The sequence below is a fragment of the Dermacentor andersoni genome, chromosome 6, assembly GCF_023375885.2.
Source record: "Dermacentor andersoni chromosome 6, qqDerAnde1_hic_scaffold, whole genome shotgun sequence".
NCBI lineage: Eukaryota > Metazoa > Arthropoda > Arachnida > Ixodida > Ixodidae > Dermacentor > Dermacentor andersoni.
In genome coordinates, this window is record NC_092819.1 from 89536438 (window position 1) to 89608526 (window position 72089).

General features: G+C 46.9%; 1 long non-coding RNA gene across 1 annotated transcript; it reads right to left on the reverse strand.

The window, feature by feature from the left end:
* Positions 1-6991: 6991 nt before the first annotated feature.
* LOC126522542 (uncharacterized) lies at positions 6992-35628 on the reverse strand. Its single transcript, XR_008610453.2, has 5 exons — positions 35410-35628; positions 24725-24879; positions 14405-14487; positions 9998-10075; positions 6992-7167 (listed from the first exon to the last, which is right to left on the reverse strand). It is a non-coding gene; the product is annotated as an uncharacterized lncRNA (long non-coding RNA).
* Positions 35629-72089: the final 36461 nt, after the last annotated feature.

The following is a 72089-nucleotide window of genomic DNA, read 5'->3' on the forward strand; positions in this document are numbered from 1 at the left end:
ACCATTTTCCCGGTAATTTGCCTCACAGGGTTAGTTCACGGTCTAATCGGTTGAGTATCGGGCTGCTGTGCTGAGGGAACCACGTTTTAAATCAACCGTTGGACGAAATTGGGTCAACAGATATATAAGGCTGGGTACATGCCGCTCTTCAACCGACATGTTTGACACAAATTTACGTCACCGGATATTGCTACATTCATCGTAAAGGCGTCAGGTTATGCCATCATAATTTTGATATCGGCGGCAAGATCATTACACTGAGCTGGTGTGAGCACAAAAATTCGGTCATGTAAGATGCTCCTGTAAAACGGCGATGTCGACCGCGGCGGAGCGAAGCAGGCGTTAAGCACTCCCCCTACGTGGGCCGATGCCGAAGATAGTGCAATGCCGGGCCGACCCGCGGCGGTGGTGAAACAGGCGTTAAGCATTCCCCATACGCAGGCCGATCCCGAAGATAGTGCAATGCCGGGCCGACCTGCGGCGGAGATGCAGTTTTTTTTCAAGATGATGGCTAATTGACTTCATTCATCGTCACAGTGCAACGTCCCAGGGCTTTCTGAGAAAGCTTCCTCCACAAGGGTGGTAAAAGGAGTGCGTGCTTGTACAGCACGCCGACGAAACCAACTGCATTCAGGTGTGCTTGAATGCTTCCAGCTTGCTTCCAACTGTCCACGATCGTGAACTGGCGCGGCGCGTGTGCTTTGTATGAAGAAACTCCATGGAGGCGTAGGTTTGTGGCGTCTAAAGACTACACGAATGGCCCAATATGGCCACAGCTACTTTCGTATCAAGGTGATCTGGGAGATATGACGGTTATTTAAGAAGACATATTGCGTGCTCGCAGTACTCCTGGAATCATATAAACGTGCGCTCTGAGAGCGCTGTAACTGTGTGCTACGATGTAACATGCACTGTGTTCGCTGAACCTGAAAATGAGTATCTCTAAACCTGTAAATACGTTTATAAAATACTTTCTTCTATACAAATGTGAATAAACACGCCATCTGGTTATTCAACCTCTCGTCCTCCAACTCTTCACAAAGAAAGAAACTGCCTTGGTCAAGGTATAGTAGACGACGTGAGCTCGCTTAGCCTACGTGTGACGCCCCTGTATTGTTGGCCAGGTACCCTTTGAGTAAGCAAGCCGAAGGTGTAGGCTAAGAGCAACCCTTTGTGGGACGCTCGACTCGCACAACCATGAACCCCTATCCCAACAATCTGTTCCACTGGGTATGCGCCGCCCTTCAACTGACCTCTTTGGAACCAACTTGGTTCAGTGCTGCTTGGCTTTACAAGCCGCAGTCAGAGCTCGAAAAGGGAGAAGATAACTGTCGAGGTAAATGCACTTAGCAATACACATAACCACATTCGTCTGTTCTGTCCCAAAAATAATGAACGACATTCTGCTTACACGCAATTACACTGATCTGTTCTACCTTAAAATTGTCTACGATATTCGGCTCAGATGCACCATTTGTTGGACAATCTGGCCACTTCTATAAGCCGCAGCGGGAGCTTGACGAAAATGTCCCCGTCTGGCTACATGCACACCTAATACAAGAAGTGATTCAGGGTTGGCGACACTGTAGCCAATTTAGCAGCTTTGCCACTAAATATAGCGGTTTCTTGCGCTGCTGAGCGGGAAAAGTTATTCTGTTGCGGGCGGGGCGGGGGAGGGGAGGGGGTGCGTTTATGTGGTTTTCATGTAACGTTGGCTGTTTTTTAGGTGGCACACATTTTCTCACAATAATTCGCGTTTACGTGCGACAAATGTGTGGCTTATTCATGGCCATTTTAATGTGAGAAGTTTGTGCAGCACCAGAAGGCCTGTAAACGACTATCATCTGCTCTGTTTCTTGACGTTAAAGGGGCTTACAATAATGTCACCTATGAAGCCATCTTAATGCGTTAGAACCTGTAGGACTTGGTGGTAAAACATAAATGTGGGTGTGCAACTACTTACAGAGGAGCTCATTCTACGTGCACACAGAAAATGGCCCGACATCCGAGCATTACGTTAGCCGAGGAGCGCCTCAAGGTGGAGTGCTGAGCCCGACGCTCTTCAATCTAACCCTCATTGGATTAACTGAGAACCTGCCAAGCACCAAACGACTTGCCATCTATGCGGGCGACATCTGCATTTGGGCATCAGGTATAACACGACTTCAGCTTCGCGCTCACTTCAAAAAGCAGCCACAATGATATCTTGCTACCTTCGTGAACAATGTCTTGAAATTTCATGCGTGAAGTGCGCAATGGTGGCATTCACGAGGAAGCCAAGGTCTGCCTAGGGCATGTCAATTAACGCACAACTTATACCACACAACAGAAGTCACAGGTTATTGGGAGTCGTAATTGACAGAGACCTGTCTTGGACTCCGCACGTGGATTAAGTGAAAAAGCGACTAAGTGCTATCTTTCAACTGTTAAGCTTCCTTGGAGGATAAAGTTGGTGAGTATTCCTGCGGTACAGCCAGCCTACAATATCCAACATCTGCAAGACTAACCTGCGTGCGATTCAGAGCATTCAAGCCCAAGCTCTTAAGATATGCCTTGGCTTATCACAAAGTTCGTCAACGGCTGAAACCATTGCCATTGCGCAGAATTACCCAATCACGACGCACATTATCGTTGAGACAATGCGTATGCATCTCAGACCTTATGGTAGGAACCCTTCCCACCACCTGGCGAGCCTCACTGCTGAAAGGCTCTGCTCGATATTTAGCGCTACCGTCAGTTCACATCGTGCGTCGTTTATTTCAGGGTACGCACCTGCGGCCAAGCCAGTGTTTCCTCCGTAGTGTTTGAGCCGTCCACAAGTACATATAATGATTCCAGGACTACAGAAGTCTGACTGTACCCTGCTGTAAAACAACTGAGCTTACTCCTTTTATATGAAAAGTATAGGGACCACGTGCACATCTATACCGATGGTCGACTACGTCGTCCAATTCTGGTAGTGCGGTGGTTACACCAATGCGAGAAATAACACAACGGTTAAAAACATCGCATGTAACGACTTTAACGGCGGCAGAGCTAACGGCTCTGCGTCGTGCACTTGACTTCATTGATTCTGGAAGACCTAGAAAATAGGCTGTGTTCTCTGACTCAAAACCGCCGGCACAGTGCACGTAGTCAGTTATCCGACGCGGATGTTATGAACAGCTGACATACGAAATCGTGAAACTTCATCATGTGCAACGAAAATGTCACACCAGGTTATCTTTCAATGGGTGCCTAGCCATTGTGGAATCAGCGGCAATGATTCCGCCGATAATGCTGCTCGTACGTCACATAAAGATGAGCACAGCGTTCAAATTGCACTTTCGAGTACAGACGCCGCAAGGCAACTTCGACACCTTGCACGCAGTCTCTAACTGACCGAGTGGAACTCGCCAAACTTAATACTCGCATGACTGCATCGACTAAACCGCTCACTGCAACTCCGACCTCCGTTCGGACACCTTCGACGTGAAGCTACGTTTCTCTGTCGCCTTTGCTTAGGAGTGGCCTTCACAAAGTCATACTCTACATTAATTGGAGTTACTGACAGTGCAGCATGCAAGGTCTGCGGCACCTAAGAAAATATCGACCACCTGCTGTGCCACTGTCCACATGATGCCCCAGAAAGACAAGAACTTGCCAGCGCTCTACAAAAAACTGGACCATCGGCCGCTTTCCGTGCAAGTACTGCTGGAACGCCGCCCCCATCGCTCGTCGTCCCATAAAGCGGTGAAGGCACTTTTGTGCTTCTTGAGGACGACGGGCTTGTGTGAACGTCTGTGTCTATTAGTGCAATTACTATTAGACCACACACGTCAGAAAACGCACCGCTAATTTCCTTCTTTCCTTCCCTCCTCTTTCCCCATGTCATCTTTGTTTTCCCCTTTCCCATTCCCCCGGTGTAGGGTTGCCAACCGGACGTTATTCTGGTCAACCTCCCTGCCTTCTGGTTTTCTCTTTCCTCCTCCCCGCCTAAACGTCACGCATGTCTAGTTTCCTCGGGCTCTTCGGGTCCTCGGTCCCGTCTTCAGTAGAGAATGGAAGTTTCCCAAAGATTTGCCGCTGTGCGACCCGCGTCGGTTATGTCTACGTTTGCACCGCCCTCTGTTTGTCGGCGTTCCGAGCGCTTGCATATCGTGGGTGCCTTTCCTTCTGCTCTCCCGTGGTGGCGGTGCCTCGTCAAAACATCGTGCTTGTTTACTTTCCTCTGGCTTCTTGGGGCGGCGGTCCCATGTTCCACGCGAATGCATATGTATAATAAAACCTCTCTGTAATGTGCTACACAACTTCGCTGGTCGTCTACTTTCACAGAGTTGAATGAGTCATGATCTTTGTTTTATATTCCAGTTGGCAACGCTAGTTGGTATACCGTTTTCTGTTACATTGCTTCAATGCTAATTTAACACCGACGTTCATCTAGAGTTGAGAGCTGTCGAATATTTTTTTTATAAATAAATGGGGAGAGTAAACTTAAAGCACCTTTGTTAGTATGCATGGCAATACAATGTTTGTGAACATCGCGCTGCCTCCTGATAAGTTTTCTGTATTTGTTCTCAGTCCAGAAAGACGCCAAGCAAGATTTGTTCTCCAAAGCAAGACGTCTTTCTTTTTCATTTTATTTCAATGTTTTATTTTAGTCTCCGAGCTGCTTCCAACGCATAATATTTTTGAAGTCCAATGTTATAGAAAAGGATTACTTTCACGTAAAACGTACAGTCACCGTCATAAGCTAAATAAACATTTTCAATCAATTTTTCAAAGGGAACCTAGAGTCGCACTTGAGCGCCACTTAAAACGAAGCCAACGTGGTGAAACTGTTGCACTTTTATGAGGGGTGCCCAGGCTTATTCACATGTCCCAACAAAGAAATGTGAGAACGAGGCGCAAGTTATATACTATACTTTTACAGAGTAGCCACCGCGACCAGTCTGCAACGTTGATTTTATTTTATTTCTTCATTTTGTTGTAGCCATCGCAGAAAAAAAAAGGAAGCTGCACTTCGTTGTTGATGGCATTGCCTCGCGTACCTTGCTTCGTTTTGCAGCTACGCGTGTAGCTTTGCTGTGAAGCGAGGAGCTTTGTTCGCCGTGCTGTAAAGAAGATGGCGGGTACTGCTTTGCTGGAAGTCAATTGATAGGGTGAGTTACTGACGGCAGCTGACAGTCAAAAATAACCACATTAACAAGAGAACAATGGTCTCAGTGCCAACAGCTCGCGGTTTGCGCTCGCTCCCTTCATCGATGATGACACCCCACTACTGCTCCATCACTCCAGCGGCGAAGGGGAGCCATCCTGGCCTCTCAAGACGATGAAAGGACGAGAGAGTCTTTATGCGGTTTCAGGCGGCTGACGTAGACCGTGTCGCGACCAAGACGACGCTTGTCCAAAGACGGTTTGACCAGCTCAATGACGTAGGTGACGGCGGACCGGTACTCGACGACGGGGTATGGCCCGTGATGCTTGTAGGCAGGAGAGTGGGACGGTAGTCTGGGCTAGTCAGGGGATCCAACGGCAAAATTCTGCACATGCTTATCGTCGTCGCGGCGATCTTTCTGGAGGGCTTGGCTGTCGGACGTGAATGAGCGGGCCAGCTGACGAGACTCTTCTGGAGGCTGTGCGGAAATTGGTCTGAATTCGGAGCCGTCCGGGTGGTACGGTAAAATTCTGTCAAGTGTGGACGATGCGTTCGCGGCCACATAAAAGAAAAAAAATTAAATATAGGGGTTTTACGTGCCAAAACCACTTTCTGATTATGAGGCACGCCGTAGTGGAGGACTCCGGAAATTTCGACCACCTGGGGTTCTTTAACGTGCACCTAAATCTAAGTACACGGGTGTTTTCGCATTTCGCCCCCATCGAAATGCGGCCGCCGTGGCCGGGATTCGACCCCGCGACCTTGTGCTCAGAAGCCTAACACCATAGCCACTGAGCAACCACGGCGGGTCACATAAGAGAAAGAAATGCCGAAAAGCCTCTCGTAGACCGTGTCGCGGAGTTGCAAGTATGCATAAGTAACGAAGGAGAACGACGTTCTAATTGGAATGGCCAGAATCAATGTACATCGCGAGCATGTCTCCGAGACACCTGAGACATCTGAGACGTGCGTGACCCTTGAGCACCTGATATTTGAGTGCCCCGCTCTCACTGCGTAGCGCATGTCGCTACTTAGAGGCTATTATTTCTTTGGCCTGTGGCGTACGACACTCGACGAATGCTTGTATCCCGGTGGTTATGCATATCGACACGAACTAGCTCAACGCGATCTCTCTGCATTTCAAGAAGTAAATAACGAACGTTCACGTCTGTAGGTTATTCTGCTTTCAGATGACAAGACCTGAGACTTTATCGCGTCTACTTTAACGTTTTTTTGTACGGTGAGATGCAGTGGTCGGCCCTACTATGCGTGACCTGTACTATGTGTGTTTGCGGCCTGCTTTATAATTTGAGATTTTTTATCTTGGTCTTTCTATTCTCATTGCTTCCCATCTCCTAGCTTCCGTGTTTACCGTTCTGTACCCTCCTATTTTCTGAAGAGTAGGTAGATGAGACCCTTCCGGTGGTAGCTGCCAGCCTGCTTCTCGCTTCCACATTCCGGTCAAGTGTATATATGCTTTAAAACAAATAATAATAATAATAATAATAATAATAATAATAATAAGAGTAATTGCTATAGAGCCACCATCTTATGCTTTGAGGAATATGGGAAAAGATCAGGGCTGTAGTAAACGTGAAATCAAAGGCGCGGGAGAGAAACGGGCTTTATTTCATATTTAGTAAAAGTTCTCGAAAGCGATATAAGCTAATAACGTTATAAAATGTGTAGCCTAATTAAAAGCAACTTAGTTTCTTGTTGAAACTACTCTAAAGAAAACGGCTTCGCTGGAAACGGAGCTATGATTCTACAAACTCACAAAAGTCTGCTGTCTTTATTTGTTTTTTGTTTTTTTTACGAGAGAATGCACCACCGAGCGCAAACGCAAGAGAACAATTTCCTGTTTGAGTGAAAGTATACTGGTGTATTCATTCAATGTTACATACAATTGTCGTAATACACTTGGTATATTTTGCCTCCCGGGCATGAACCTTCGTATTCTCTTATGCAGTTTTCTGATGGTCCTGATTTCACGTTGCTTTTCCAAATGTGGAGTTCGCATTTTGGTTGGCCTGTGACGGAAAACAAAAATTTTAGCATCTTTCATATTTTGTGTAATTCCGCTAGAGAACGTAACGCCTTACGGTAAATTTAGTTAATGTAGGTATTCTTGTGCAGTTGCTTGCTAGAAAAACATATTGATTAGAAATATTCCAGTTATCTTCTATATAACAAAACAAACACAGTAATACCGAAAATGCTTCCTGAAGAAGGCGTAGCCATGGGAAGTTTGATTTATGGTAATACAAGTGTGCGCTTAAGGGGTATTGTAGTTGACTGATTTGTAAGTAAAAATAGCAAGAAAGAAATTTTTAGTTGAAATTTTTAAATTTACATTGAAAGTTTTTTTGCACCAACGTCACAGACTTTTAAGGTGTCAGGAATGCCGCTGAATTCAAATGAGCATGTCCACTTAGGTAATTTTCTGGGGCCTTTCTATAAGTGCTATCAAGTTAAACTGAATTGAAGGTTTTACGTACCAAAACCGCGATTTGGTTATAAGACACGCTGTAGTGGGGGACTCCGGATTAATTTTGACTACCAGGTGATGCTTAACGAGACCCCAGTGCAAGGGACACGGGCCTTTCTGCATTTCGCCTCCATCGAAATGCGCCCTCTGCGGGCCAGATTTGATCCTGCGACCTGGTGCTTAGCAGCGAAACACCAGAGCCACTAAGCAACCGCGGCGGATGCCCTCAATTTCAGAAGATTAGCCTCCTCACCTGCGATATTTTGTTGTGACTTGATGGAGTAGAAAAAGCCGGCTTTAAGGCAAAGGATGCGAAGCGTCAAACTATTTCATTGCAATGTTGAGGATGGCAATTTGAAACCCGTAATACCCGAAATTGATTGTTTTATGAATGCGACCTGAACACTGACTGGCTATAACTCTAATTTGCAATATCTTCCTAAATAAGGTTTTAAGACGAGTGGGAAATTCTTCATCTTCCATGCCGTAAACAATGCGTAGGTAAAATATGATTTGTCTGCTTCATATTAGTCTCCTTTGAAAGTAGTCTGTGCTGTACACTCATTAGATAAGCCGATTGCTGAAACCCTACGTGTACTCGTCGCTAGTTATCCCAAACGCGTGAGTATGTGGGGCGTAATTGAGCATATCCTTGGGAGACCCGAAGGCAGCTCAAGGATATATTAGCTTTTAAAATCCCTTCTTGTCAACCACTGGTATATTACGAACGTTAAAAGGAAATTTTTTTTTCGTTTATAGCATCGTTAAATACGGCTGCAAGCACGTACATGGACACAAACAAAATAAAGATGTCTTCTTTTTTGTTCTGGTTGAAACTGTTTTATTTTGATTACCAAAGAGATCAAGACGTAACATCCCAGGGTCGGTTGCTACGTTCACAGTGCATTCCTGACTTTCACGTCTCACTGCATTTTAAACAAAACCTCACCTGTGATTTCCGTTGCCTGTGATGGCACAGTAACTCAGATGAAATTACTGCCATTTTTCTAGAAGCCAAGCTGATGGCACAAATATAACTAAACCATTTCAGTGCACTTCCTGAGGTGCCTCACTTCATATTCGTGTCGAATATATCACGTAATTGTTTCCGCGCTAATTTTGCAAAGGATCAAATGCAATGAGCGCTGTACATTCCGCAAGGTGTATCAAGATAATATATATTGCCAAGACAACAGAAAGAGAAAACCTACAATATACCCTCTCAATCTTATTGCAGTCATGGTATACACATTTGCCTGCAACTTTGTTTAGAGGTGGGAAGGAAATAATCCTCCACATCGAGGGTAGGCTAAATTGCCCCCACGTCGTACTCATTGTCGCTCCATTTTACCTAAATGTGCGTATTGTCGCGAGACACCACTTCTTTGCTAGAGGTACTGCCGTGGTTTAATGGATGTTCGATGCACCCCGTTCTTACAGTAATGGCGAATGAAAAGTTTTCCTTGCCCCCAAATTTGCAGCCAATAAACAAATTTTGCATGCACTTTGAGCCAGTGGTACAATCTTTTTTTTTTTTGGTGATAACAAAGCGCGCCGTCTCTTATCGTGCAATAAGTACGTGCCCAATTACTCTGTAATTAGGAGCACTCATTATACAGTGCACACAGTGTCACCCGACCACCTTGACGACAGTCCTGTGGAGTCTAGAGTGCCACAGAAAAAATATCGTATCGTTGACACATGTCTCGACAGTCAATCATAATTAGTGCCTCAAGGGGATACTTGGAGAACGTTTCTTTCGAGCAGGATCTTTAAAACCAAGTTTTAAATAGCAGTTTTTTTGTCCTATATATTCAAAATACACCACAGAATATTCTGTTCCGTTGAATGGTGCTTGTTTAAGATATCACTTCGAATAAAGAGCCAACATGGGCTCTTTAATAGTTCTACAAGGTAAACTTCGCATTATTGTGGCATTTGCGCGTGCTCAATTTTTTTTGCGGTACTGATGTCTTCTTTTTTGACTATTTACACAGCAGCTGTTTACTTTCTATTTAGGGATGTTGGTAGGTGGGAATACATTGTTTCAAACTAGATAGGTTAAAAGCAATACGGCCCTGGCTATCTTGTTTCACTTAATAAAAATGAGTAAAAATTTTTTACGATGTGTTCATAATGCAAGTCATTATGTAAAACATCCGGGAAATGGCTGGCCGAATCACTGTATTGTGAAGCATAATGATGCGATGAACGCTGAAGTCATAGTATACAATGGCCAGTCCCTGATAAAACAATTTCTAATATTCTATTGCAAGCTGATTCAACATCATGTATTTCTAACTCTTCTCCAAATCCATCAAAATAAAAACAGTTTCGCATGCAGAATACGAATAAAATTTGTTGTTGCTTACAGTTTCCGTCGCTGAAAGTAATAACAGCACAAGCAGCCGCTGAATCAAAATATTCGAATCGATACTTTCTCCTCAGTCCTTTAAAGGAAATGCATGTCATGCGCACTTATTAGGTGAAGTGCTTTGCCAGGCAATTATGAAACAAATTAATATACACCAGATTACTGCATGCACAGCATTGGGCATCTTCCTGCGATGGAGAGAGTAAATGATCAATGGTGCGAAATATGCGTATGCACCCCTATAAAGCCAAATCAAAGGGAAGCACGCATTACCTTAATGAGAGTCCGTCCACGCCGAGCGTTGCAATGGGGGCGCTCATCTACTACAGATCTTTCTGTTATCATTGTGTGAATAATTGCACGTGCTACATTTCAATTGCTTAGGCAAAAGTTTTCGCAGTGTCGCGGCTGTTTCAATTTCATCAAATGACAGAAAAATAGGGGCAAATAATAGCTTTGCTAAAATAAAGTGCCTGGAGCGTTTACAATATATGGGTTTTTGATTGCTATAGCATTTATATGGTCGTTCCAGGTGCATTACCGCCGTCGGCATCGCCCGATGTTCCGTATAAAGTCGAAGTGCGATGACATCAGGACCACGCGCCGTATGCTTTGTAAGGGAGTTAAATCGTGCTAGGCTGAGCCGAGTATGGTGGTTCTATCTCGCGCGGGCAGTGAAGGAAGGTGGGGAGGAAGTACGTCGGTTTCTATTGCGCTAGGCACCGGGCAGACGTTCTACGCCAGTGGCGGCGGCGTATGGCACGTCTGAGCGCAGCCATATCTTCAAAGCTAGCTGTGATGGGCATATAATCTAGGAGTGCTGAGGGCTTATAGCTTTGTGCGCGCTTTATTCTCGCCGCCTGGTTCGCGTTGAAGTGAGAGGCAACACGAAGACCATTTCGCCCACTGTGGCTGCCGCGTTTCCACATGGCAGCGTTTTCTTTATACGGCCGATAAAACTACGATTCTTACTTCGTATAGCTGTCTAATAATTTGCTATCGTAGTCGATGCTTTGCATTTCGGGCGAAACTACGACTGTTTGTAAAGATAGACATTCTTGTTTTACTCAAAGTTAATTAAGATAATCTGTCTTGTTTACTTTCTGTTAATGCGCCGCTGAAAGCCACCACATTTCAAATTATTTCAGAAAAAATTGACATTTTGCTCCTGAGGCAAAAAAAAAATTAGAGGGAAAGCCCTCAATATGTTTTAGAACATGGTAAATGCTAGATGTAACAATGTCTATCTTCACAAAATATTGCCAGTTTCTCCCGAAAGGCAAATCATCGATTGTGATAGCAAATCATTAGGCAGCGCTACACGAAGTAAGAATAGTAGGAATTGCTATAGCGTTCTGTTCCTGATTAGGATGCGTTTACCTGCCGTCTTCTTGTGACCAAAACAACGTGGCAGCTGCTGGTCTGCCCGCAGTTGAAAAAAAAAAAAGAAACAAAGCTGCAAAGCGAATGTAACGGCCCGTATCCTGCATGTTGTCTATCAGAACATTTCATACGTCTTCTGTTCTGAGACGCCCGTTAAACCTTCTTGGGCTTCCCGTTTACGTAACTTCATGCTTTGCACTGAATAGGACTTTACCAATAAATGCGACAAACGGAAGTACGACGAAGCTAGCCGTAGGCATCCAGCGTGGGTAGCTGATGAGCGCTGATAAGCGATAAGCTCCACGGAAACCGCAGACGACATTATGTGACGTTCCGCGCCGCGAGTTCGATCGAGCTCGAAAAAAAAAAAAAAAGAGCAAAAAAAGTTTGGCAGCATGTTGCACTCTTTGGAACACTTCAAGGCAAAGGCCTGCTGCGCACTTTGTAATGCATTAGGTTATACAATCGGGGACCAGACTTCTTGCAAGACACAACGAGCCGCAGTGTGAAACACACATGTGGCGCATTTAGGGCGACCTTTCTTTTTTTTTTTTTTTTTTGAGGAGGTCGACCTCCTCAACGACACATGCGAGCCCTTAATGTACTACCTAAAGGTGAGGCATGCTTGTCGCCAGTATGTGTTACAAATGTCTAACACAAGGCAAACAGAATTACGTTGCATCCTCACAGCTGCGGAAAGCAGCACTCGAGGTCTAACGTTTTGTTCCCGCCACTTCCACGTCGCGCCTCGTTTCTCGCTTTTGTAGTGTACTTCCGAGGCCTACGGCACAAACCGCTAGGCCACGGGCGAGTGTCCTCCATTGCCAGCTCTCTCGCTTCGCAGTCGGCTGTAGCACAACCGCCGCCGCCGCGTGACGCCAGTGGAGCAACACCTGCTTTTCTTTCTGCGCGCTCAGCTCGTTTGCCTCTCCACCCGCCTCTCGCTCGAAGGTGACGTGCGCGCCGCTCGTTCCCTCTTCACACGCCTCACTCTCGGAGAAGGTCACGTGGGTTTCTGCAACATTTTTTTGCGCCTACCGTCTTTCGCTCAGGGTCACCGTGCAACGAGCCACCTAAGGTAACCTAAGGTAACAGTAACAATTAACCACATAATCTTTCGCTTTGCGTTGCAAAACTATGATACGATTATAAAGAACGCTAAAATGGGAGATTCTAGAATATTTGCGAGCACTTGGTTTTTTTTTCAGTGCACCTGAATATAAGTACACGAGCGTTTTACTTTGGTATTAATGCAGTAACGCTCCAGGTAAATTTTTGCCGTCGTCCTAGCCATGATGTACCATATAACGTCCACGTGCGATGAAATGTGGTAGCGTCCCGCGCGCGATATGCCCTAAGTTCAAGGGAAAGAATGCAAGGGTGAGTCAAGAAGGGTGGTGGCTGGATGGGCTGTCTTGCAGCGCCCAGTTTTGAAGGTCATGCGATGAAGCTCGCGTAAAGCGTAGGGAAGAGGTGAGTGCAATCAAGCGCATGCTAGGGGGTGGAGGAGGGCGGGGGCCGAAGAGTGCGTGTCTTCGTTTCTATAGCCAGGCCGTGACTGCCCTGGCTTTCCGCGCGGCTGAATGCATACATGGTCCTTATCTTAGAGGTAATCAGCGGCGGGCGAAAAGATTCGGCGATCGCGATGGTCAGTGTGTGCTGCTTTACCGCTCATCTACAGTTGGAGGTCGCGTAATCTCAAGTTTACGCAGCCGTGTTGTAGTGAGAGGGAAGCATTTGCTCCCCTCTGTCTGGGATCTTCACACCATCATTGTGACAGTGGGTTCTATCGGTCACCGAGGGAGACCTGTTCATAGTTGCTTGGGAGCGCGCGACACCATACTCGTTAATTTATTGGTAACGGAATGCTTACTTCAATTTTACGGCCGACAGGACAACGAACCTTATTTCGTGCTGTTGTCTAATACTTTCCTATTGCCATGAAGGATTCGGCCTTTCAAGTGAAAGTGCGACTCTTTTTTTTTTTTTTTTTTTTGCATTTCGCCCCCGTGTAAATGCGGCTGCTGAGATCAGGATCGAACGTGTGACCTCGAGCTCAGTAGCGCAACGCCATGGTCACTAGATCACAGCTTCTGTGAAAAAACAAAAGGGTGACTCCTCATGCCCGCCGCGCGATTGTGGATGTTCAGCGAAGCCTCAGCAAAAGCATCTCCACAACTGCTGAGGGGTGTGTGAAATGCTTTATTGATGGTTCGGATACTTGTCTTGAGCTTGTTGTTTATTGAAACGTATGTTGTTATGTGCTTTGTAAGGCTGATCTCAATGAATGTATGCACTGTTCGCTTCACAACAATATATGTAGATCTACCACCCATCTTTGAACCTGCGTGAAGCGTAGCTTTCCTGAAGCGGTTAGTAAAATGTTACCATGTTTGGCCATTTCATTCCCCCGTCTTTGACGTAAAGGAAGCTGATGTGCGCTCATGTGTTTTCGCGCACCAGTGCCAAGCAATGTGACAAACACAGTAGTCTGAATGAGCTAGTTGTCGTGGGCACGATGACAGTGTACGTGAGATTGTGGTCTTATTGATATAATGAGGCCGATCGTGGCCTTACTACAATAACGGGCTGCTGTGCTGGGGCACCACGGTTTCATTCCGCTATCGCACAGGTAAGTAAACTTGTTTTTGAGTGAGATACTTCGCAAGATATTCGCAGCACCGTGCTGCCATGGTCAGGCAAGAGCCCGAGGAATCGATAGATACCATAGCGTTAAACAGGAAGCGTGGTAAGGAACCTCATTGTTCCTTCATGTCGGGACAAATTCGTTTGTAATTTCACAACCTGCAAATACCCGAAAATTTTAAACAGCCACGCGTATATTGTGTGAGCCCAGCAATGTTTAGTGGCCCCGGTACCCACCAGGAGTGCACTTGTCAAAAAAAAAAAAAGAACCAAAACTATCCCTCGCTTTGCTTCGCACGGCTAAATTATGGAATCGCTGTTGGTAGCGTTGACTTCTTCACCGTTACGTGATCGTACATAGTTTGTTCGTAATTACCGCCTTGTGTAGCTCGGATCACAGGTGGACTGTCGGCAGAGGGCCTCTTCGATATTTGTGCATTTACATAGGAGGCCCGGGAGCTGCAATAAATTACATGAAACTTCAGCACCACATAAATCAAGCAGCCGAGAAAAGGCGGTATAAATGTGTTTTCTAGAAAACAAGGTGATTAGTTTGCCTTTGGACTGATATGTTTTTTGGACACAGTGGGTTTTTATTGTGATGAATTGGCACAAAGGGAAACAACGTTAACACAGCATGGGAAACGAATACAAAAGAAAGACAAGCAGACTGGTTCCTTCCAAGACTGTTTACTTGCCGTACACAGATGACTTAAGAGGAAGCTTTAGCTCGGGTGCTCCTATCTAAATACATGCAAAAGGAGAATTCGTTTTTCACGGCAACCACTGCACCAAATTTGACGGTGTTTGCTGCATTTAAAAGAAAAGCTTAAAATCTAGTAACTGTTGGTTTCGAATTTTCGATTTAGGTCGTCAAATTTTTATAAAAATTTGGCAAACATCGAAAATTTTCAGAAAACGAAACTATCAAGTTTACAACTCGGTAACTCAGCAAGGAAAAATGATATCGCAATTCTGTGAATTGTACCTGATAGCACATCTAAAGCGGACAAAATTGATATGTTACACATGAACCTCAAAAAATGGAGTATTGTGTAATTACAACTTTTGCAGAACCTTTGTAAACAACGTAACAAATTCACGTAAAATGTAAACTGACATATCAAATTTGTCCGCTTTGAATGGTCTAATGGATGCCGTTTACAGAATCGCGATATCTGTTCTTGATGCAGAGCTATTAGCTTTTAAACTTTGTGCTTCTATTTTTTTTCAAATGTCTGAATTTTTGAAAATCCTTTTAACAAAATTCAAGCCCTAAACCAACATTTCGCTTCCAACAGTCACTAGAATTTAACTTTCTCTCTCAAATGCAACAAATTTCATTAAAATCGGTCCAGGGGTTATCTCAGAAAAACGTTTTTGCGTTTTTACATGTATTTGAATAGGCCGCGTCGGAGTTGGGCCCGAGCTAAAGCTTTCTCTTAAAGGGACCCTGAAACGATTTTGGCGATTTTCTACAAACGTACTGAGTCGTTAGAGTAGGTCCTTCTGATCATTAATTGACACATCTAAGTGCTCTGCGTAAAGCGTGTAATTTATCATAAGGTTTTAAAAATGCACATCGCTGTCGATCGCAGCGCACTGCTCGGCGGAATTTTAAGCCGCCCCTACCCATATGATGCAAATAACCCATATGACGTCACGTGGGCGAGCTATCTGATTGGCTGACCAGGGCGCGTGATCGATAATTTTTCTAACTTTATGGTAAACAAATGATCTTCGTAATAGTTGGAATGTTAGTTAATTTGTTTTTATAAAGAGAAAGTAGCAGAAAGAGAATGCACAAGAACAATTTTTCAGTACACTTAAGCACTTCCGGCACACAGCAAGTGTCGTCTGCTTGTGTTACAACGTACTCCATTTTGACGAGAGCTCCGCGGTCAGAGTTGGTCTCAGTCTTTTCGCGAGCACTATGATTCGACTTTGTTGCCTTGTGGACTGCAAACGTAGTGACTGGCAATATGTCAAGCTGCGACATCGTGTCCCTCTGCAGGGCAGCGTACGAGCGAACTGGCTGCTGCGCATCGGACTGCCGCTATCCGATCGGCGCCAGGATTTGCGCGTTTGTGGCCGTCACTTTACACCCGAAGATTACTAACGCACTAGCGTTTCGCGAGTCCCGTATTAGGGCAAACGTAAGCGCAAGGGGACAGGGTCTGGCCGCTTGACTGTGCCGTAACGGGATGAGCCGAGATGAGCAAATGTGAATGGTCTGCACGGTGCAGCCACCTGGTGGCATAGAGCTCAACCATACACAGTAGCAGCAACGAAGCGTATTCTTTTTTGCTGCTGGTGCGTATTTTTCGCAGGAGTGTAATCATCAACACATTGTTTTTATAAATGTTTAAAATGTTTTACACTTGGTTAGAGCAATATTAGCGCTGTGTTTGGCTGGTTAAGCGCTGCGCCAAAAAGTGTCTAGACCGTGCAGACCCATCAGGCCGCTCACGTACGTCTGCGCCAAAGTTCCTTCATCAGCTTGAGTTTATGCCTCCAGTCATTTGCCGATATGACCAGCTTGCCTGTGGCTAACGGAATACCAGACACGTTCGGCGCTACGACAGAATGCTCGCAACGCACGCTGCTTCGATAGCTCTCGCTTGGGGTCGACAGCCAAGCGGCTAGCGGAGAGGTTTCGCGCGGGCGGGGGCGGGCTTAAAACAACCGGAAGTGGACGATGTGACATCGCATCGTGACGCAGGACCAGTGAAGGCGGAGCTTAGCCCCGCTCGCTCGGCGAACGAGTTGAGGAGGAAAAGCATGGCTGGGGAGGAGGGTAACTTCTAATCGCTTGTAGCTCCATTAATACGTAACGCTTCACTTAAATTGTGGTGCGAATGTTCTACTTAAGCTGTACCCTACCCGTCTACAAAATTTGTCCGAACCGTTTCAGGGGCCCTTTAAGGGCATATATGTACGCACTGCTGCTATAGCCCTTGTGGGGCTCCAGCATGTAAAATAAATAAATATATCTTTGGGCAAAAGGAAAAGACAATCAGTCGACTATAGTATAGTGCTGTAGGGTCAGAAAATTTCACAATCCAATGTTTAAGTGTACTATCAAGGTGTCTGAAAATCAACAAACTCAATAAAATAAGCAATCGCACAACATTTTTCTTACGCCAAATTTATGCTAATAAAAACTCATAAAAGCTCTCTCTTTAAAAAAGCTCTCTCTAGCGCCGTGTCGTCGTTTTATTCCGTCAGTTGTCCTTGTCTTGGGTGCGCTGTTACAAACCTTACCATGAAGCTCTCTCTTCGTTAACCTTTGGCCATCTTACATACGATAAAGACGAGCTATGATTTAATTTTGTCTAAGTTATGTTTTCTTTACGTGTACACAATGCTTCACGACTTCAAGTTTACCAAACAGTTAGAAGAATGCCTCAATTTTACAAAATTATGAGAAAGGAGGCTTTGAATAATTGAGGAATATTTTCACCAAATTTCGTACATCCCAGAGAACAGGCTGGCTTCAGCTAGAAGTATTCTTAAATGTATCACATCGGTGTCATCAGTAAGGTCAGTAAGAAGTTTGGGGAGTACAAACAACATCTCCCTATGGCATCACAGCTTATGAAAAGGTATTTCATCCAGCAGAATACCAGCAGTCGTGGAAGCATTGCGTAATCAAGGAGTACACGAACCACACGCGTTATCCTTTTTTAATATCTCTAAAGCCTCCACAGCAGACTTTATTCTTCCGAAGAGAAGCAGAAAAATACCGATCAAGATAGCAGTCAGGCAAGAAAACGCTGTCTCTTCAATGTTATTTATTGCATGCTTAAAAAAATATTCAAACTATTAGACTAGGAAGGATTGGGAATGATGATCTACGGCGATTACCTCTGCAACCTCGAGTTTGCAGATGACATTTTTCTGTTTAGAAATGCTGGGGATGACTTGCTATAAATCATTTAGGATCTTAGCCGCGAACGTGTAGGAGTAGCGTTTAGACAAAGGTAATACATGCACCGTGGCAATTGCAAAAAAATTCAAGATTGGCAGTCAGCCTCTTCAATCTGTGGAACGGTAAGTTTGTCTAGCCTAATGGTCGAATGAAGACGATGATGAAATGGCCACGATGGCATCACGACCACGAACACATGCCTGGTGACCAGAACTGTTAGACAAGAACGACAGAAAGTTGAGCTAGTTGGTAAGGAGCTACTTGGAAAGGAGACAAATTGCGGCACTGCGCCGGCCGGACGGACGGACGGACGGACGGACGGACGAACGAACGGACGGACGAACGAACGAACGAACGAACGAACGAACGAACGAACGAACGAACGAACGAACGAACGAACGGACGGACGGACGGACGGACGGACGGACGGACGGACGGACGAACGGACGAACGAACGAACGAACGAACGAACGAACGAACGAACGAACGAACGAACGAACGAACGAACGAACGGACGGACGGACGGACGGACGGACGGACGGACGGACGAAGGTGAGTCAGACAGACAGACAGACAGACAGACAGACAGACAGACAGACAGACAGACAGACAGACAGACTACAAACATCTCAAGTAGGCAAACAACGCTAATTGCATCAAAGTCTCCAATCATTGTATTCGACCAGTACTAACCACTGGGGCAGAAACTTGGAGGTCAACCCGGAATTCAGTAGTTAAAGACGGCGCAATAAGTGATGGAAAGGAAAATGGTAGGGGATACGTTAAGAGACCGGAATACATCGGTGTCCATTAGAAGCAAAAGAGGGTAGCTGATATTCTACTTTATACCAAGTGCAAATAAGGAGCTGGACAGACCATGTAATGTCTAGGGTAGACGAACGACAGTATATTAAAGTTAAGGAATGAATGCCAAAGCAAAGAAAGCACAGTCGAGAACGTCAGAGTATTAGGTGGCGTGATGAAACAAAAAAAATGAGTCATAACTTGGAACAGCTAGCACGAGAAAGGAGAATTGTAGGTCACCTCGTCTCGTGTTCGTCCTAGCAGTGAACATGAAATGAGGATGATGATAATGATGATGTGCACAGGAACACGGATTTTGTTGGCAGAATAGAGGGGCATTGTCTGTCGCGGCAGCTGAGGATAAAACCTATCAAGTCATTTTATAAGGTGAATGCACCCCTCAAAAGACAACGATGCTTATTCTAATGAAAGTCTGAAACTGCTTGTATGCAATATTTCCACCAACAGCACCGGCGTATGAAAGTGCTTTATGTTACCGTGTACTGGAAGTTTATAAACAGGGATAAGGTTCCTCAGAAAGGCTGGACGGACGGAAAAAACTTTAATGGAAAAAGGACCTGCGAGGTTGCCAGCCCGGGCTCAGGCCACCCGGGCATTGTGTGCGGTGAGGCATAGCCTTTCCACCGCTGCCCGGGCCCGCTGGATAGCCCATAATTGGTCGTTTAGTTCTGAGCTAGTCAGAGCGCTTAGCCATCGCTCCTCGAGAAGGTCCGGTTCTATGTTGTCCTCTACGTATACTGAACTGATCTGTGTGCACTTCCACAAGATGTGTGCCATGTCTGCGTGTTCGTGTTTGCAGAGCTTGCAGCTAGCGTCTGGATATTGTGTTGAATTTATTCTGTTTAAGTGTACTGGGTTTCGGAACGTTCTGGTTTGCAATCTTCTCCAATCTGTTTCTTGAGACCTGTCGAGTTGTTTGTGGGGTTGTGGGTATGCTTCTCTTTGTTTCGTGTAGTGTGTCAGTATGTCGTGGTACGTGACCAGTCTGTCCCTGTCGTCTTTTATCGCTTCTTCGTCGTCGTCGCCTCCTCCGTCTTCTCCATCGCCTCCGCCGCAGTCCTTCCCCCTTCCCCGGGGGTTGCGGGGTGTTGGGCCGTCACTGGCCGTGCCGCGGTGGGTTAGTTTTCGCGCGACTCGGTGGGCCTTCTCGTTGAGGTTGGGAGGGGCACTCATGGTAACTTCTCCCATATGTGCCGGGATCCAGTTGAGGTATTTGGGTGTAATTGTGCCGTTCCTAAAGTCTTCTGCTCTGTGGTTCAGGATTTTGGCCGCCTCGGTGGAGACCCAGCCCTTTGTGAAATTCCTAATAGCCGTCTTGGAGTCGCTGATTATTGTTCTGTATTGTTGCCGACCGCTGATTATAGCCAATGCGATTGCCGTTTCTTCCGCTGCCTCCGACGATCTAGTCCTTACGGAGCCCGCAGTCACGGTCTTCCCTTTCGTGCATACGACCGCCATTGCGAAGAGGGAGTTACCTTTGTCAGCGCCGACACCACCATTGTCGTCCCTGTTTCGGGGGTACCGCGCGGCGTCTACGAAGAGCACCCCCTCCCGCGCGCCGTGGTTTTTGAGAATCGTTTTCGTGCGGCATTTCCTTCTCTCGACATTGTGCACGGGGTGCATGTTCTTCGGGATATTTTCCGTGTTAATTGCGGCTCGGACGTCTGGGTGAATCTGCATCTTGGGGCCGTTCATTCCGTGGTAGTTTATGCCGATCTTTTCCATGATTTCTCTGCCCGCCTTGGTTCCGGAGAGTCTTTCGAGTTGCGCTATTCTCTGTGCTTCTGCTATCTCCTCCAGCGTGTTATGCACGCCGAGTTGTAGTAACCTTTCGTTTCTTGTGTATTGGGGGAGACCCAGAGCTGTTCTGTACGCTTTTCTAATGAGCGCGTCGATCCTGTCTTTCTCGGCCTTGTTCCAGTGGACGAATGCCGCCACGTACGCGACGTGGCTGATCGCGAAGGCCTGAACGAGCCGTACGACGTTTCTTTCTTTAATGCCCCTCCTGTTGTTGGAGACTCTCTGTATTAGCCGAATGGCCGCCGTGACTTTCTTTTCCAGGCGTGTTATAGTTTCCGTGTTTGTTCCCCTGGCTTCGATCCAGAGACCCAGGACTCTAATCTTTTGGACCATGGGTATCTCCGTGCCTTTCCTCGTGGTTAATCTGATTCCCCTTTTGTGTAGTTCCGCTACGTCTCTGGGCGGTTTGCCGAACCTCCTGGGGCGGTAGAGCAGCAATTCCGATTTTTCCGGCGAGCATTCAAGTCCGGTGCCCTCTAGATGATTTTCGATTGCCTCCACCGCCCCTTGAAGCCTGTTCTCCATATCGCCCTCGCTTGCGTCTTTCGTGGTCCAAATCGTAATGTCGTCTGCATAAACGGTGTGATTAATGCCTTCTATTCGGTCCAGTTTTTCCGATAGTCCGATCATGACGAGGTTGAAGAGCATCGGTGACACGACGGACCCTTGCGGCGTGCCAGCGCTGCCCATGTCCACCTGGATACTCTCCTCCTCGTCCAGTCTGATTCTGGCTGTTCTTCCCGTAAGGAAATTTCGGATAAAATTATACGTTCGTTCGCCCAGGCCGAGTTGCACGATTCTGTCGAGTATGGCCGTGTGCTTGACCCTGTCGAAGGCCTTCTTTAGATCAAGTCCAAGTATTGCCCTCAAGCCCCGCCCCGTGGTATCTATGACTTGCTCCTTTAGTTGTATCATGGCGTCTTGTGTAGAGAGCCCTCTTCTGAAGCCAATCGTGTTGCTCTGGTACAGGTCGTTTGACTCCAGGTAGCCGTTAACTCTACTCAGGCAAGCGTGCTCCATCACTTTACCAACGCAGGAAGTGAGAGAGATCGGCCGCATGTTCTGTATTTCTAAGGGTTTACCCGGCTTCGGGATGAGGATCACGTCGGACCTCTTCCATTCGTCGGGTATCCAGCCGTTCCGCCAGCACTCGTTGATGTAGTCTGTCAAGCGGCTCGTTGCCTGGTCGTCCAGATTCCGGAGCATCTTGTTGGTCACTTTGTCGGGGCCCGGAGCCGACTTGGTCTTGATGGTCTGCAGGACCGCCTTGATTTCTTGCTGGGAGAAATCTCTGTCGAGGTCTTCGTTGGGAGAGCCCGAGTAGTTCCGGTGTTCAACGGCTGGAGGTCTCTCAAGGTAGAGCTTGACGATTTCATCACCCATTTCACGGATGTTTCCTTTGTACTTGTGTCTGAGCTTGGTCATTTCCGCTTTCGCCGCTGTCTTCGTTCCCGACGGGTCGAGCAGGTGCTTGAGGATCTTCCACGTCTTGCCCGTGTTGATGTTGCCGTCCATGGCGTCGCATACCTCGTCCCAATCCTGATTGCATAACTGGGCACAGTGTGCTTCGATGGTCTTGTTTAGTTCCGCGATTTTGCGCCTTAGATTTCTATTGTGTTTTTGCCCTTGCAGCCGTTTCTGGATGGATTTTTTGGCTTGTACGAGGTGCGCGAGCCTGCTGTCCATCCGCGGAGAGTGACCACCACCGCTGTCGTCGTCTTCATGTTCGCGTCGAGCCTCCCAGTCGTCCCACTCCATCTCGGTCGTGGCCTTTTCTACGTCTCGTAGCAGCTCTCCGTTCCATTCCTCTATGTTTCTTATGGGTCCCTGTTCTTTTTCGTCTCTGATTTTGCGGAATTTGTCCCAGTCTACTAGCCGGAACTTATGTTTTATTCCCTTCGTGACGCGGGCCTCTCCTAGGGCTATGCTGAGTATCCTGTGATCGCTCCCCAGGTCCTCGAAGGTGTTCTCCCAGGTGATTCTCCCGGCTCTCCTGCATAGCGTTAGGTCTGGTGTGGTGTCCCTATGGGGGCCCGCACCCACTCTGGTGTGTGAAGCCGGCTCGTTGAGAAGGGTTAGGCCGGCCTTTTCTATGAGGTCGGCCAGATTTTTTCCCTTCTTGGACGAGTGTCCATATCCCCATTGCGTGTGTGGAGCGTTGAAGTCTCCACCGATGACGAGCCTGTTGTCGCCGGCGATGGTCAACGTTTCGTTTATTAAATCTTCGAAATTGTGTGTTAGGCCCTTTTTGGACGGGCTGCTGTAGACGTTCAGGACGAAAGTGCTGCTCTCCTTCTTGCTGCGTGGCACGACTTCTATGAGGATGTGGCTAATGTCCGTAATGTTTCTCATAATTCTCGGGATCGCGACCAGTCCTTTTTTGACTAATGTGGTCACGACTATGTCCCTCCCCGTCCCTTTTGTGCGTTGTTTGTGGGTGGCGTACCCGGCAATTTTGGCGTGGTCGAATGTTTCCTGGAGAATGATTACGTCGGGCTTTTGTCTTTTTGCGGTCAATTTAATGTGTTGTGTCATTGTTGCTTTTTTGTTTGAGAAGCTGCGGCAGTTCCACTGCCAGATGACGAGTCTTCCCTTTTTGGTGCCCGCCATCTTTACGAGAGCTTCTTCTCCAGCTCTGCGAGCCGCCTGTCGTACTTTAGGGCCTGCGCCTTCCTCTCTGCCTCGCTGTCACTAATGCGCGCCGCCAGCATCTCGAACATTTTCTCCATTTTGTCAGAGAGTTTGTTGAGCATGTCCTCAAGCACGTCAGTTTTTTTTGTGCTAGGTCGGGGTCTCTTGACCTCCTGTACCGAAGCGACCTGTTCGGTGGTCTTGGTCTCCGGGATTTTACGCTTGGCGCCCAGTGGGTGTGCTACATCTGCTAAGATATCCACTTCCTCCTCCATGGCTTCAGTGGATGGGGTGGAGACGGAGGCGAAGGCGGCTGACGGGGGCGACGATTGTGTCTGCATTTTGGTAAGTATTTCATTAAGTGTTTTCTGTAGTTCGTCAATTTTTTTGGCTGATTCGCTGTTTTGTTTTTTTGCCTTTTCTAGCTCCTGTCTGAGTAGCTGGTTTTCCGTTCGATATTCCTTCACGCGTTCCTCTATGTGATCGTACCTGCCCCTATCGTTACTGGTATTGCCGGACCTTCCCGATTCGCGATTGGCCACTTCGTCTGACCAGCTCACCTTTGCTGGTGTCGTCTGTTCTTGATTCTTCCCCTTCGTGTCGGGCTTCGTCCCCCTTGAGGTGGATATGGACCCACTCCCGGTCCTGTCCCTGTTCCTGGACCTGGACCTCGAGGTCGGTCGTCCCCGCGCTCCCGGCCTAGACCTGGATCTGGATCTGTCCCTGGACCTCGAGATCGGTCGTCCCCGCGCACCCGGCCTGGACATGGATCTGGATCTGGACCTGGACTTGGATCTGGGTGCGGGAGATGGTTGTCTGTGGTTGCTTTCCCCGCCGTCAGGGTCTTGTGAGCCGGCTACTCGCAAGAGTTCTTCCTCGTTTCGATAGGAGGACCTATCTTCATCAAAGGTGGCCTCGTCATCATCGGCATGTTAGTTTTAAATGGTTAGTGCAGTGACGTCACGTGCGGTTGTTGTAGGTGGCAGCTGTTTGCAAAGGGAGGGACTTCAAGAAGAACGAGCACTGTCGCCTGACCTCTGTGAGCGTGGTTCGTCTTACGAGGGCACGATATCGGGAGAGTGGGAAGGCGGGAAGAAAAGAAAAGAAAGAAAAGAAGAGAAAAAAAGGGGGGGACACGAAAAAAAAAGAAAGAAGAAGAAAAAAAACGAGGTGCATAGGGGGGGGGGGGGAGGCTTTTGGGAACACCGCGCTATAACGCACTATAATGCGCTGTACTTGCCAAAGTTGTGAATAATTACGCTGAAATGGCACATATGTACAATTTATACTCGTTCCCTACACTCCTTCACGACACTAATGCATCCTTATATTACCGGCCGCTTTCCGCAGAGATAGTGCGTATTGCTTAACACATTGTTGTACAGAGAAAGTTTTGCACACTTTACGACACCCAAATAAAGTTTTGTTAGCAGAAAATCAGCATAAATTTGTCAAGCACTTAAGGTTTTATTTCTATTTGATCGGAGCTTGTGGCAGAAGGTTACTCACCTTCCGTCATGCTTTCGATAAGCCTCTACGAAATCAATAGCCGTCGCATTCAAAAGTCTTATGTAGTTGATGTAGATACATCTTGGATCGCCGCCACTTATTTGACGGGAATAACTTCTGTAGTACATATATATTTTATCTTCTGCCTGAAGAAACTGAAATAAAATATACGAGAATAATGCCGGTTTCATTCGAATAAGTTTGCCAGTTTGACGATCGTGAAAGTCTGCAAGTTAGGCAAATCGGAGCGGATTCGTAATAAGCGATGCGCGAAATCACGGCAGTTCGTTGCGCATCTTTAATCCTGGTTTCCTTGTGTTTTCGCAAATCGTTTGTAATGACGATGAAGACCTACAATACATTCTGCTCAGTTACTCCCAGTGTCAAGGAGTTAAAGGATGCGAATTTTTTTTTCACGTTCAGTGTGCGCGTAAACATATTTGGCCGTCACCTTCACAAGGCTCTTAAAGAAAGCTCTTGTTTTCAATGAACGTTAACACCAAGTGCAGCTGCTGTTGCATGACTGACCCATGCAGCCGCAGAAGCAAGGTTCTGGAGGGTTGAGATGGTCAAAACGTGGTGTGCTTGGGCGATGCTTAAGCAGACATATGCAAGGAAATTTCACTTGCGAAAGTCATTATGCACAAATAAACCTATAACAGTGACTGCCATACACACACATACACATAGATAGAAACATATATACACACAAAAGTGTGTATGTATGTATGTATGTATGTATGTATATATATATATATATATATATATATATATATATATATATATATATATATATATTGTACTGTAAACTGAGGAGCAGTGGGGCTGCGGCTATGACAGAGAAAACGGCGACGGGAGAGACAAACCTTGTTTTGGTGCTCGATCTGCTGTCCTACCTCTCGCTGCTCTATCGTTCTAGTCGCGAACGCCTACTGCCCAAAGTGTTTCACGAGATTTGGTGGAAGGTGCTGCAGCTTTTGCAACCCTGGAACTCCGAAGCCGTACGATCCTTGTCTCATGTCCCCTGCCTGAGGAAACTAGTCTTATCGATCCACCCCAGGCACCGCCTCCGGTAGTCTGTCCTGGTGCGCCACGCCAACGGGATCCTCCCATATTCAATGGCACTGACGATCATGACGTAGAGGACTAGCTGCCATCGTACAACCGAGTGAGTGCCCACAACAAATGGACTGAAGCCGACAAGCTTGGTTACGTGCCATTCTACCTTTCCGGGGTCGCCCATCTTTGATTCCGCAGCCATGACGCCTAATTTTCCACCTGGACAGCATTCCGAACGACACTTCAAAAAGTCTTCGGTCGGCCTGCTGTGCGCAAACTTCGGGCTGAACAACAGCTTCGCTGTCGTGCCCAACAAAAGGGCCAAACTATTACAAGCTACATTGAAGATGTAGTTGACATTTGTCGGCGTATCAACCCAGATATGACCGAAGATGACAAGGTCAAGAACATCTTGAAAGGCATAGAAGATGACGCCTTCCAAATGCTTTTGGAAAAGAATACTCAGATGGTCAACAACCTCATAACGCTTTGCCAGAGGTATGAGGAGCTGCGCAAAGGACGGCTTTTTTCGCCGCGCTCTCGCTCCGGACGTCGCGCTTTCAGCTTTGAGTGATGGTGTCAGTGCTGCTCCTGCAGTTCAGCAATGTTCGACCAAATGAAGCAATTTGTCTCGCCTGCCAGTCAGTCCAGCGTCAGAGTCGCCCTTGTCTCCCGAGCTCCGTCAGGCGATACAAGAACAAGTCGTTAACGCAGTACCACTTGCTCATCAACCGCCTCCTACGCCTGTTCCACTTACGTACGCTGCCGTTGTCGCGAATCCAAGGCCTCTGTCTCCAGCTATTCAACCCAGACTTGCCAGCGCCTTTCCCTCGCTTTCGCAAGCAGCTGCAACATGTGCACCTACAAGCAGCTACTGGCCGCCAGAGCAGCCCGTGCGCCCACCTCGCCAATATTTTCATTAGTCTCCGCCCGCTGTTCTCAATCCATGGCGCACCCATCACAACCGGCCTATCTGTTATTCGTGCGGCCTACCTAGGCATGTAGCACGGCTGTGCCGCCGGCGCAGATGGTATCCTTCGGATTCTCCGAGGGCACAAGGCAACGGTTTCCACTCTCCGACCCGTTACACTTTTGCCGCTCAGTCCTTCGAAGCCTCGCCTCCTGCTTCCCGAACCTTCAATACCCGTCGGTTTCCGTCTCCCCGTCGGCGTTCTCTGTCGTCGCTTATCCGTCGCCCTGAAGCTATACGAGAGGAAAACTAAGGACCGCAGTTCCGGAGGCAAGAACTGCGATCTTAACGAACTCCTGAAGACTTCATTTATTTCCTGCGAACGTCATCGAAGTTTATGCAGAAGACATTGCCGTTCATGCGCTTGTAGACACGGGAGCAGCAATATCAGTGATTTCGAACCAGCTTCGTCTTAACCTAAGAAAAGTCGCGATGCCATAGTCTGCCATTTCCTTACGTACATCAAGCGCTGCGCCAATTGAGCCCTTAGGGAAGTGTACCGTGCGTGTTGTTATAAGCGGCACTTTATACCATGTTGAGTTCGTTGTTCTGCATCACTGTTCCTATGCCATGATTTTAGGATGGGACTTTCTGTTCTCTCATCATGCCGTTATAGATTGTGGCCGTGCTGAACTCTCGCTGTCGCCATTCGGCCACACTGTTTTTGAAGATAATGAGGTCGCTTCCGGTCGTGTGTTCGTCACCTCCGACACCGAGATTCCTCCGTACTCTGCCGCACTTATACTCGTTTCCTTCGGTGGGTTTTCCGACTCCACAGTTACTTTCACGCCGTCTAAGCTTGTTGCTCGCCGTCATCCGTTCTTGCTTTCTTTTGACCTTTTTGCGATTCATTATGGTTCCAGCGCACTTTATATATCGAACCTGTTTCCTTGTCCTGCTAGCCTGCTCCGCGATGAATGTCTTGGTTATGCTGACGAAATCGAACCAAGCTTCCTTTACAATGTGCCTGACTACCCGGCTTCTCCTCCGGTTGAAGCTCTGGCCCTTCAAATTTCTCCTCCCACGCCGCTGTGTGACCCAACATTTTCCCGATGTATCGATCCCAACCTCACTCCAAGCCAGCACGTCTAGATCGTCGATCTCCTTGACCGCTTTCGCACGCCATTCGACATACAACAATCTCGCTTAGGCCGTACTTCCACTGTTGTCCATCACATCGACACCGGCAACCATGCGCCTTTACGCCACCGGCCATATCGTGTATCCGCCACGGAACGTAGCGTCATCACTGAGCAAGTTGGAGACTTGCTACAACGCGGCGTCATACAACCTTCGCACAGTCCCTGGGCTTCTCTTGTAGTGCTGGTCAAAAAGAAACATGGCACAATGCGCTTTTGCTGTGGACTACCGGCGACTCAATGAGATCACCCGCATGTACGTTTATCCACTACCCCGTATTGACGACGCGCTAGACTGCCTCCAAGGCGCCGAATTCTTCTCACCTTTAAACTTACGATCCGGGTACTGGCAAGTGCCAGTGGCCCAGTCAGACCATCAAAAACGGCCTTCATCACACCTGACGGTTTATTTGAATTCACCGTGATGCCATTTGGCCTGTGTAACGCGTCTGCCACATTTGAAAGAATGATGGACAACATCTTGCGCTGCCTCAAATGGGAGATATGCCTGTGTTACTTGTACGACATCGTCATTTTTACACCGGACTTCCCTTCCCACTTATATCGACTTGAACCCGTCCCCAAGTGCATCGCCGATGCTGGCCTCCAGCTTAACTTGAAGAAGTGTCGCTTCCCTGCCCGGCCGCTGGTCATCCTCGGACATGTCGTGTCGAAAGAAGGTGTACTCCCTGATCCGGCGAAACTACAAGCTGTTGCCCAGTTTCCGCGACCAACGAGCTTGAAAGAACTGCGCAGCTTCATTAGCTTAGCGTCATACTTCCGCCGTTTCATCCGCAATTTCGCCACCATAATAGCACCTTTAACGCGCTTTTTCGTGGTGGCCACAACCTTTCGACCTGGTCACCGGATTGCGATGCCACATTCACAAAGCTGCGTAGTCTTCTGACATCACTACCAATCCTGCACCATTTCGACTCAAGCGCTCCAACTGAAATACACACGGATGCCAGTGGCGTCGGCCTTGGTACCGTTTTCGCTCAGAGAAAGGCTTGCTTCGATGAGTACGTCGTCGCCTTCGCCAGTCGTGCAATCACTAAACTCCAATCAAACTATTCGGTAACAGAAAAAGAACGCCTGAATATAATTTGGGTCATAACCAAATTCCGTTCGTATCTCTATGGACGCTCATTTGACGTGATAACTGATCACCACCCGCTGTGCTGGCTGTCGTCCTTAAAAGAACCATCCAGTCGTCTTGCTCGATGGGCCCTTCGACTGCAGGAGTACGACATGCGAGGGCTGTACCGTTCTGGCCGAAAACTTTCGCATGCGAATGCCTTGTCTCGTTCGCCACTAACAGACGAGGTTGGCTACCCGAAGGCCTCATTGTCCGAGTCTACCCTTGCTGCCACGGACATGCTTCTGGAACAGAAGAAAGACCCATGGATCGTGTCCATGCTGAGTTTCGTGTCCACTCCATCGACACCCACTACCAATCGCGCATAACGTTGCCAAGCACATCACTTTTCCATTCGCGACGGGCTCTTTTACCGTCGTAACTACCTCCAGGACGGCCGCAAATGGTTGCTTGTCCTCCCTCGGCATCTGCGTACGGACATTTGTGCAGTGTTCCACGACGACCCCAGTGCGAGCATGCAGGCGTACTAAAAACATACGCGCGTCTACGCCTGCGTTACTACTGGCGAGGCATGTGTATCGATTCATCCGTCATTATGTCCGCGCCTGCCTCGTTTGCCAACGCCGCAAAGATCCCCCTCGTCGTTCAACCGCCCCATTGCAGCCGTTGCTTTGCCCAGCACGTGCTTTTGATCGAGTAGGCATGGACATTTATGGACCTCTGCCAACCACATCAGACGGCAATCGCTGAATAATCGTGGCCATCGACCATCTTAGGCGCTATCCGGAAACTTCACCTTTGTCCAGCGCTTCTGCACGTGATGTTGCCTGGTTTCTCCTGCGCCACATCATCCTTCGCCACGGAGCTCCCAGGGAATTAGTGACAGAGGCCGCGTCTTCCTCTCCGACGTCATCGAGGCTCTCCTCAAAGAATGCTGCATATCTACTGCATATCATTCGCAAACAAATGGCATGACTGAGCGCTTTAATCGCACTCTTGGTGACATGCTGGCCCACGGCCGGTCTCGACTCACACTAGCTCCTCCGCGCTCCCTTACGGCCTTTGCAATGATGGATGCTGCCACCTGCCGCCGCAGCTCTGTGGTGGCGCTGTCAGCTCACCGTTGCTAAAGTCACCTTAACCGCTGCGGCCTCCACATAGCGCATTCGCAGATGTGCTCGGGCAGGCAGCATACGAGTAATATCTACGTAACGTCGGCTGCTGGACGCAACTTATCTCCAATGTTTAAGCTTAATCATTACTTTCAGTGCCAATAGTCAACGTCATAGCTTCATATGTGAATGAAACGGCTTACAGCTTCTGCTTGAAGCCGTAAGCCTGTAGCAGACGACGCTGGAAAGATTAAAGGAGAAGGTTAAGCCAACGCCCACAATTAATGAATGCACATGTCGTTACTAAGGGCAAATGATTAATCCAGTACAAGAACTTCAATTATAATAGATGTACAGATACTGCGAGGCTACACCCAAAATAAAAAACTTACATCTACAAAGTATTTATTGATTGATTAATACAGTGCACTCAAATACAGTGCATTTTGGTACCAACAACCTTCACATCATGTACATTAAAGGCTAAAATATTTTCTTGGTGGCTTATGTACATAAGCAACTGGTTTCTCTTTTTTTCGCTATCATCTTTGTGTAATTTACTAAAAGTAGTCGTACAAACTTGTCAGCAATCACACCAGCTGTGCGCCTCGTGTGACTAATGCCAACATCTTCTGGGCACTTCAAAATAGGCAATTGGTCAAGGTATTGCGTAACCAGAAGTTGCAGCACTTCGTGCACTTTCGTTCGCGGAAGGTGCTTCGCAGCCGTTTCGAAGAAAGCCACAATTTTGTCCAAAAGTGCCAAGAACATGCGAGTTGGATAGTGCAGTTCACTTTTTTCCTGTTCGTGCAATAGGGTGAACAAAGGATCCACTTCTTTGTAGGCAACCTGAGCCCGAAGCCTTTTGTTCCTGACAAGGTAGCGACTAGCTCGGTGAGCGTCGTTACTGTTGGTTTGTGTTGAAGCACTTTGTCTCTCCTCGGTTACCTCATCCCGGGCACCTAAATCTTCATGAGCAGGTAACGGCGACTATGCTTTTCGCTTTGATGAATTTCCAGGAGCTCGGGTGTCACGACATGCAGGGTCCTTACGCGGTCTTTTTGTAGCTGGCACCATGTAGAGTTCGAAAATGGTCGGTACAAGTCCTGCAAGGAACTTCTGTATTCAGCATCCGGGAACATAATCGCTTTAATTGAAGTGTTTGCTGCACACTACAGTTGATGCGGACTTGTCGTTGATGACGAGATTTTCACGGGAAATGTTTCTTAACCCCTTAGAACAGAGTTCCGCATCGCTGAGAAATTCGTGAAAGGAAACGCCGGGCGTCTTCCCCTGCTGAGATTTGCAAAGTGGCACGCAGCAGTACACCATGGCTACACAGGGATAGCGTTTGAGGCAGTAGGAAGAAAACGCTTTCACGCTTGCGACGATCCCACGGAGAGAGCTCACAAATTCAGCTGCAAACGCTGGCACATAATAGGGAGCACGTGAGGGATCGGTGGCATAGGCATGCTGCTTCAGACGCCGCCGCCATGCACAGAAGTGGTTAGGTAACTGCTTCAACAAAATCAGATCAGGGTTGCAGGGACGAAGCCAACACTCATATCGTGGGCATCAGCGGACAAGCATGACGAACGTTGTATGCAGAAGAAAGTCGCTAATCGGGACAGGAGCTACTCAAGAAAATGATATGTAGAACCACCACGCGTGCCTTCGCGCTGCGGACACGGTGAGGTGGTAGCGACCTCATGCGGCGAGCCATCGAGCTACTCGTCAAGAAAATGTTCCGTGTACTCCTGTCGCGTTGCGAAGGCCCTAAGGGAGTGCGGAGGAGAGAGTCAAGTCCGGCCGTGGCTGGCCATGTACGTTGCATACGACCAAAGCAAATGGGACCATGTTCTACCATTTCTGAGCTACGCTTATAATACCGCCACGCAGACTACCGCGGGATTTTCGCCCCTCTTTCTTCTGTACGGACGCGAACCTTTTTCTACAATAGATACTATCATTCCGTACCGCCCTGACACCACGGAAACCACTACCTTATCCGAAGCTGTTGCACACGCAGAAGAGTGTCGCAAGCTATCCCGTATATTTACGGCAGAAGGCCAGCAACGCCAGAAGCAACATCGAGAAATTTCCCATACCCCTGTATCCTATTCTCCTGGCTCGCTAGTGTGGCTTTGGGTTCCAGCCCCTACCCCTGGACTGTCACCGAAACTCGCGTCCATGTACCAAGGCCCATACCGCGTGATCAACCAAACGTCTCCAGTCAACTATATCGTGGAACCCCTCGACCTACCTTTGGATCATCGCCGTCGAGGATTTGAAATCGTGCATATCCACGGTCTAAAGCCGTGCTATGACCCGCTTTTGTTGTCCTACCCGTAGGTCACCGGGACGGCTTCCTTTTCCGCGAGGGAGATAACTGTACTGTAAACTAAGGAGCAGTGGGGCTTGTGATATGAGACAGAGAACGACGATGCGAGAGACAAACCTTGTTTCTGTGCTCGATCCGCTGTACTACCTCTCGCTGCTCTCTCTCTCTCTCTCTATTATATATATATATATATATATATATATATATATATGTGTGTGTGTGTGTGTGTGTGTGTGTACTGTAATGAACAGAAAAAGATGCACTCACGCTAGGGTGCTGCGTTTAGAGATGATTAGGATACAAGTAAGCAGGCGTTCTGGTGGGCGGCCGATTGTCTACTTCACTCTCCTTTACAATGATGCAGTCGACGAACACGCAACCTAAAGGACAGTCTTCGTGAGACCGCGTCTTCTTGGATGCTTCCTGCGGCAAGGGAAGGCCGTGCACGCTTCCTTTATCACGGATATCTTCCCCGGCACAGCATGAACTTCTGAGCAAACAAGGGATGCCGTTCCCGGTCCCCCAGCTATGCTTCCGACGGCAGTGAGGACTGCAGTCGGCACTGGCCCTGGCTCAATTGATGGCATTCCAGCTCCTTCGGCCTTGGGTCCCGGTGCCGTGAGGGCTGAAGCCACTGCCGTATTCTCCGTGGATGCAGCTCGTGACCACTCGAGAGGCTCGCCTGACAGCCTCAAGGAATTCGTGCGATCCATCTCACCGCTCTAAGAGCAATTGGACTACGTCGCCTGGGTATCCTCCGAATTCTCGCCTACAGCTTTAGCATCGCCAGTTGTTTCGGTACTACCAGAGTTAGGCGGGTTTCAGGATAACGCTGACCTTTGGGTGGAAACGGCCAACGTACTTTAAACTCGCCATGCCTGGCTGGACCACGTGAAATGGGTGGTTGCGCGAACTGACTTCGCGGTGGCGCTAAGGAATGGCACCAGTGCGGAGGCATCAGGTACTGGTCGGGGCGTGAATGAATTGAAGATTTTGAGCTACTTTCGGCCTGCCCTTGTGTGCCTGCGGTGAGTCTAACCAGCTCTGCTATGTGAACGGGCGAGAGATGTACACCGTTTGGCACGACAGTCATGCCCAGCAGCGCCTCGGTAGAGAGGCCTTCAGGCTGTCCTGCCGCAGGCACCGGCTCACCTGGTGTTGCCGTCGCTTCCACCCCAGAGTGACGAAGTGGACAGCGCGCTGGTACTTTTGCATGGCCGCCTATGCCACCCGAACTTCTGAGATGGCAACACATGGGCTCGCGACCTGCTCTGCTGTAGACCCTGGTTGCCAGCTACCTTTCCGCCACGGATCTCGGACTCTGCTTGAACGTCCTACGCAACACCGTCACTGTCAGAGCCCGAGATCATATCAAGTTCCCTGCGGTCGGTAACGCATTGCGATGCTCGCTTTCGCTTGGGCACATGGGTGCGCCGGCTCATCGGACTATGGTACTAGCCTGATACCAGGCCGTAGACAGCACTTGGCGTACAACCGCGCCATCTGTGGCTTTCTGCAAGGGGGTCTCCGGACACATACTCGAGGCTCAGCTCAAAACGACGGCCGTCGGAAACGAGCTTCGAATTAAAGAACACCGGCCAGCTTTACCGCTGGGTATCGCGGACCCGTCATCATTTTCCGGTGCCGTGGGTAAGGATAAACCACCATCTAGTATTTCGAGGAGCTCCGATGATATAGTTCTTGCACTCCAGGACCCCACCAATTTGTCCACTGATTCTGGAGTGGTAGCACGCCAGCATTGCAGATCGACGATATAATATATGATTATTTATCCTTACCCTACGCACAGGATTATGACGGGCCTGACACAAAGTACTTGCAGCCCTGTGGGAACCACACCTCCGGAGTTCGCCGCAGTCATCTGCCGAATGCGGAAACATTCGTTCATTGCTAAGAGTCTACAAGAGACGTATAAGAAACCAGGCGCGCAAGAAACCATTGGTTTCGGCGAAAGCATAACTGTCCCCTGCTTCGAACTTCCAAAAGCTTGGAACACCGCCTTTCACACCATACACCCATGAGCAAAAGTATACGAACCACGCATTGCTAGATAAAGCCGTTATTTTCCTCTGCCTGTGCATGGAAATTCAAATTGTTAACTGTAGTCCAAACTTGGCACTGCGAACTTTCCTGTGTACTCGTCAATTTCAGTTTATGCATGTCAATTACGAACACATTCAGTATTTTCGGTGACATTATGGTCCGTATGCTTTTGCTGACTGGTGTTCATCACAGGCCATTCATCTTCTGCCGATGGTAAAGCTTGTCAAAAGGACAGTCCGGCTGCACGCGACGCTTTGTCAAGACCAGGAGGGTCGAGCACCTTCGCACTGCGACCCATCGCAACCAGTGCGATCGACTCCACTTTGTGAGACAAACGGTGGTTCAGTGTCTGAGATCGCCTGCCCCGTTTTTTCAACTGCGAAAAGATAATCATCGGCGAAAGCTGCCACCAGAGTGTAACAGTCAGCGCCCACCCCAAAGAAGCGGTAGCGCACTGGACAGTCATAAGGACGATTACTTCCATTCCCAAATCTTCTATGCAACGGTTTTCCAACAGCGCACTCTCACAGCCGTCAGAGCTATCTTCAGCAGGGTGGCCGAGTGCAATGAGGAGAAAGATATGCGCTCAGGCTAGGGTGATTGGCCGGCGAGCGCTAGAGAAGGTGAAGAGGCAGAAGGAGACAAGCATTCTGGCAGAAGACCGATTGTCTGCTTCACTCTGCTTTACGATATATAGAAGATCGTCGTCTCTGTCCTGCATCTGTTACGTCGAGTCCAGCGTGTAGAAGTTTCAAACTCCCCTTATATATATATATATAAGGAACAAAAATTTATGATTGCCAGTCGGCATCTATAATATACAAATTGGGATTTTATGATCATATTGAAATGAATTAGTTGTGCGCTAGTATAACAAGCAAACTTATCCGCTGTAACTCACCGATTTAAGATCCATCATTGTAGCCCTGCCAGTGTAATCAAAGCTACCTCTTGCAAGTGCAATGAAAGATATAAGTGCCAGAAATTGCATTTCATTTGTTTCCGGTTACTGCTTCTGAACTAACTCAACAAAGCAACAGTGGCAACTTTAGCCGCAACGCCGTCAATTTGCTGAAACTTGTGCAATATAGCCTGTCTCTATATAAATGCACTTTCCTTAGGTTGCTCTTTTTGCGTATGTGTATATGTGCGCGTACGTGCGGGAAAGCGGAAAAGTACACAGCTGCCAGCTCGGAACACAGGTGCAGCCGTGATGTATGACCTTATTTTTGCTCTCAAAAATAGCTATTCCAGATAAACTGAATATAGCACTCTAAAAAACATGCTTCCATTCCTTTGGGAAGTAAACGTCTTAGAGAAAAATACAGGGTGTTCAAAATTAAGCTTTACGGTTTCTTAAATTGGGCAATGGGAGGCACGCGAAGACCACTTGTGCTAATAAGGGGCGCTATAACGTAAAACTATTCCAAATTTTTCTATTCTATTTCTGCTATCTGCCATCCGCAATAGGTCAAAAACGTTTTTGGACCACCCCCACTTCACCTGTCTGTCACGCGACGTAAAGAAAACCGCGATACCTCTCCGTCTGATATGATGTGTACGCACTGATTATGCATGATTTGACTGAAAAAAGAGAAACAGCTATTTCTGATACGACGCCTTTTCAAAATTAGCGCCCGGCTATTGGCCAAAAGCTTTCGGGCTGCACCCACTTCACCTGCCTGTCACGCGACGTCACAAAACCACGAAAACTCACCGCGTCAAAGTGACGTGTACGCATTAAAGATGCATTAATATGCCGAACAAAACTGAATTTTCTTCTGAATAGCCGCAGGCTGCCCCGTTCCAAAAGGAATAAAAGATGGCTGCCGCCGATCGCTCAGCGCTGGCTAAACGCACCTGCCGGAGAACATGGGTTTATTTGCTTAAAATAAAACTTCTTGCGTGGCCGTGTAACGTTTTCGAGTACTTTAGGCACGTTTACGACCTCATTCGGCCAACTCTTCTTTGCTGAGGATCCGTTTTAGCGTCATTCTTAAGCTTCCGTTGCATGCTGCCGCGATTTTCGACCAGCCACCGCAAGCTAAGTAAGGGAAAGCGGACCAGTCGCAGACGCCGGCACCACCCTCTTCATTCGGTTATCGATTTTCAGTGCACTGGCTCTGCCCCATGGAATCCCTCTCCACTTGAGGGTTCTCCTCGCCTCTTGTCAGCCGATTAGATACGACAAGCGGATCAGTGTTGGCAATGTTATTCGTTTTTCAAGCAAACAAAAGTGACATCCAATGAACGAAGAGAGAATTTGATTGGTCTGTTCCGACAACCCTGCGGGTGACCGCCCGGTGCTTGCGTCGGTGGTTACGCAAATTTTACGTCAGGAGATTGGAATACAAACATACTGGAATAGGTTTATGTTATAGGCCCAAGGTATGTGGCCAGGGGCGCTATAACGTAAAACTATTCCAAACTTTTCTATTCCAGTTTTGCAATCAGCCTTCCGCGATTAATCAAAAACTTTTCGGACCACCCCCCCTTTCACCTGTCTGTCACGCGACGTCACGAAAACCGCGATAGCTCCTCATCTGATATACGTGTACACACGCATTATGCATGATTTGACCGAACAAAAGAAAAATAGTTATTTCTGATTCGACGCCTCTTCGCCATTAGCCCTCGGCCATTGGTCAAAAATTTTCGGGCTGCGCCCACTTCACCTGCCTCTCACGCGACGTCACATAACCGCAAAAACTCACCGCGTCAAAGTGACGTGTACGCGATGAAGATGCATTAAAGGGAAGCTGAAGAGTCTGTCGAATTCAATAAGACGCTCATATACGGATGCGGGAACCTTATAAACCATGTAGGTAAAATTTGGGTTTTTTTTTTCAATTAGGAGCGACGTAATCGTCGGTTGAAATTGCGCTGTAGCTCCGCCCCCCGTCGAATGCTGCGCGCTGCTGCTGACGCTGACGATGCGACCGGAGACCGGAAACCGCGGTGTTGTGACGTCAACTCTAGTGTTTCGTTCCTTCGCAGCGTCCGCGACCGTGCCTGCCCGCGCTTGTTTCTGCGTGCGTGCCATCGTAATCTGCTTCGATCGACCCTGCATTCCTTTGTTGGTGCGTCTGCGTGTATGTAGAGTGATAGTCAACGTACGTGGTAGTCAACGTGAGTGGTAATCAACGTGAGTGGTAATCAACGTGAGCGGTAGTCAACGTGGTAGTCAACAGAAGAAGGTCACTACACGTACTGCATGAACCGGGAAGCTTTTCACGCGTTTAAATCCTCTTTGTAGATTGCCGACAGCTTTGGACAGCGCACAAATACCGACGATCGCATCCCCGCTTACGTTCCACGAGGAGGCATGCAGGAACACAACACTACAGTTGTTTGACCGGAAACGAGCTCACTAGATCGGCGAAAAATCGGCGAGATCACTAGATCGCTTTGCAAAAAACATACTCACCAAAGAGCATTTCCAACACGAGGAGATACCAAGACTTTGCTTTCGTTCGCGTCGAAAGCACTGCTTGTGCCAGCATCGTTTGCGTCTTCGAGAGGCCGGCTCTTCGCAATCGGCTCGTACATGTAGGGAGTAACGCCGAACTCCTCAGAAAAACGCAGTCTCTCCAAATTTTCCATTACCGTCTCAGAAAAACAGCACCAAACTACCTGGCACCACGCTTCATGTCCAGCGGCAGCGGTCGGTTACTAGAGTTGACGTCATGAGGCACCCGACCAATCACAGGCGGAAACGAGACGCTGCTGCACTTTTCGTCGAAATAAAATATATTTGCGCTTTCTTTCGCTCAATTTCGATACGATATTCGACTTCGGAGGGTTGAAAACCATTATGTACAGATGTTCACTCATTTTTTCTTGAAAACCTTTCAGCTTCCCTTTAATATGCCGAAGAAAACTGAATTTTCTTCTGAATAGCCGCAGGCTGCCCCGCTCCGAAAGGGATAAAAGATGGCTGCCGCCGATCGCTCAGGCACTGGCTACTCGCACCTGTCGAAGAGCATGGGTTTATTTGCGTGTAATAAACCTTTCTATGTGGCCGTGCAACATTTTCGAGCACTTTCGGCCCGTTTACCACCTCGTTCTACCAACTCTCCTTTGCTGAGGATCCGTTTTAGCGTCATTCTTATGCTTCCTTTGCATACCGCCGCGATTGTCGACGAGCCACCGCAAGCTAAGTAAAGGAAAGCGGACCAATCGCAGACGCCGGCACCACCCTCTTCATCCGTTTATCGATTTTCAGTGCAGTGGCTCGGCCCTATCGAATCCCTCTCCACTTGAACGTGCTCCTCCCCTCTTGTGAGCCAATTAGATAAGACAGGATTTGAGTGCAGTAAGTGGGCATGTTAGCATTGAAAAGTTAGAGACTGCCATGTTTCTACACAGTATCAGTTGGAAGAATTCGTCTAGCACGTCTGGGCTACGAGATATCCGACTCCAACTTTTAATTGTCGTTCGCATGATTATGCTTGCAAGAGAGTTAGGATTTGTGCAAAGCTCCTCCCTGATGTGATGCGGCTGTTGCTTGTGGCGTTTAGTCTGACAACGGGGCGGAGTCATTGGCAAAGATTATGGTTGTCCCCCTTCCCCTCTTGCGTGGCGAAATAAAACATCGAAGAACCCCGAACCACTGTCGTAACACGCGACCGCGAAGCCTGTAACGATGGCGGCAGCTGCCATGGCGAGATAATGGCGTGAGCGGAGAAACCGGAGAGCTGTGCGCGTGCGGAATGGTGACTAGACGAGCGGGCATGGTCCTTTCCTGGGCTACGCAAAGTGACTGCTGATTTCCAGGTATTGTAAGTTCAAGAGCGACAACTGCACGGCACACAGCGCTGTCATATCTTGATTTAGCCAGTCGGGATGGGAAGGGGAACAGTTATCATCCTTGCCTATGTACACCCTGTTCTCGGGTGACTATGTACAAACGCGTGAGTGGAACAAACAGATGGGACCCGACGTTTATGCTACCTAACCTCTTGTTCTACCTAAAAGGCACGCCAAAGGTTTGGAACGAAACGATGAAGAGAAGCTAACCAGCTGGGACCAATGCAAAGAGAAGTTAACAGATTTGTTTGGCAAACCAGCCGGCCGTAAAATTGCTGCAACGCAGGAACGGGCCTCCCATGCCCAATCCTCCACGGAGTCCTGTGTTTCGTACATCTAGGACGTGCTCTCGCTTTGTCCTAAAGCCGATCACGACATGACAGAAGCTGAGAGGGTCGGGCATGTGCTCAAGGAATTTGCTGCAGACGCCGTCAATCTGCTCATGTACAAAAGCTGCTCTACAGTTGATGCTATTTTCAAAGAGTGCCGACAATTCAAGCAGGCGAAATGCCAACGTGTCCTGCAACCAAGCGATAGACTTCTCGATACTGCCGCAACGTCGACGTGTGAAGATCAGCCCGCACAGCAGCATGCGTCGCCATCAGAGGACGTGGTGCGAATCGTTCGACGTGGACTGACTTTAGTACGCGCAGCATCCTTTAAATCCAGAAGTCCGGCAGAAAGTTATGGGATCCGTATGTTGAACAACAACAATCGAAGGGGACAGCGACGTAGGTGGCGACGGTGACGTTGGAGGTTGCAAAAACGTTGATCCTGCGTGCTCACTGTGATTCATGGTGAGGACGGTGATGCGACGCCCACTGCAGAGCTCCGTTTCCAGTCGTGGTATCAAGCACCTCTACCAATATGTTACAGGGATGTTGGGAGTATATACAGACTGTATTTACATTATATATACAAGCAGAGTCAATATGGTTGACATGGCTGACCAGCAACAACACTTTCCGTTCTTTTATCCTCCGTAACAGTGTAAACAACATATTCCTAAGCTATATTAAGGACTGGTACCTAAAGCTGAGCTCATATTCAATTTTTTCGCACAGCCCGCATCCACAAGAACTTCTACACTTCATGCACATTTGAAAAGAAATGTCCATGCATTTAACGAAACAGATATGTACCTTCCGAAGTTGCGGCGACATATACACTAGCAAAGATTTCAAAACAATATTGCAGTAAAGATTTAATTTAAAGTTTCAAATACAGTAATTTCTATAAACGTTTATTAGAACTTGAGGATGGAAAGCTTTCTTTCTACTCGATGAGAATAAGTAGGGATGCATCCCTCATTACTCTTCCTTCACGCAGTACTGGCATAAAAATGATGGCATTATTTTGCAAAGAAAGCTTTCTTTCCAAAATTTTCTGCAGTTAACGAAAACGTCCCACTGATATGCGGAGAAAGCACAGTAAGTTTGCGTCTAGTGAAGCGTGGATATATAGCAATAACGGCCGTTCAACTTGGAATTAAAATGTGCAGATACCTCTCGTCATATTTTATGATTCATGTTTCCGCCTGTGTAAAATGTCAGAATGTCGACGTTAGCATATCACGAAATAAGAGAATGCGTAATTGGTGTGATCGTTCTTTGCATGGGAAGTGTAAGAGCAGAAAAATGCAGTTGGAGGGTTCAAACTCAACGTACCTTTCATGACTCACTGTTACTAAGGGAATCAAGTAGGCCGCTAACTACCCCAAAAGAAGACTAGGGTGCTAGGGCAGCGGCGATTCTAGACCACTGGACCATAGGCACACTTATAGACATGGCGTGTCAAGGGTGTAGGTTCCCGCCGTCTGCTTTCTCTGTAGCGGTTAGCATATGCATGCACATGCCAGTTTTTATATTGGCATGACTGTGTCGCTTTCCTATCTGGTCAAGTGACATATGAAGCGAGCGAGTGGTGCATTTCACCTAAATATAGGCGCTTGTAGCTGAACATAACGCAGGGAAACCACTACTGTGCAAAGTAAGGCCGGGTGAATATACGTTACGACAAAAAAATTCCGGTGTTGATGGAAATTCTCACTGCTGCTTTCAAGTGGAACATTTGCATATGCAAAAATTACTTTTAATGATGCACTCGACAGGAAAAGGTTCTAGCGTCGGATCGAAATTACTGCAAGCCAGCGACTCCCGACACATCACAAAAGTGCGACAAAGAAAACCTGAAGATCTGTGATGTATGAACCCCGCCTACCCGAATACTCCACGAATTGGTCACCAAATAATTCTTCGTTAGTTCAGCCCAGTATTCTGTAACGAGTATATGATGAACATCAGACGACGTTCAGCAACTTTGTGAGGGCCGATCCTGAAGATAGTGCAGTCTATAGATACGGACCGATCCCGAAGGGCATTACGTATGTGCTGGTGTAGTCACTGTGTGTGCCGCTCTTCTATGAGCCTCCTTGACAACAACTTGGGTCACTCGCTAATGTGGGCTGTACCCATGCTTATGCGCCAAACGCACGTGCCAAGAGATGTCAATGTTGAGCGATCCCACGATTATGTACCCGTGGGTATGTGCGGATCTTCGCTGAACCTCTTTGATGCCAGCTTCTCGAGTGGCACAAATAGGCTGCGTATCGAGTCTGCGGAAGTTCTGCCGCATCATGCGTAGGCGTACTCGCCTTGAAGCTCTCTCAGCCAACATGTTAGTTCTATTGGTGGTTAGAAAATAGCAGTAGAGAAGCCGCACATCCGCTACTCGCTCTGTTCTAGTCGAGCACTGACCTGGAATTCGGTGTCTGCGTCGGTAGCACTGAAGCAGTCTGTGCCGTGTGGCCGCTGAGCTTTTCCCTTCGAGGGTTGAATTTACATCAGGTCCACACACCATACGTCGCTCTACAGATTATTAAGCCCGATGATAATGCAGTGTAAAGCTATCGGCCCAGTCAGAAAACAGTATAGCTTAAAAATAGGGGCCGATCCCGAAGATGGTGCAGTTGAAGAATGTGGGCCGATCCCCAAAATCAATAAGTGCCTCCTTCTTGGACCACTGAGTGCGTGATCCAGTGGCCATTGTATATATGCAACAACAAGCACCATGCTCTGCATGTCACATCAATTCGCAACACGTCAAGCGCATTAACAGTTATCTGGAGAACAAACACATGATTCGTAGAAACATTCTCTACCAAACCGTGATGGCTTCTCATTACGTAGATCCCTAGTGGAGTTGTTTCTGCAGAAGTTTTGTTTCCTTTAGTTAAAAATATGGCCCGAACTTCAAGAGCACTGGGTACGTGGTCATTAGGCCACTGGGCGATTGCGTGTGAGCCCCAGCAACCATTGGGTATGTGCTGTAACGCCGTATCAATTCGGCTCACATAAAAAAAGCATTATTTGTTCGCTGCAAAACAGAGATATGATTAATTAGAACCTGAGGCCTTCGAAACCGTGAAGGCTTCGCGTTATGTAGATGTTTTCTGTAGTTGCACCTGCTTTATTTAGTAATCTTAAAATTGTCATTATTATTATTTAGAATAACACAGCACCTGGTTGTAGTCAAAGAACATGCTAACGTAGAAGTTCTTAAGAAAAACCGAGGTAATTTCTCTGCCTACTGAGAACTTCGACAGCTTTAGAGCAGAAGAATTCGAAAATTTCCTCTGCAAATACCGATCATGCTTTCTAACGGCTCCACGCACAACGTCAAACCCCGCCGTTTAAGCTGAGTATAATGACGCCATGGCACCCTCATTTGTCAATTTGCTAGATGTTTGAAACGACAGGAGCAATAATAACTTTATAGCCACGGCGGCCCCATTTCAATGGCGCTGAAATGCGAAAACACGGTTGTACTGAGATTTCTACGACTTTCATAAAAAGTGTTGCATGGCTTCTTTATTGTATCTTCCACTTAACATAAACATCCTGTCGTCATGTCAACGCTGCCATGCAATGGTAGTGGTCGTCTTAAAAAAATAATGGGGTTTCGCGTGCCAAAACCACTTTCTGACTATGAGGCACGCCGTAGTGGAGGACTCCGAAAATTTTGACCACCTGTGGGTCTTTAACGTGCACCTAAATCTAAGTACACGAGCGTTTTCGCATTTCGCGCCCATCGACATGCGGCCACCGTAGCCGGGATTCGATCCCACGACCTCATGCTCAGCAGCCCAACACCATAGCCACTGAGCAACCACGGCGGGTAGTGGTCGTCTTGCTGCTGCCGTTACGCACAAGCTCGTTCACAAATAGAATTGTTTAACTTGCACAAACACGTTCGTTTATCAGTGCACGCTATAGATCCTCGAATGATGCTTGATAACCAACCTGCAAAATGCTTCGCAGAACATCTATTCCTAGAGTGCGTAGGGTCTGCATACTTTTTTGTAATTTATTTCAATTACTACAGTTTATAGGATCATGGAAATTCCATTCAAGCGTCGCGGAACGTAGCAAGGACACAGAATTTTGTTTCAGGATGACCCAATGTCAGGAAGTCTGAGCCGTCCTCCGCATGGTGGGAAGTTGGGCTGACATCAGGAGAAATATAATTGCGCATTTCATTGAAATGATCGCGTACAGCTTCGCCTAACATGCTTATACCGAGTACCTTCTATTCACATTCACAATTCGTGAAACTAAACCGGTAGGTGTTGCGTACACAGGAAAAGCGGATCTCTCCGCCTTATCCGTTTGTGGGTGTTATCAAGAACGCCCGACATCTATCCTCACACATAGCCATAAAACTAGGCCACATTCCAAATTTACGCCCATCCTCTATAAACAGAAGATTTTGGCGTAGTGAAGACCATGACCATTTATTTGGAAACTCTTTATCAAGGCATCACGTACAAACAGGGGCTATGCAAGACGTAGATCGACTGAAAGGCCTCGCACGCAGGAAGTGGCTTGGGTTCATGGAGCTGGTGCAAAGTGTTTCCAATGTTAGAAGACCAAAATTGTCATTCACTGTTTTGAAAAAAAAAGTATATATATATATATATATATATATATATATATATATATATATATATATATATGTGTGTGTGTAACAATGAGTGCGACTTATTCTTTCTCCTGAAGGAGTCTTGTTTCTTCAAAGCAAGCGTACCCGTATATTGCGCCTCACAGCTTCGAGCAATCTGCTGATGACATGACATGACAAGAGCTTTATTTAAGTCCTGAGAAACTGACATCTAGGGGAGGTGAAGCATCAACATTACGATATAAGGAACTTTAGGTGGTATCCGGGGTACTTGTTGTTTACATATATTTTTTGAAGAAATCTTTGTCTAAAGAGCTGAGTGCGTTAGCACTTTTTTTATATGGACATATGTCTCTGTCATAAAGGATGTAGTAAGTGTCTGCTCCACAGTAGTATTTGTACTCTCTCACGCAATTTTCTTTGGGAAAAAAGAAAGATGTTTCCCAGACGTGCAATTCGCACTTGAGGCTACCTGAAAGGAATAAGATTTTGCATGTTATTATTAGTAGAACCAAAGCAGCAACAGGATATTCAGTCCAATCAATATACAGGGTGTCACGTGTAACTTTAGCCAAACCTTAAAAATATGCGAATTCCACGTAGTTGGGCAGAACCAAGGTAATCTTGTTTGCCAATGCTTGCAGATACTCAGAATATTTTAGCGTTCCGCCTAATTATGCAGTTCATCCTAAATAATTAACTAACTTCTCAAATATTATAATTTGATGAAAAGCTTTAATAAGAAAATTGTACAGAAACATGAAAAAGTGCCAACGCAGTTTTCCCTTCCTCCATACCTGCTACATAATAGTGCTTTCCGAGCGCGATGGAAGTCCGCGCGTACACGCTAAATTGCCACGCGACTGGCCCCTCGAGTCACTGTGCGTGTATCCGCTGGCTTGTTTCACGCTCGGAAAAACAGTTTTATGTAGCTCGTATTGAGCCACAGAAAGTTTTATCGGGAGTTCTTCCTGTTGTTCTACAAATTTATGATTGATAGTTTTCATCCAACTACAATATTTGAGAAATTCGTTAATAAATTACGATTATTTGTGCAATTGCGGAGCTCAAAAAATAATCTCAGCATCTCCAAGCATCGGCAAACAACATTACCTTGGTTCTGTCCAGTCACGTGGAATTTGTATATATATATATATATATATATATATATATATATATATATATATATTTCAATTTGGCTAAAGTTTAGTGGCACGCCCTATATACCACAGTGGGACTTTCGATAGCTCACCAGAATTTCGTTACGAAGGGATGAACCCATATTTAATTCATGAAAGCCACCAATCAAGAAACATAAAATCATTGTGATAAAAAAGTATGTTATCCGTTCCCTTTTCCTTTTCACGTTAAGTACAGCAAAGCTACCACATGATATATCTGACCTGCTTCCTTTAAATACAGAGGGCGCATAATATTACTCTTTACCTTTAAAGTATAAATGCTCAATAGCGTTCCCCCAGGAGGGGGTATGAGGCAGTGAGGGGACGTACTAGAAAGATGTTTTGAAGCGATAGTGATTCACTTGGGTTCTCCTAGCGTAGTTAAATGCATGAAACGTGTACGCAACGCTAAAACACGTACAGCGGCGTGAACTTTGTAATAAGCCACTATACTGTCTCTGTGCAGGGCGAGTCGAAAACCCAAGCTTTAAGGCATCCTTATTTCGACCACTTGACACATGTTGCCCAAAAAGATTACTTGAGATTTCAATTCTGGGTAAACACCACCGTGTACATCTATAAATGGTAATTTCTCTACCTAAGTATTCACTAAGCCCTGCTGTTTTATCAACGATACTCCCTTCTGTAACGCACTACGGGCATTTAAAATATTGAAATAAATAAATAAATAAATAAATAAATAAATAAATAAATAAATAAATAAATAAATAGATAAATACTGATCCTGAACGACGTTAATTAAGCTACCAAAAGATGTCCTATTTTGTCGACCAATGTTTTGTTTGCAACTTGTACTTCAACTAATGAAATAGTGAACGCTGTTTATTTTGGAATGATTCTTAAATGCTTCTACACTTCGGGTGCGAGTAAAATCCACAATTAATTATTTTTTGCACCTTCTGCGTACAAATTCATATCTAAAGCTCTTACCATATAATCGTGAGAGACCTCGTACATTACAGGCCGCGATGTTTGACATATTTTATATTAGCTCCAAAGAAGGTGCATGTGGAAATACATGAAACTAGATGAAGTATATCCGTGGAATTTTATGTGTGAAAATTGAAGAGGAGTTTGCCTACACTATAATTTCAACACAGACCACAGAAAACATAGTGAAGTACACTATACCTACCACAAGCTAACGGAAAATTTTGTATATCATATATGCATGCCAAAGAACAACAGGATGAGCAACACAAAAAAAGAAATTTTTCATGCGATAGATAGGAGACCATTACGTTCCTCACGCACATGTGGATGTTGCTTTCCGCATCTACCTCTGTTATTTAAAGAAAAAGTGGGCCTTTGACGTTCGTAACAAACCCGTCGGTAACAAGATCCGGCTTATGAAACAGTAATGTCCCTGTAATGTCGTGGGGTTTTAGAAGATGCATCTTTCTTACATGGGCCATCGGAAAAAGTAATCACGGCGCATCTGTCCTTAGGGTCATAGTAGTCAAAATAATACGTTCTTCCATTGTTGTCACCTAGAAAGAAAAACCGATTTCACATATTCTGGGGTCTTTTAATGGTTAATGTAACTGTTACGTCACATCAACAGACAGGCAGAAGAGACAGTAGGGGTGCTAGATGATATCGTGAAGTCTTCAAATGACTTCTTCATTTGTTTCGGGAGTTTACCATCAGAAAAGTGGCAGGATCAATAAATTAAGGCGCCACAGGTCCATAGTTAGTAGAGGCCTGACGTCGATGTGCCGAGGTGGCTTTTCACTTACTACAATGGAATGCAAAAGTGGAGCAATTTACCGATGAGGTTACAGGTTTAGGGTCAACACATCATAATTTTGGAGGGCAGTGAGGAGAGTTCCTGCTAGGCTGAAGCAAAGCGAGAAAAGCAACTTAAGCCAAGTTCTCTAAATGATCATGTACCACTACATTTTCTAACGTATACGTGAACCTCTGCTCGAAGATCTACTGGAATTTCAAACATCGGTTAAACAGCGCAGCAAACCAATGCGCAGCAACCAGAACCATGAGACTGCAACTTTTTTTTTCTTCGTAGATTACCTTGGTATATCTTTCCACAACCACTTAATAATACAGACACATGAATCTGTTACGCTCTGGTAAAAAATATGTCTAGTATTTTTGCTATTATTTCTTTATCATTGACCTGCCGTGGTTGCTTAGTGGGCATGGCGTTGAATCGATGAGCACGAAGTCGCGGGATTGAATCCCAGCCAAGGGGCTGCATTTGATGGGGGCGTAATGCGAGAACAGCCGTGTACTTCGATATATGGGCACGTTAAAGAACCCCAGTTGGTCAAAATTATTCCGCGGTCTCCCACTACGGCGCGCCTCATAATCAGATCGTGGTTTTGGCACGTAAAACCCATTAATTTAGTTTTTACAATCCTCCAGCACGTCAAGCATAGTCACCCAGTCTGGTGGTTGAGGTTGGGTTCTTAGCACATCCTTAAGTTCCACAACATGTTACTCGGAAGTTTTCTCGCGCAGATGTAACATTCGTGTATGAGTTACGAATTTGTATTCACGTTTTCCACGAACAGGTGTGGCGAAGTGCCAAGAGACGCCTGGCCGACGATGACGAAGTGGCGTCGAAAACATGGAAGCACGGGAATCGCGGCGCCCGCATCGTCTACAAGGACGAAACCTCTCTGCACGTGCGCACGTGGCGGAGCAAAATAATACATCAAGAATAAAACTACGAATGAGCAAGCACTACAGAAGAGCGCTCAGTGAATCGACAAGAAACGCGTGGCTCACGCATCCTAGAGAAAGATGCCTGTCTCTAGCGTTTACTTTAGCGTCCTTCTTCGCTTTCCTCTTCGTGCTCTCTTCGCTATGGCCGCCTTTCATCCACCGCTGCGCTCCACGTTCACTCTTGCATTTTTCGCTATGCTCGTTCGTTCAGTTTCGAGGGACGCCGAGACACGCCGGCGCTCAACGCAGGAACGGGCGCGTAAGAGCTGCGCGCGCGTCGGAGCTGTAACGTGCCTACGAAGAGCGAAGGCTTACTCAAGTGTATGTCTTTGCATCACTCGTCCAGCTTGCGAATTCAACGTCGATGAGCAAGCGCAACCGAATAATCTCTGCAGTTTCATCTAACTACAAAATACCACGTGGCTCCTCCACAGAAAAAAAAAGCAAAAATAAAAATAAATATCAAGGTCCTTGTTTAGGCAACAAACCTTTTTACTTCATCTCACACCTTTCGCTTCCATAGTTGGAAACGCCTCCGGGTTTCATTCCCTGAGCAGCTCTGAACTCCGGCTCTCCAACACGTGAATATTTCAGCAATCTGCCTTGCGCCGGACAAAATTATTCACAGACAAAGAACTTGCATGCCGTTTACTGAAAATCGTTGCCTTAGACAGATGATCCTACTCACGGGCTGCCTTTCCCTGCAAAGTAACACTTATTGCGGTGCCTTCTGCTTTCGTTCTTGGTCTTTAGAGCCGTCTATGAATTTCCTGCTATGGAATGAAACCGCTCCAAGTAATTTGCGTATAAATTAGTTAAAATACAATATAATTATAGTTATGTTGTATTTAGCACTTACTTAGCACTTAGCAGTGCTAAGTTTCGTCCCGGTTATCATAAAAACATGTCTCTAGTTAGGAATCATAACAGGCATATTTTTGCATACTGATGCATAGAGGCTAAAACGGAAAGCTTGTTAGATTAACATTAGAGATATCAACAAATGTCCGATGTATCACATATAATAAAGCAATGAGTTCGTGAAAAATACCGCAGTGTAAGCTGGTCCTCTATGCAACCTATATAATAATTATATCTTAATAAGTAAAACTTGCGTTTATCAACTTTCCTATGTATCCTCCATCTTTTAAGTAGTAATCCAGCAAACAAATATAATAACAAGAGTAACGTATCTCTCAATACAGAAAAACTTCTTTCTCCTAGTGCTATACAAAGTTCCGTGCAGCAACCAAAATAAAGCCCAAGAGAGTCGAGAGACAAGTCTCGAGCAATGGCTACGAGATAGCATCTTCGTAATGAATCTGGTACTCTTTTCCTTTTATTGCGAAAGTAATTATTTGGACTCTCCAGGCGCATTCTTGCCGTCGCCGTCGGCGTCGCCTTGATGTTCCGTTTAAGGGCGATAACACCGTCGCCGCGCGTCGTATGCTGTATGTACTAGTGAAAACACGCGAGGATAGCCGACCATAGTGGAGAGCAAATGCACTGTCTTCAGTCGCAGGAGAGGCCGTCGGACGATAGGAGGGAGGGAGGGGCGACGCGCTGTGCTTCGGCAGCAACTGCGCACTTCGCTACCGGGCGCAAGGGGAACTGACGATCGCGGCTCAATCTCGCGCACCATATATGGAGGAAAGCATGGAGGAAAGCGGGGAGGCTGCGCAGTAGGAAAGGAGGGGGGGAAGGGGGGGTTCGACTGTGCCAGCAAGTGCGTAGCACGGCCGCGTGCGTTCGCGCGCGCCGTACCTCGAAAGGCATATTGCAGACGGCTCATATTTTTGCGTGCGCTGTGTTCTCGCCGCTCTTGCGTTGAAGCGATATACCAGGGTTGCCATGTTTGCCGATTTCTTGCCAAATCGGCGACTTATAGAGGCTCTTGGCGACCGAAAATCGTGCTTGGTAACTTGGCTACTTTCTGGCTACTTTTGGCGGTGGTACTTCGTATAGGTAGTGTCCGAATCACACTCGCCACGACGGATGTAAGGAAGTAACGATACTTAAAGGCAAGGCTGTTGCGTCCTTCGCAGGACGGAAGCAATAGATGGTGCCCTATATTCCCCCGAGCGACGGTTAAGTCTATAGGCAATCTCGAAGACCATCTTTCTTGACGCCAGAAACGATTGAAACAACCGAAAACGCGTCATGGCAGCCATGAAATTACAAGTGTCAATGTCTATGAGACTACGCGCCAGCGTAGCAGATACCGTGGAACGTATGTGACGTCATACGTTTCGCACGCGATCGTTTAAAGTCGTAGTGGTCCACGTTTACAGCGGTCATAAGCGAGCTTATTATACTGAAACTGGCGACACCATTTCGGCTTTGAGAAAGCAGGCGCGTGCGTGGCTGAAATTGCCCCAGAACGTCAGCTGGTCATTATGGTAAATTATGATATAATAACATGTGCTAAAATTTGTTGTTATTTTTGTTTGCCATCAGTGCTGCAGGAAACTACAGATCTTTATCGCCTTTCCCGTCCCGATTTTCGCGTAAATAATTGCGAATTCTTGGTCTGTCGCACCACGGCTACTTTTTTAGCTACCACTTAAAGCTTTTGCCGCAGTTGGCGACTTTCTTGGCTACTTTTCTCGGCTAATTTTTCGGATACATTTTCTCCCAAAGACCTGCCAAACCTGCGATAGACCGCACGAACGGCACTTCGCTCGCTACTGCTGCCGCGCTTGCTCGCACCAGCGTTTTGGCAGCGAGTGTCCGCAGTCATTGAGTGTGATATGTTCATGTGTGCTTAGGCGCGTTGACACCATGCTTGTTAATTTAGTCAGTAAGCAAACGCTTCCAAGTTTATACGACCGATAAAACTACTATCCTTACATCGTATAGCTGTCTATTAATTTGTTATCGTAATCTATGCTTCGCCTTTCGGGAAAGATTGCTGCAACTTTTTTTGATAAAGGTTGCATTATGTTTATCTTTGAAACATCCGAAGGCCCGGAAATGTTCCGAGCTTTACTGTTAAACATTTTTTTATGAACTTTCATTTCCCGCCTCACCAATTCATACATTGCCTCAGGAAATCAGGGAATAGTGAGTGCCTCCCGTGCCACAATAACTCAGGCAAACTTGCCGCCTTAACCACTCTTTTCTCTTAGTTACAACCGTGTGAAAGAGGCTGACAATGCTGCCACAGAAAGCATGTAGTAAATTATTGATAGGTTCCGCTCAAATGTTGAAAAAAAAAAAGATAGAAACTGATGCAGGTGGAAGTCTAACCTACCTCTTTTACAACGGCTGCGTGTGATGCGGAATACGTGCTTTCATATTTTTTTCCACTCTCATTTCCCGCTTTGGTCTGTTATTTCGACGTTTCGTTCAAACAAAACATTTCCTTTCCTTTATACTTTCTCCATAGAATTGTACCTCATATGTTAGATTTTTTCTTCGGGTAATTATTTATCTAACACTCCGTCCTGCCCACGAAATGAAGTCCGAGGTGGCGAGACACATGCCTGGAGTAATCGTTATCAAGTAATTGCAGGCGTAAGAACAGGACACCGTGACTTGACTAATAAAGGAAGTAGCCTTGCTATGTGTCACAAAATCATGAATTTATTTCTGCTTACCTTCCTTTTTTGTGGCCCACATGGTAGGAGAAACGTCCAAACCTGGCTCCTTTGACAGTTCCATATATACAGGGTAACCCCTGCCCACACCTGCCCTACACCGAAGAAAGTTAGAGTAGTACCAAATATCGAGAATATTGAAGACGGTACGAGAAGCTACAGCTGCACGGCTATTTCAAACGGGCATTACATTACAGCACGGAAATACCCACTAAACAGTTTACATATTACAGGGGGCTGAGGTGAACTATTGCTGACGTTATCGTTTAACGTCGTAACACCTTTACAGCGAATCTGTTTACCTCTAGCCCCCGTATGCATTCCCCTCCCCCCGCATGCATTCCCAGAGAGGATACCCTGGGCGGCTTGCGTCCCTGTCGTGGACGGGAATGCGCGCGCAGCAGACAGATCGGTGTATGTCGTCTCTGGCAGTCCTTGTCCTTCGCGCTATACGTCATTTTTTTATCAGCAGACCAGTTCGGGGAGAGCGGGAAAGAGTGTGGTAACTGCTTCTGTGCACGTGGCTTGCGCTTCTGTGGTTATGACGTCACGCGCGTCGGATGTGCCGGCGCGGCTGCAGCAGCTGTTGCGTCGATGCATGGGTGGCTTGGTGACGGCGGCGGCGCTGGTGTCGGCGTAGTGTGGTTGCGTATGTTCTTAAAGCCATGCCAGAAAATTATAGGACAATTGGCCGATAAGGCGACTTTTTAATAATTGGGTAGTTCACAGTGAAATTTTGAAGGTTGCGGAATTCCCGTCTACTTTCAATACATGGGCTTCCACGGGAGGGAAACGGACAGACCCGTGTGCTAGCTAATTTACTAAGAAGTAGGTTCAATCGCAAATGACAAGCAAACATGTTTTGTTTCGTGCACTCGTTTGTCTCTGCTGTCCGACTACGTTCACACCATTTATAGGAGGCGAATTTGGGAAAACAAGAACAGCTTCGCTGGTGTTCTACCTTCACAGAGTGGATTGACCCCCATTTTTACTATACACGACTGTGAGCTCAAACTACATCTATAATGTCATAAGCTGTAGTTAAAAAAGAAATTGTCTACCAAGTTTCGACGCTGAAAACACAAGGTCGACCGTACATGGTTGTTCAAAGGATTGGGTGAATCATATTTGATTGTATGTCTCTATTCTGTATATTTCTCATGTTTCTTATTTTCTTAATTCGTGTCTTAATGGTATCCTATATCATGCGCAATTATGATGATGAACACTGACCCTCCTTGGCCGTCCTGCAACGTAGGAGACGCTCGTTGTATTCTCCAGAAGACTCAGTAGCCGAGCATCTGTGTTGGGCGTGTTGCGACTGGGGGTCCGGAGACGCGGAATATCCTTGCCTCGTGGAGGAGTGAGGGAACGTGCGGCTGGGTCCGATATGCAGGACGTTTTACACACAAGTGTATATTACATAATTGCAAGAAAATTCAAAGTAGTACAGCAAAATTTCGCGAAGAAATTGTAGCAGCCGATGACACCAGCCGTCCGCCCCTCTTTTTATCCCCTACGTGGTCAGTCGCCTCCCCCAATCCGGCGTCAGGAGACCGATGACCTCAGGTCCCACCAGTCCGGAGGTTTATTGCCCTTTCCCTCCGAAGGAAGCTTTGTCGGAAACACACGCACATCACTGGGCACAAACAGGGGATGGGGGATAGCACACTCACTGCGTCACCGGCGTGGAGGTTCCAATTTGGGCGGCTGACAGGTGAAGGACCGTATCCTTGCTAATAGCCCAAACCTCTCCTGACCGAGGTACTCCAGTGGTGGCCATACAACATCCCATTTGAGAACGACCTTGACATGGCCGTCGGCCCGTGTCCCATAATCGCGTTATCCGTGACCGGAGGTTGTCGCGGGATGAACGGCCGATTACTACAGGCGACTCTATTCCGCTATGGCCCCCAAAACTCCGATAGAAATCCTGCAGCTCCTGGCGGGCACGATACGAATCATGCATTTGGGCAAGCCGGAGCTCGACACCTTTCACGTGGCTGGCGTGTGCATAACGCAGATCTGCACTCTCATTCGACCATCGAACGCATGTAAACTCGGCGCGCTTGCCTTCTCGTTGAAAGCTGCCGCTACAAATCGCTGAGGGGGAATATATAGTCGGTCGTTTTAACATGCCATGTAGCGGCCGCCGAAATCGCATACGTTACGCAGGCGATGCCAGAATTCCTGTAGATTTGGCCATATTATAGTGCGGTGCGTTAAACATGGCCCCGCATCCACACAGCAATTAGCTATTGTCGCTGCCCATATGCGCGGCGAACGAGTGCATTTTTGTTTGTCGAAGGCGCAAGCTCAGCGTGCTCCCTGTTGTGCACTCAAACTGCAGGCCAGCATGCTGACGCTCGGCCAGCAAAACAGGCGCACGATGCATTCTAACGTAGCCGTTCCAGGCAGGAAATAAGACGTGTTCCATTGTCGAGTCGGCCGAGTCAAACAGCAGCGAGCGCCACCGATCAAGCTGACTGCGCCAGACGTTACATTGCATCATCGTCGAATTTTCGCCATCGTAGCGTAACTGCGCCCCGCTTGTCGGGCGTTCACCCTTCGCTGAGGGATAACCAAGGTAATTATACATGGTAGCGAAGCTTCCGTAGAAGGCCATACTTTAAAAACATGGTGGTTCATCGGCGCTTCACGGAGCTTAGGGCCATATATTTGAAGAGGGAACACCTTACGAGCTTGCTTTCCTGCACACTTCTAGAGCTGCTTTGCATTGCAAGTGGTACCGGCCTCCGCGCCCCATTTTACAGTGGGTGCTGAAAAAAAGGTATTTATTGTTTATTGGTAGATTAAAATAAAGTTGCATTTTCTTTTGTCGCCATTCTTATATTAAACTGATTGTCAATTTTATTTTTGTTGAATGAATCAAAGTGTGTTTGGTCGACATTGCTTTTTCTTAATTTCTCTGTTTCTTCCCTTCCTCACACAGTTACTCTTTTATCGCTGCTCCCATAACCACCCTTGCTATTGTGGATGACAATTGGTTCCGAACTACTTGTCGTCCCAAGCTTCGTGTTCTGTTCGGATCAATCCTGGTACAAATTTCACCCACAATCGCGGCCTATAGAGGCGCTACGTGTACCGCTCGTGAAACATCGAGGCCCGGACTCGCGTCGGTTGTCTGGTAGACACTGGGCTACATATGCGTGGTTTCTGTAGCATTTACGTTTGTTCGCTCTAGTTTTGTATTGAAGTACACTGCTTACGGTACCTCCAAATACGTTTTCTGCTTGATTTCATCAGTAAAATGTAAAAAAAAAATGTCTAACACAATTTCTTAAAGGCAGAGTTTATAGTGTTGGCCAAAGGAGATCAATCTACCTTGTTCCAAAACGCGGTGGATACCTGGTTTTAATACGTGAAACGGCAGCTCATGTGGATAACCAAAGCACAACCGCGAAAAATATAATAGAACGTCTGACGAATGGACCGAAGGAATATTTGCTGCGGTGCAACAACAATGCAGCATATGCTTGCTATGTGGAACATTTACAGAACATTTCCTGATTTTAAGGCGTTATAAATCGCTTTGTCATGAGCAGTAGCCATTTGCTATTTCAACTGCTTACCAAATAGAACGTTATCCGACGCCGGTAGCAGCACGCAGTCTCTAAAGTTAAGGAGTTGACACAGCCAGAATTCTTGTCACTGTAATTCTTGCCACTGTTCCCAGTTGTTTGATCGCGACCCTGCATTGCCCTTGGACGCGTCACTTCCCTGTGCTAGTGCCTCGAGGAGCGATTATACCCGCGACGCCATTGCCCATGCTGACCACGCGAGGCAGCTTGCCCGTAAGCCTCTCTTGACATCACAATAAAATCAAAACACGTTTGCAACGAGAGGCACCATGACGTACACTTTTCACGTGGTTCCCTTCTGCTACTTTGGTCCCCTTCCCGTGTAGTAGGGCCGCAGCCCTTTTTAGGGCTCTCGGCTGACCGTCTCGCTGCTGGGCCTAGCTCCGCCTAGCATGGGCGCAGGAACGGAGCGCGATGGCGCGCGCACCTGGCGCGAGATCCACGATAGCCTCTCAAGACAGCGTCAGCATCCTTCGCCACCAGCATACCCCACAGTGGCTCATAGGACTCAATCAAGAGCAGAATCGAAGCCCGCGCCGCTGCCGCGATTATAAAATCATGCTAAGAGGTCGTGGGGGCCTCAACTGCGCTGTAATCTATGCATGCATCCTGCGGCTGCGGGGCTCCCCATCACCAACCGCACCAGTTCTGGCCAAATTCGTGTCAACACCATCAACAATACTGTTCTGATCAGCACACCAGACATGGGACATGCATATCTCAACCACAACATCCAGAGTCTGCAATTCAATGGTAACCCTTACGAAATCGCCACCCATGTGGCCGATCCCATCGATACCTGCAGAGGATCCATTCACTTGCCCCCAGATTACTCAGAAGATGACATCGCCTCAACTCTCCGCAGATGCAACCCAACATTGATTATTGGGGGTGCACGATGCCTGGGCAATACTGAAACCATCATGGTCATATTCCAAGGCAAAATCATCCCTTTCTACTTCAACTACGACGGCTGTTCACTTCGATGCCGCCCGTTCAGGCAGAAGGTAGAAGCCTGCACCCGATGCCGCGGGATATGTCATCGCCAGGACGTCTGCACTAATGCCACCGACACACTCTGCCCCAAGTGTGGAGTGAAAGACGCACCCATGGATCACAAATGTTACCCGATATGTGTTGTGTGCAACGGAAACCATCAAATCGGCTCCTCACTGTGCAAACAAAGGTCCAAACCGCCCCCAGGCATAAACAAGACACTTCACCCATCAACCGAACTCCCAGTTTCTACCACACTCGCGACTCAAGCCGGCGAAGAAGTCGCAGCAAAAGCAAGGACCGCGGGCCTGGCTATGCAACCCAAGACGTCGCCTGGCCAGCTCTATCATCAAGATCTACTCTCGCCAACTCCTCGCGCAAGCCACCCCAGGTAAGCTGGGCTAAGGTAGCCTCTTCCAGCTACTCCTCAAACCAGACTGCTAATAATGAATCCCTCCTTGAAGAAAATACAATTCTAAAAGCCGAAATTCAAAGACTTAAACTAGAACTCCAATCTCGTCACCCCTCTACTTCAACCTCTGAAGCCCCTCTCTCTAACACGACCCTTTCGACTCATCATCCCTCAGCCCTATCTGAAACCTCTTCACGCCGCCCCATGGACACTAGCGCCTCCATTGAACGGGAACCGCTTCACCCTCCCCCCAGCAAACGTAAAACTCCGAGCACTCCGCGATCAGAGGACACCTTGGACGAGACAATCTTATATAACGACAGGCTAACCGCTTTGGAGACTAAATTCTATAATATTCTCACTGCAATTGAAAAAATCAATACAGATTACACAGCCAGGAATGAAAAGCTCGACAAATTTATTGAATTCGTACAAGCACACATCCAACAAACTACAAGTTGGATAGCTGGAGTCACCGCGAATCATCCTAACATAGTTGCACCTGCTCGATCCGCCTCCGCACCAGCTCCGCTTAACAATGGCCAATAACCCGACACGCTAATCTCCCAGCTGTCATTGCGCTTCAGGAAACTCACGGACTAATCAGCTTCCCAGGTTATAGCGTCTATCAGAACAATAAGGTCTCCCGGCCCGATACGGCAATTCTTATGCAAAAGCACCTCCCTGCCAATCACTCCCAATTCGACAGCGTCGAGATAGAGCACGATTTTCTAGAAATTATTCCTCGCAAAAATAATGCATCTGGCCTTTACATTCTCAATATCTATAGTCGTCCACAAGACAAACATCACCGCTTTGACTCCCTTTTCGCTCAAGTTATTGCCGCTGCCACCCACCACCCCCTCCTAATTCTTGGAAATTTCAACGCACCCAACCATGTGTGGGGTCACTCCGTTTCTACTCCTAAGGGCAGAGCCCTATGGATCCACATACAAGACCACTGACTCACATTACATAACGACATCGATGCACCAACCAGGCTAGGCAATAGCGTAGCTAAGGACACATCCCCCGATCTTAGGCTTCCACACAGAATCCAACACGTCGCATGGCACAACTCACAAGTTAACCTCGGTAGTGGCCATTACATCATTACCATCAAACTACAATTCAAATACAAACCCTTTGCACCCAAACGCCGCAGCCTTACCAATTGGGACAATTTTCGAGAGGCCCGCCAGATATCAACTCCCACAAACATTCAAGACATTTCCGAATAGGTTCGGCAACTACACTCAGGCGCCCAGACGCACAATACCACTCTGCCCCCCGTAACCGCTCTCACTGCGGTTGATTCCAAGCTTCTACACATGTGGGAAGCCAAACAGTCTCTTCTCAAACAGTGGCAAAGGCAACGGTTCATCCGAAAAGTAAGACTCAGAATTGCCAAATTAGACCTCCATATCCAGGAGTACGCCACACAACTGGCCTGCCAGCAGTGGGGCAACGTATGTGAAAGCCTGCATGACAACCTCGATAACAAGCGCACGTGGCAACTCTTGCGACACTTATTAGACCCTACCACATCGCGTACACACCGCAACCATAGCATAAACAAACTGCTACATGCACACAAAAACAATCTCAACGGATTCTTCGACGACCTCCGCCATAACACCTCCGACGACCTCCGACGACCTCCGCCCATAAACATCTGCCTCCCACTCAGAAGTATGACATGCCAAAATATACTGGCGAACCCAACGAGCTACTTAGCGCCGCTATCACGGAAGCAGAGGTTCGCCATGCCCTCGCCACCCTGCGCACAATGTCACAATAATATACTCCGCAATCTAGACGACAACTCTGTCACAGCCATCACGGCGTACTTCAATCACTGCTTTGACACTGGCACCCTCCCTAGTTCGTGGAAAGATGCCAGGGTAATTTTTATCCCAAAGCCAAACAAACCACTCAACACTTCTAATCTCAGGCCTATATCACTAACCTCTTGTCTAGGTAAAACACTCGAACACGTCATCCTCAACCGACTCAGTAAATACATGGAGGACAACACTCTTTATCCATCAGAAATGGTAGGTTTTCGAAAATCTCTCTTATGCCAAGATATCATACTTCGAATGAAGCATGACATCATTACACCCAATAGCAGTCTAGATACGCAAGCAATTCTCAGTCTGGACCTCCACGGAGCATTCAATAACGTTTCACATTCCGCCATCCTCCGAGAGCTTAATCTCATTGGGGTTGGCGGAAAGACATATGACTACATATGTACATTCTTATCCAACCGTACCGCAATGATACATATAGGCACAGAGCAAACCCTTTCATACGCTTTAGGTAGCTACGGCATGCCCCAAGGCTCAGTGCTGTCCCCTTTTCTTTTTAATCTTTTATGATGCCGATGGCGCAAGCATTGCCGTCTATTCCCGATCTCAAGTTTTCACTCTACGCCGACGACATCACTCTTTGGACGACTGGCGGCTCCGACGAAGAGATTCAAGACACTCTACAGGCCGCAGCAGACGCCGTCGTGGCTCATGCCGGGGCTATGAATCTCACATGCTCCCCTCAAAAATCCGAGCTACTTCTTCTGCCATCCCACCGGGGTGCCGGAAAACACATGTCTAGTATACAGGTCATGCTAAACCACATCCCTGTTACTAGAGTGGGCAGGCTCCGGGTGCTCCGTTTACACATTTAAAGCAACCGGCTCAACACATATACCGTACATACACTCCACACCACAGTCGATCACACCCTGCACCTTCTAGGGCGAGTCTCCAATAAACATGGCGGACTAAAGGAGGCCGAACTTCTCCTCTTGATTCAGGCCTTCGTTATCAGTAATATTACATTCGCAACACCATATCTACATTTTCTTAAATCAGAATCAGATAAGATCAGCACTCTTTTACGCAAAATATATAAATTTGCTCTGGGGGTCCATACGTACCTTCACTGAAAGGCTAATGCTTACTGGAACTTTCAACACACTTACTGAACTCACAGAAGCCCACCTCACATCCCAATATAGCAGACTTTCTAACACCGCAACAGGTCGACACATTCTACAAACTCTTTCTATCACTCCGGCACCCATCATCAAGACTAAATACACCATTCCACATCACATACGCGAGAACCACTGCATCCCCCTACTTCCTAAGAACATGCACCCTGTGCATCACAAACAGCGCAGGAGGCAGCGAGCAAAGGCCCTCCAAAAACAATTCTCCACCTCTAAAGACGTGCTCTATGTTGATGCCACAGAATATGGGAACAGAAATCATTACGTAATATCCGTCATTAACTCTCACGGCCAGGCCACTGCAGCCGCCTCCATTTCTGGCTCTTCCTTGGAGGAGGAGGCGGAAGCGGCCATAGCCCTGGCCCTCACAATCCCAAATTCATCATTTATCGCTAGCGACTCCAAAGCAGCCATACATAACTTCGGAGCGGGTAGGGTCTCTAAACCAGCCCTTTCTCTCCTCTTGGCCCATCCTTTCCATCAAACTGTGGCATTAATCTGGACTCCCACGCATGCGGGCCTTGCCGGAAACGAGGCGGCTCATGCCAGTGCCCGAGGATTTACAGTCCGGGCTAAGGCATCAGATGTGTCGGACCTCGCCATGGAGGAGGCGCCGTTTACAGTGCGGGATCGACTTATTACTTACCACGACATCTGCACACAATACCGATCAGACCGCTTAACCTTTCCACCACTCATGGGCAAATCCCCGCGTAGGTGTGAAGTTCTGTGGCGACAGCTGCAGACTCACACCTTTCCGTCCCCTTACCTCCTCCACCGCATTCATCCCGCCACTTACCTTTCTCCCTCTTATAAATTCTGTCTCTCCCAAAGCAGACTTAAACCACATCATGTGGGGGTGCCCTAAGCACCCCCTTCCCCCTTTCCTCAAGCAATTAATATCTAGTAAGGAGCAGTGGGAGGCTGCATTGCGCAGCTCCAGGCCCGATCTTCAGGAGGCCATCCTGGAGTGGGCTGAGAGGATAAAGGAGACCTACTTCAAGTAGTTCGTCCCCCCCCCCTCTATTCCATTGCCCCCTTCCCTTTAAAGAGGGATACGTAAAGTTTTTCATCATCATCATCTCAGAAAAACTCTTTCGTTGTTACAAGGACCCCTACAGCGCCTTAGGCCAAGCGACCGAAGTCACCTAGGAGATAGTCCCTGTCAGCTCTACCTAGTCACCCGGCCTAACCTCACCTGTAATCGTTTATGTCGCAGTGCTAAAACCTAACCACACTCTTCCTAACGGTCCCATTTGAAGCATGAGGATGTTGATTTTGCCATCGGGGGTCGTGTTACGATGAGGTGATGGGGAGAATGACGACGGTCTTGACGACCATCGTCGTTCGTCCTTTTTGTCCTGAAAACGACGAAGAGGTGACACAGCCTGACTAGGAGGCAAACTAAGCCAAAGCAAGCCTGGCGGGGCACTCTTCTGTCTCCGTGAACGTCTCTATTTGTAAATATATATTTCAAATAGTTTTATACGCATGATAATATCAACACCAATTACATACCGATCATAAAATACATTGCTAGTTGCGTTAACGCTGCAAATTATATCCAAAAGATGAAAAATTACATCGTGGGACTTTACGCTTCCACAATACGATTTGCTTATGGGAAACATTGTAGTTTAGTACTGCAAATTATGTTAGGCCTCCTAGAATTTTTCGCCCAAACATGCATGCGCCGCCAGTTTTTTTTTTTTTTTTTTCAACCGTGAAGTCGATTGCCATCCAGCCAAACACGTGTCACAGAGTAAAGGGATTTTCTAAATAAAATTGTCTGATTACTAAAACGATTTTCCTGCAAGCAAAATGAAGGAAGACAAACAAAACATCAGAAATACACTCACTTATATGTCTGGCCGTAGTAATGGTGGATATTCCTGTAAAAGAACAAAATTGCCTATTTTAGCTTGAATGCCTAATCAAAGATTTTATGACGCCGCAATTGGTATAGTCGAGACTCACTCGTGTTGAAAACGCTCAGAGATGATGACGGCAAATGCTGTTCATTGTTTTGTTATGCAGCTGCAGTGACTCCTGCCTTCTATTTATATAGCTATCAATATCACGAATATAATATAGCGATAGCCATTATATGCGCAGTCGAGGCGCGTTTGTGTCGCCAACGTGGCCGTGGCAACCGTTCTGTCCCGTTATTGACGGTGCAAGCACTGTCCTTCGTGTGGTTACATTGTCTCTAATGACGCGACAGACACGCAGTGTGTGAGGCTGCGATAACGACAAAGCAAAGTGGACGTATCTTCGTGCTTAAATCATAAAACGACGTTTTGTTAAGAAAGTAACTGGAACGCCAATGTATTTACAGTAGAAGCACTGATGGTGATGGCTTGCAAATTTGCCCTATTAAATATGTCCTAGATATTATCACTCCGCTATTATAGCATGTATTTAACCTCGCATTTTCAAATGGTACACTTCCGAAAGCAATGCAAGTAGCTGTAGTAACTGTAATTTTCAAAGGTGGTAATAAGAACCTATTATCAAGTTCCAGGCCAATATCGCTCTTATCAATCATTTCTAAATGCATTGAAAAATTAATTAATGTTAGAATGGTATCGTTCTGTGACAAACTTCACATCCTTACTGACGACCACTTTGGCATCACGAAAGGACGCTCAACAGAAATGGCAATTTTAACCCCAAAATATTTATACTTAACGCATATGAACAGAAGTTATTAACACTAGGAGTCTTCATAGACTTCTCCAAAGCTTTCACTCGTGTTAACCACGAAACATTAATAGGAAAGCTCGAAACCTATGGCTTCAGAGGCGTATATTTAAGTATATTACAGAGCTTTCTGGAGTACCGATGTCAAATGGCTGTAACATGAAACCATACATGGAACCTTAATCAGTAACAAGTGGGGTGCCTCCGGGGAGCATTCTTTGGCCGCTGTTATTAAATATTTATATTAAAGACATAACAAACATTATTAAGCGGCCAAGTATATTATCTATGCCGACGATTCCACATTGTTGTTCAGGTCTGCCAGCTGTAATGAACTTCTGACCTGCGCAAACTCAGCATAATTAAACTTAATGCATTGTGTTGAGTAAACTTATCAACCATGCATTAACGCGAACAAAACGAAAGCCATTGTATTTCAACCTAAAAATTCCAGGGCTAATTCTACTGACCGTATAATTATAGGAAACTCGCCTGTGGATGACGTAGTAGTTCTACGGAAACCCGCAAGGTGGAGAGAAGTAATGAATAAAGGGAAAATCAGACATCCACCCGTTCGTAGCAATTGCTACAAAGGAAACCCCTACGGGTTCCTCGAATACGGGTTCCTCGCCTGTGGATATAATATCCTCGGTTAAATGCCTTGGCGTCATTATTGAAGAAACATTTAACCTGGAATGAACATTTCAATATGCTCAGCGGTAAACGTGCAGGCGTCGTGGGTGCCCTTGCAAAGGTACACTTTTCTCTGCCCGCTACTTTCAAGCTGTTATTCTATAGCTCTCTCTTTTTTTCACACCTATAGTACTGTCACATTGTCTGGGACAATACTACAGGGTGAAACATTACTAAGCTTTCTCTACTACAAAAAAAGGTTGTGCGGGCTATTAGCCACTGAGCTTATGACGAAGGCACTGAGCCCCTTTTTAAAAAAACTTCAAGTTTCGCCTGCAAACTTGCTGTTCAATGAATTGCTCTTGCAACGGCCCCTTACGGAAACTAAGCCAGGAAGTCACTTTATTGAACATCTACCCAACTTATTCAAAAGCTTAAGAAAATACAATACTCGTCATAATGCGACCTGGTTCATACCCAAAATACGCACAAATTATGAACACAACTACTTTCCAACTGATTACTGTCATTGCTAAATTCACTTGGTTTCTGATAACTCACTTCTTTCCTTATGTTTATGCAACAATGATGAATGTAAATATATTATATTGCTTTGACAACAATTATTTACTGCGTATATTTACATTGCTCTCTTGTCGTAGTTGAAATGCTACCTAACAATGTCCGATTGGTGTTTAGAATTCTTTTTTTTTTCTTGTGCAACAATGATGATTGTCCTCGTATTAAACTGTTTGAATAACACTTTTTATTTCTTATTGCGTACATTGATGTTCTTCTCTTCTCATTGAATAATGCTACCTAACAATGTCTGATTGCTGTTGCTAATTCTTGTTTTCCTTTATTTTATACACAAATTTTGAAAGGGGCGCAGACCTTTTTCAAGCTAAATTGACTTTGGCTTTTTGTCTGTGCCACCTACATCAATTATCGATGTGACAAAAAAATTATTTCATTTGATTTGATTTCTCCGCAATGTTCAGGAATTAATCTCTCCAAAATGGTGTCGTACTGATAATTCATTCCAAGTAGTTCCACCTTGCGAACTCCACGCTAGAACTTGTAAACTGCAATATATGCCATAAAGTAATTAGTCAAAAACCTATTTAGTGACATTTTGTTCATTAGTCGGTTATGCATTTCATTTTCTTTTTTTCAAGTAATGGCCGCCTCTTCGTGTAGCCCAGCTAATAAACTGGTATTGCGCTCTGCTACAGGCAACCTTTAAGAATTTTTTAAAGTGTCCGCTGAACCACCACGTGCGAAGCATTTCATGTACCAGAAATCTTTTGCGAAGGAGCATAAAATAGACTTAAACAGACTAGAAGAGTTGAATTATTAGAAAAAATGTTAAAGATAACTGCATATACCTCAAGTACATCATCGTTATATATCGTCACAAGTCACAGAAATAATGGTAGAACAATAGCGTCGCCAATTTTTTTTGCTGCCGAAGCCTAGGCGGGAATTGTCGCATTTTTTAAAATGTCTAGGTCCGCCACCATTCTATCTCTGAGAGTTACCATTTTTGTAAACTGTAAAGATAGCCTAATATGGATAAGTATGACTGTTCTTCCGGCATTGTTTAATTAGCAAGACATTTAATGTTTTTTCCTGCATATGTGTAGCATTGCGTACAGTAAAATATATTGATAGAAATTTACTATGATCGTGAACCGGACTACTGATAACCTTTATGATTGTTCATACCGGACCCCTCTACTAACGTTAGCGATGCTTCTAAAAGAAAAAGAAGAAAGCTTTAACCAAATGCGATGCAAGGTGCATTCATAAAACCGAAACTGGTCGGTTGTCACAGGTCGGATCACCAAGCAGAGCAGGTCTTATGATTGTATCTTGCACCGTGTTAAAATTTTTTTTTTGTTTAACAGCTTGGCTAAGATTAGCTGTGGTGAAAAAAGAAACAACAAGATGCCATGATGCCACCAAACATAACATGTTTACTTTGGGCTATAAAGATAAAATATGCACTACATCAAACCAAGTTGATGTGGTAACAGAAATCGTCCTTCAAGTTTTTGATTTTATCATCGATAATAATTTGTCATATATCATAGCGTAGACCGTAGATCTGTCATAGATTGTAAATCATCCTGACGTAATCGAAGGATTAGCGTAATCGTTCTCTTCGACTGGGCGATTTCCTCTAACATTCGCGCTTGAAATGAATGTCACATTTTCCTCAATGTGTATCGGTGTATTATGGCTGATTCTCTTGAAACACTTACGACTTGTTGTGGAAGTAGTAATGTTGTTGCAGTTGAAGTGATGTACCAGTTAACGATTCTTTCACATTGTAAATACACACGACGTCTTCTCCCTCAATCATTCGAGAATAGCTTCTTACAAGCACAGCGATTTTCTCTTTTGTGTTGAAGAACTGGAACACAAGAAATAATGTTTGCATGTTACAAAACGATTTTCGCATATTTCAAAACGCGCAGATGTTTTAGGAAGCACATGCTTTTTTTTAGCTCTTTTATTCTATGACACCAAAGTGTCATTCTTTGCCACATAGATTATATAATAAATGAATCGTTTCCTTCAAAGCTTTCTTCCTCCTGGCGGGTACAGGCACGAGGCGCTATATTAACGCAATTTTCAAAATGTAAATGAGAGCGATTTCGAGTCATAAATGAAACACCACTGTTAGCAATACTAACGGAACTTTTGACTGCCAAATAAAAGGCCTTTGGTGATGTGCAACAAAAAGATTCCGGTAAGTGTTTACCCATCTCCTTAACAAAAAAAAAAAAAGAAGCTAATAGTAGGCTCAGGTAACTCTGATAAGGTAGGTGAATGTGAGTTTGTTGGTAAGTTTGATATCTGTGTGTAAGTTGAAAAATAACGTATTATTAAAAGGCATATCGATAATTTATTTATGACCAGAGTTACAATGAAATATATTGACATGACAGAGTTTATTGCTGCAAAAGCAAATTTTTTAATGCGTATAAATTAGCGGAGAACGAAAATGGGGAAATTAAGAGCCACAGTCCTTAACTGCCTTTTGTTCACCCTGCATTTTGTCATTACCAGATTTCATATTAATTGCTCATGAACGCATTTCATGGAATTTTGACTTCATGCATTGCAACGTTCAACACCCTGCTTATGAAATCTTCGATGATTGCTATAATGACAATATTATGTTCTCGCGCCGTCTACGGAGACACCGAGACAGGGAAGCACGGGCAAATTGTTGGTGCGAAAATTCACAAACCTTTAAAATGAAATTAAATTATGGCGTTTTACGTGCCGAAACCACGATCTGATTATGAGGCACGCCGTAGTGGGGGTCTCCGGAAATTTGGACCTCCTGGGTAACGTGTACTCACACACCTTTATATTCACCTCTATTCTCTCTCTCTCTCTCTCTCTATATATATATATATATATATATATATATATATATATATATATAAAAATATATATATATATATATATATATATATATATATATATATATATATATATATATATATATATATATATATACTGTGAGCTATACGAGCGCATGAGTGATTTTAACCACTGGAACGAATCAGCAAAACTTGCTCACGTCGCCTTCTACCTAACCGGCGTTGCGAAAACATGGTTTTACAATCATGAGCTCGATTTCGTCTACTGGAGCACCTTTAAGCACCACTTACGCCAGATTTTCGCGAACTCGTCTGTCCGGTCCGATATCGCCAAGAAGAAGCTTGCTGAGCGTGTTCAGCACTCGGGCGAGTCGTACACTTCGTACCGAGAAGACGTCCTCGCCCTCTGCCACCGCGTGAACACCTTTATAGCAGAGAGTGATCGTGTACGCCACCTGCTCAAGGGTATTGGGACTGTGGCATTCAATGCTCTTGTAGTGCTGAATCCCACCACCGTCGCAGACATATTCAGTACGTGTCAGCGTCTCGATGAGCTTCCCATGCTCCACCTCACTTCACATGCTTCACATGCTGACACATCTAATTTCAAGGCGTCCAACGACAGCGAGCTACGTGCCTTGATTCTCTCCATCGTCCGTGAGGAACTGCACGCCGAAGCTTCGTCAAACCCTCCTGAGGTCCATCTGATGCCTCCTGGTGGCGGCCTACGCCATATTGTGAGGGAAGAGATAGCTGCCGTGACCTGCCCGCAAGTCCCGATCCTGCATCCTATCCCTACACTAACATATGCTCAGGTTGCCTCTATAGTGCCACCCTCCCAGCAACCACCACAACAGGCACCTGCACCGCACGTGTCCCTGAATGCCATCACTACAAGACCACCACCTGTTTTATCTTACAACGCATGGAGCCCAGCTCGACCGGTTTGCTACTACTGCGGCATCCGTGGCCACATTTCAAGGTTTTGCCGACGCCGTCAGCAAGATGAAAGACGGGGCTATGACGGGTTTGAAAGAGATGAGTTTCCTGGCCCTGTACCTCAACGTCGGCGTCCTTACTACGATTACTATCCACGACGTTCCCCATCTCCACAGGACTTCAACACTGCCGGTTCATTGCGTTTCCCGCGTCGTCGCTCTCCGTCACCGATGCGGCGCTCCTCTTCTCCTCTTCGACCGGCTTTGTCCTCCGATCACCGCCCGGAAAACTAAATGGTGCAGCTTCAGGAAGGAAAGCTGCATCCTTTCGACAACGAGAAACTCCTGCGGAGCGCCCGTCAAATGTTCTTTTAGTGTGTGTTGAAGGTGTCCGAATCGAAGCCTTGGTTGACACGGGTGCGTCGCTTTCCATTATTAGTACTGACTTGTGTTCTCGATTGCGAGAAGTGAAGACACCGTATCATGGCCCTTCCTTTCGTTGTGCTAATGCAGTTCTTGTTCAGCCCTCTGCTATTTGCACTGCGCGTGTTTTCATTGATATGGCATCCTTCACCACATTCAGTTCGTCGTGCTGTCTTCGTGTACCTAGGCGATGGTTTTGGGATGGGACTTCTTGTCCTCCGCCTCAGCTTTCATCTCTTGCCGTCAGTGAACTATTCATCTGACGGACACTGAATCTTCATCCGCTATCGATGCTCATAGCCTACGTTCCGTCACATCTGCCGACTGTTTCATTCCCGCGGGCAATGAGCATATTCTGACGCTCACTTCCGACACTATTCTTAATGGTGATGTGTTCCTTGCGCCGAGCGGTCACTGCATATCTGGTGGGCTTAGCGTTAATCCTAGCCTGGTGCGGTTTCAGGACGGTAGAGCGTTCGTCGGTATTCGTAACCCTACTTCTTTCGCCAGTTGTGCTCTCCCAGGGCACTACTGTGACTTGCGTTACTGACACCGAACCTCTTTCGCTGGTACCACTTCACACCGAATTACCACCTTTGTCTACCACAACTGATTATCATACTCCTACCACTGCTTTAACGGCCGCGATAAATCCTGATCTGACCGCTGTGCAGAAAGAAGACCTTTTGACACTCCTGGAAAAACACAGCGCCTCATTTGACGTTCACTCCAAGCTTCTGGGGCGCACTTCCGCCGCAGTGCATCGCATCGAAACACCGAAGGCAGTTCGATTGTACGCCGCCGCCCGTATCACGTGTCTTTCGCAGAACGGAAAATCATTGCGGATAACGTTGATGACATGCTCAAACGAGACATCATTCGGCCATCGTCCAGTTCTTGGTCGTCTCCTGTTGTCTTGGTTCGCAAGAAAGACGGCTCTGTACGCTTTTGCGTCGATTATCGAGCCCTTAATAAGATCACGCAAAGACGTATATCCGATGCCAAGAATCGACGATGCCATTGACTCCCTCCAGGGTGCAGAATATTTCTCTAGTCTAGACCTCCGATCCGGGTACTGGCAAATCCCCATGCACGAAGCGGACAAGGACAAGACAGCCTTTGCAACACCAGACGGACTTTACGAGTGCAGCGTCATGTCCTTCGGTTTATGCAATGCTCCTGCAACATTTCAACGCATGATCGACACAGTTTTACGTGGCCTTAAGTGGAAGACCTGTTATCTTTTGGACAACTTTTCGTCAGCACCTTGAGCGTTTGGACGAAGTATTTACATTCATTTCCAACGCTGGACTCCAACTCAACACAAAGAAATGCCATTTTGCCAGAAAGAACATCAAAGGGTTGGGCCACCTCATCAGCAAAGATGGCGTTCGACTAGATCCCGACAAGGTTGCTGCCGTGCTTCACTTCCCTCGCCCTGAAAATCACAAACAATTAAGAAGTTTCTTGGACCTGGCATCCTACTTCCACCGCTTCATCAGTCATTTTGCTGCCGTGGCGTCGCCGCTGCACAAGTTGCTCGCGTCGGGCACTGCTTTCCCTTAGACGGACGACTGCGAACTTTCTTTTCAAGCCCTCAAGCAAGCATTAACCACCGACCCTGCCCCCTGTCACTTCGATGAGAACGGCCCAACTTGTTTGCACACCGACGCTAGTGGTCATGGAATCGGTGCTGTCCTTCTACAGCGTGATACCACCTCGCGAGAGAGAGTTGCTACTCTTGCTACAATCTCGCGGGGGCAACTCACAGACTATAGCCCGCATTACCTCCAAGACGGAGAATATGCTTCGGCTTATCCTCAGGGTCTCCAACCGCAGGGGGGGGGGGGGGGGTTAAGCGAGAGCAATCTTCTCAGACTCTACCCCACGTTTATTATGAGCAGCGTTTCTTATGCCACGTAACGTCTACCCACAATACAATGTAGGGCGCCGGGTAGCCCGGGCTCGTTCCCTGTTAACAGTGGCGGCGGCCACTCCGAATCTTGCAAGTTTCGTTGACGCCGCCCAGTACGGACGCTCTGATCGCTATGCCGTAGCTTCAGTTGACTCCAATGGCACTCTAATTAACTCAGCATCCGCGCGTAAGGTTTCTGCAACAGTAGCTGAGCGGGTTGCTATAGCTATACCAGTGAAGGACCTTCTACGTTCCAATATCTTTGCAGACTGCAGGTCTGCAGGCTGAGCTTTAGCCTTCGGCTCGATCTCAAAGGAGGCGGCGGCCATGTGCGGCACCGAGGGGGCTGCTGGTTTTCATATCATCAAATGGTTCCCGGCCCATATGGGAATAAATGTGCACTCCAAGGTTGTTAACGCCAACGAGTTGGCCCATGACTGTGCGCGATGTCTTACACACCGCGGTGGTTCCGGTGGACTCACGGGCGGCGAATGAGGACTGTACAGGGATTCGCTTATCACCTTCCGGGAAATCTTGGCACATTATCAACTTGCTCGGCCGGGCCTTCCGATACCACACCCTAAACTTACTAGACCACAATCATCGGCCTTTCGCATGCTCCAAACGAGGTCGTTCCCCTCCAGGAGCCGATTCAGTGACTTCGCGCCTCTTGTAGAACCCGACTGTCAAGACTGCGGGGGAGGCATACTGCTCTTTACCTCATGTGCTCTGGCAATGTCCTGCGTTATGCAGCTCATCGCTTACCACTCTAACCGACTGGGAGGCAGCCCTTAAGACCGGCGATCTCTCAGAGCAACTACGGGCTGTCCAGAGGGCCAGCGACAGGGCGGAGGACCACGATCTTCCGACCCCGACGTGGGTGCGGCCCGTGACGCCTACGGGGATACCCAAAAGGGGGGTACCCTAAAGCGGTTCCTCAGGACTATCAATAAAGTGTTTTGTCTCTCTGTCTCTCGCGTCGAGATCACAGAGGAAATTCGAGGTTCGCCGAGACGTTTGGTTACCGGTAGTTCTTATTCGGTGCGCGCTCGGCCGACAGCTGCTAGCTGCTCAGATGGGGGCCTCCGTGGCTGCTCAGCTGCTCTGCCTGTATCTCTGGTGGCATTTTTCTCTGGATACTTCTTTCGCTTCCATCGTTTCCTGCAAGGCAAGCCTTCCGCACTTTGGGCGAGTTGGGAAAGGTTCACAATCCAACGTCAGCGCATTTAGGCTACAGGTATACTTCGGCCGAAGTAAAGAGGTCGTTGTGAGCGATAATAACCGATATGTATTTGCCACATTTTTTACCAAGGCCTTGCTCATGTATACTTTGCCCTGTTATGAGAACTTTATTGATTTCTATTGTCGCCGGATCAGTGGCATCCTACGCATGAGGGTTTTCATGCATGTGATTGATCGCATTGCGGGAGCGGAGTAATCCTTACACGCCAAAGGCGGTGGAGCTTATATTGCCTCAGATGACGCTGAATCGCGCAAGAAACAGTGAGTTGCATTTGCTACGTACGTGCTATGCTGTTCTCTCATGAAACGCGGTGCGCTGTCAAGTTATCTGCTCCCAACAGAAGCACCAATACTGCAAACAGCGTTTGTTCCAGCTTCTTGTGTTTGCGACCGATATACGGTCGGGTCATGCGGTCTCCTCTATGTTCCAAAGCACTGGCCCTGCTTCGAACACTGTGTACTGCGAACACGAACAAGCGGTTGGTCATCGGACGCACACGATGTTATTACAAAAAATTATGGGGTTTTACGTGCCAAAACAATGACCTCATTATGAGGCATGCCGCAGTGGAGGACTCCCGAATAATTTGGGCCACCCGAAGTACTCTGTCATCATCATCTTGAAGGGGCAGCGCAAAAAGACGATGACAGAAGGCAGGAACACACAGGTCAGCGCTGTCCTGTGTGTTCCTGCCTTCTGTCATCGTCTTTTTGCGCTGCCCCTTCAAGATGTTCAACCAGAACCAACTCGCCCAAGTGCCGATCCTTCTACTGTCATCATCATCATTAGCCTGGTTACGCCCACTGCAGGGCAAAGGCCTCTCCCATACTTATTCAACTACCCCGGTCATGTAGTAATTGTGACCATGTCGTCGCTGCAAACTTCTTAATCTCATCCGCCCACCTAAATTTCTGCCCCCCCCCCCCCCCTGCTACGCTTCCCTTCCCTTGGAATCCAGTCTGTAACCTTCAATGACCATCGGTTATCTTCTCTCCTCATTACATGTCCTGCCCATGCCCATTTATTTTTCTTGATTACAACT